A 60,948-nucleotide genomic window follows, 5' to 3' on the forward strand; every position below is an offset into this window, starting at 1 on the left:
CAAGCAAGCCCTCTTCCGAATTTGCTTCATCCTTGAGTACTCTGCCTGGGCCAAGAAAATGGCCAGTCTCTATACCTGCTATTCCTGTGGTTTTTAGAGTTTTCTTTACCACTTAGTGGTTAATCCTGTTACTAGTTAATAACTCTTTGTGTCAAGTTTTTCTGATGTGGCTTCTAACTCCTTCCTGGACCCTGACTGACACAACTGACAAATTCTATCTAAGATTTAAGAAACTCACAAAGTCTTTCAGAAAATAAAGGAGGACAGGAGGGATCACTTCCCAAGTGATGTTACAAGGTATCACCCTGTTATCAAAACCAGACAAAGACATTACAAGAAAAAATACTAAATCAGTATTCTGCATAAACATAGACACAAGAACTCTTAACCAAATATTGGCAAACTGAATCCACTAATATATAAAAGGATAATAAACTCCATGTGGTCATGACATATCTCAGGAATGCAAAAATTGTTTTAATATTTGAAAATCAAACAATGTGGTATACTGCCTTAACAAAACGGAGAAAAATCATATAAATATCTCATTAAGTGTAGAAAAAGCATTTAACAAATCCAATCACTATTCATAATAAAAATTCTCAGCAAACTGGAAATAGAGGTAATGTTCTCTTGATAAAGCAAATCTACAAAAAATTCTATAGCTGGGGCCAGCCCCATGGCTGCGTGGTTAAGTTCTTGTGCTCCACTTGGGCGGCCCAGGGTTTTGCCAGTTCAGATCCTGGGCGTGGACATGGCACCGCTCATCAGGCCATGCTGAAGTGGCGTCCCACATAGCACAGCCAGAAGGACCTACATCTAGAATATACAACTATGTACTAGGGAGCTTAGGGGAGAAGAAGAACAAGAAAAGAAAAAAGATTGGCAGCAGATGTTAGCTCAGGTGCCAATCTTTTAAAAAAAAATTCTATAGCTAATGTCACACTTAATGGTGAAACACACTTTCCCCTTAAGATCAGGAACAAGCTAAGGACACCTGTTCTGACTACTTTCCTACATTGTACCTGAAGTCCCAACCAGTGCAACAACATCAGAAATAAAGGAGACATATTGGAAAGGAAGAAGTAAAACCACCTGTATTCACAGATGATATTATTGTGTATATAAAAAATCCTAAAGAATTTACCCAAAAAAAGCCAGTAGAACTAACGAGTGAATTTAGCAATGCAGTAGGATTGCAGGTCAACATAAGAAAAGCAACTGTATTCCAATGTATGTGCAACAAATAATTGAAAAATGAAATTAGAAAAAAACACCATTTACAATAGCATCAAAAGGCAAAATATTTAAGGATAGATTTAATAAAATATGTGCAAAAGCTGTACACTGAAATCTATGTAAATCACTGAAAGAAATTCTGGAAAGCCTAAAAACATGGAGATGTAACATGCTCCTGGACTGAAGGGTCAACATTATTAAGATAGCCATTCTCCCCAAATTGATCTGTAATTTCAATGTAACCCCAATCAAAATTCCAGAAAGGTCTTTGCAGAAATATAGAGGGTGAGTTTAAAATTTATATGGAAATGTAAATGACTTAGACTAGCCAGAACAATTTTGAAGAACAAAGTTGGAGGATTTATACTGAGTTCAAAATTTACTATAAAGCTTCAGTAATGAAAACGTGTGGTATTTGCCTAAGGATAGACATATAGATCAATAGAACAGAATAGAGAGTTTATTTCTGGATGTACACACTTAAAGTCAATTGATTTTTGACAAAGAATGGTCTTTTCAACAAATTATGCTGGAAAAACTGAATATCCATATAGGAAAAAAGATTGAACCTCAACCGTCACCTCTCGTTGTCATATACAAAAAGGAATGCAACATAGATCACAGATTTAAATGTTAAAGCTAAAAATATAACCCCTCTAGAAGAAAACAAAGGAGAAAATCTCTGTGAACTTGAGGTAGACAATGATTTCTTAGGACACAAAAAAACACCTACCATAAAAGGAAAAAATGATAAACTCGACTTCTAAAGTAAATTTTGGTACTCTTCAAAAGATACAGACTTGAAAAAATAATTTGCAAAACATATCTGATTTTTTAAAAAACTTGTATCTGGAATAAAGAGCTCTGACAACTCAATAATAAGAGAGACAACCCAATTTTTTAAAAAGCAAAAAATTTGAACAGATATTTCACAAAAGAAAATACATAAATAAATAAGCTCATGAAAAGATTGTCAACATCTAATGCCCCTACTATATACTCACAAGAAAGGGTTAAAATTAGAAATAATAACAATATGAAGCATTGACAAGAATGTGGAGCAACTGAAACTCTCAAACATTCCTGATGAGTGTGAAAAATCATACAATCATTTTGGAAAATAGTTTGGCAGTTTCTCATAAAACTAAAGAAGACACACTTCCCAAAAGATCCAGTAATTTCACTTCTTAGTATTTACCCAGAAGAAATGAAAACGTATGTCCACACAAAGACTTGTACACAAATTTTCATAACAGCTTTATTTGTAATACTAAAAACTGGGGGAGACAAATTGTGGTACATCCATACGATGGAATACTCTTTGAAATAAGGAGCAAACCACTGATACACAGAGCAACATGGACAAATCTCAAAAGCCTTATGCTGAACGAAAGAAACTATTCACAAAAGAGTACACAGTGTATGATCCCACTTTTATAATGTTTTGGATCAAAGAAAACTAATCAATAGTGATAGAAATCAAGTCAATGGTTGGCTGAGACAGGGGGTAGGGTGAGAGGAAATGACTGCACAGGCATACAAGAGAACTTCCTCGGGTGATGGAAATGCTCGATAACTTGGTTGGGGTGTTGACTACACGGATATAGCCATTCATCAAGACTCATTGAACTGTACACTTAAAATGGGAACATTTTATGGTATGTAAATTATGCCTCAATAAAGTTAATTTTAAAAGATATGTAGAGACCTGAACTGGAAATCACTTAGACTTGGTTTTAATTTAAAAATTTTCTCTGTAATCTGATTTATTCTAATATTTAGCTTCTTGTCTTTAATAGTAATAGAAAACTTCATGTCCATTTACTCTATGTTAGACCATTATAAATGCTAAAATTGTAGAATTAGTTCAATGAAGTTTTAAACTTTCATTATAAAGAATTCCAGAATTTACTTTATCCAGATGAATAATTGAGTTGTTTCTAGGAGGTACACTAATAATTAGATATAAATTATACTGCGTGAGAAATATGTTCACCCATACTTAAATATAAACATATTTGTATTTAATGAAATAAACACATCTAACCACACAAATATTAGAGGATGACCCAATTCTACGAACTAGCAAAAGGCTAAGTGTTTCCCTTCTTCCATGCACAAGGAGAGAAAAGAATTCACTAGCTATTTTAGTCTGCTACCAGTACCACATGAGAAGACAGACCATGAAAGGCACAACGAAATGAGACACAAGAAAATTGCTACAATTTTATCTTTAGACCCATTTACAGCATTGGCTCTGTGGGATTTTCTTCCTCTTTCCAGCACCTGGGAAAACATTCTCAGAGAGTTATAAGGGTTTCAAGACTAAAACTGGGATCTGAAAGAATTTAAACATGCAGACAGCCCAATTAAACCTGCTAATATTTATTATTGCAGAAATCGTTTTAGAGGTAGTTTATTAATAAGGCATTTTTCAAATCATGCTATCTATATTCAAAAGCATCATCTTAAAAAAGAAAAGAAAAAATATGTTTTAGAGTTTAAGGATAACATGTTGAAGTGGTTTTCAAAAAGCAGCACTTCCAGTGTCTTCAGCTTCCTATTACGCAAGCATTATCCTGAGACGAGGACATCAACTCACTCGAACACACATCAGCATTGATCAGTACATCTCAGTGATGATCAAGTTATTGCCATCCACATGATCACTTGGAAATACGATGAAAAGAGCTACCTGAGCATTAACACCAAGGCTTGAGGTCTGGCCACCAAAACCACTTCTAAGGATAGGACCAATGTACCGTTTGAATTTCAGGGGACATCTCAGGTAAGATTCATCTGTTTCCCCTTAGAATTAGTTCTAAAAAAAGTCTTCCAGAGTATCAAACAAAAATATATCTTTCTCCTCATTTACTCTTCATTATTTTTAGCCTCCAAAAGGCTCATACATTTATCCCTCAAAACAAATATTGGCTCTGAACCAAAACCAAAAAGAAAGAAAGAATCTCCAAAGAGTGTGCTATGGTGCTCTGTGAATACTAGCCCATGGCTTCCACATAAAAGTTGTCAAATTGTGCAAATTCAAAGAAGTGAGTTCCAATCGCAGCCCAGCCATTCTTCGGGAAATTCACAGGGACATTTGTCCAGAGAGGCTTGCCATTCAACATGCCAGAGGAGAAATGGCCCTGGAGGACAGAGAAATGCACACCTTGAAGACATATGAAAATGATTCTTCCAAGTCTGTTTCTTAATAATGTATGGCCCACCTACTTAGTGGAGCCAATATTCTTCTCCCTTAAGACTTACCACAGCAAAACAGTTTGAGCAAAAGTTTGAAACACAGGAAAAATTTTCTCAGAGGAAATTCTTATCTACTTACGTAAAAAGTTTCCAAGGCACATACCTCCATATTTCCTTGTAGCCACCAAAATGTTGTAAAACCAACAGAAATATAAAACTTTTTATAACATTCTTATAAAATTCTAGACAAAGGCACACTAAAATAAAAAACATTTGTTATTTATAAGTAGTTGCATATACATGTGTTGTGGCTAACGGCCACCAGCTCCTCAGACATGACGGCTGAAGCCAAAGGGCCCACGTCTGCCTCATTAATTAAGGTCTTTGTTAAGGAACCCTAGCTCAGCCATTGCTTTGTCCCCGTGTATAGAATATCACTTCGAAGTCATGTGACGAGCCCACCCTTAAGTTAGAGAAACAGCAACCATCAGTTAAACTAATAATTTGGTCGGGTAGAGAGTGGAAGAAAGGGAGAATCCATAGAAACGACTTACTGGTCACCGACAAAGATAAAACTAATGTCTTCCACAAAGGGCCGCCACTCCTACTTAGCTGGGTGCCTGGCACATGGTGAACCATAAGTGTTCGCTCTGATCATCATTATGACAGCACACTTACAAGTGTATATTCACAGTACACCAATGGCAGCTAAACACTTAAAACTGGCTAATTTCAAAGGGTGAAGAGCTAGCGACCCAGATCACTAGGCCAAGAATCAAAACAAAATCTTTTCTTAAGTCATAGAATTATAATGCCATGGGCTTTAATTTTGTTCTTGTATTTTCTGGATGGAGATACTGAGACTTCACAAGATTGAAACTCAAAGTCCCATACTGACCAGAGACCTAGGACTCGAACCCAAGCTGTCCAACTCCACATGCAGCGCCACACACATTCCTCTTACTACACCCTGCACAGCTATCTTCAGCTCTACAAGCGCTTACTGAACATCTTCTCCCACTTAGAGCACGGTGAATATTAACACTGTCTGTGAGCCAAGGGACTCACAGACACAAGTCACCCTAAGCACAAAACCTGTTAACAGTAGTTTATCTCCTCCTCCCCCTGCTCCTCCCTCCTAGGAGTCAGTCAACCCAGCCTCCTGGATGCTCCTCACACGAGACCAGTCACCACAGGTGCCCTCTGCTCAGACTGCTCTTCCCATCATTCAGGTCTCAGCTCAAACAACAGCAACTCCTAGAGGTCTTCCCTGATGTCTCTGTCTAGAAAGTCCAGGCAGGGGAGTTACTTTACCTCATTATCCCCCCTTTTTTTTTTTCATAATTGTATTTCTTTCTTTATTTACAAGTTTACTGTCTTAGAACAGGAATCAGCCAACTATGGCCCACGGGCCAGCCATCTATTTCTATACATAAAGTTTTACTGGAACACAGCCACATCCATCCATTTGCCTATTTCCATGGCTGCTTTGTCACTACAAGAGGAGAGCTGAGTAGTTGCAGCACAGACATGTGGCTCACAAAGCTGAAAATACTTACTAACTGGCTTTTGACAGAAAAAGTTTGCCAATCCCTGTACTAGAAGAATATGGGCTTTCAGAGAGCAGAAACCTTGTCTGCCTTGTTCCCTGCTGTATTGCTAGCACTTAGAAAAGGGCACATAATAGATGCTTAATAAAAATGTGTCAAATGAAAGAATGAAAAACATGTAACCCTAAAACAACCTTACAAAAGTAACCCCCTTATACAGATAAGAAAACAGAAGCTCCAAGAGGTGAATAACTTGCTGGAAGTCTCAGTATGTGTCAGCAAGGAAATATGAGCACTGGTCTCTCTGGTTCCAAACGTGCCTGCTCCTAAGAATATCAACGTGATTCGTTAAGTGCTTACCGCATACTGGATACTGTACCAAACTTTCATATCTACGATCTCATTCAATCTTTCTAAAAAGAGTGTGTCTGCATGATATTACAGATGAGAAAATAGAAGCTCAGCAACATAAAATACTTGCAAATTGAACATAGTAGACTTCAAAGTCTACCCTTCTAACCACCATGCAACCATGTACTGTGGGTACAGCGCCTGACGTGTGCTGAGAATTCAAAAACGGCCAACATTAAGATGAGAAAAATCCTCACATTCGCCGTAATTTGGAAAATGGACATCACAGAAGAAGTTGTTTTGTTTCATTTATGCAGCAAATATTCATATGTCAAATGCTGCTTAATGCACTTGGAATTTAGGCTGAACAAGAAAGACAAGGTCCCTGGTCTTATGGAGCTCACATTCTAGCAGAAGGACACACACACACACACACAACAAATAAGAGCTAAGCAATAAGTGGCATTTGAAGAATTAGAACAGGGTGATGTGGTGATGGGTGCCTGAGAGATACTTTAGACTGGAGAGTTGGAGAAAGACTCTCAGAGGACGTGCATAGACTTGAGATGCGATGGAGCAGCAGAATGCCCAGAGCTGATGGAACAAGAAACATGGCGCTGGGAGCAGAGTGAGAGCAAGTCAGCAAAAGCCCCACCCGTCCCAGAAGCAAGACCAGAGCTAATTTCTGAAAGTAGCAAATCGCACTGTGCTAAACAGACAGCAGAAGAAACAGCTAAACCAGTATAGGTGGCTGATCAGAGGGACAGAACAAGAATGGGGTCAGGAGGAAGGAACAAGGGGGGGAGGCAGGAGGTGGCTGTTGTCAATAAGCCCTTTTGATTTTTCTAACCATGTACGCAAAGTACCTGAAAAAATGTATCCTTTAAATCCCATTCACAGTTTCAAAAAATTCATAAAATTACTAAAAATAAGCCTAAGATGAAATGTGCGAGAACTACAAAAATAAAAGTGAAGGACATAGTGGGAGATCTTGATAAATGGTGAGAGGCAATACGTGCTGGTTCCCATGTTCTTTCATGGAGAAACACAGTATTCTAAAAAAAATGCTATTTTTGCCTAAACTGATGTACAAACTTAGTGTAATACTGGCAGCATTTTTCATGGAGTTGAAAAGATGTTTTAAAAATTCAAATAGAAGAGTAAATATACTAGAATAGCAACAATAATTTTGAAGAAGAAATAATGAGGAACTTGCCCACTGACATCCACTCACTCATTCAACCAGGGGTCACTGGGCCCTTGCCCCAACAGGGGGTGTACCAGGCACTTTCTAGGTGCTGGAGCCAACAGTGAATAACACGGACAGAGGCCTGAGTAAAGGAGCTATGTTCTAGTGAAGGGAGCAGGACGAACACATGAACGATCCACAGAAGATGTATGATGCCAGGAGGAAATAAGAGCTTTGGAGAAAAAAAGGAGAGAGGGACGGAGTGTGATGCGCAGTACTACGTTATGTAAGGTAGTCAGGAAAGAACTCTGAAGGAAGTACAGGCTAACCCTACAGTCAAAGATTTTAGAAAGCTATGAAATTTAAAGCGTGACATTGGATAGTAATACCAAAGCAATATAAAAAACAAAGTTCAAAAACAAGACTATGCACATGTGATGATTTGTTACATCAAAAACACGGCCTTTAAATCAATGAAAAATCTATGTAATAAATGATGGTGGCTATCCATTCATTTAAAAAAAATTACATTGGGCTCTTCTCCCTACAATTAACAAATAAATTCCAGATGGACTAAAGACTTAAACATTAAAAAAAAATCCTAAACATTGTTCACTTTTGGGGGGAAAAACGTTCCTAACCTTGAGAAAGGGGAAGGTCTTTTTAAATAAAACTTAAAACATAAAGCCATGAAAAAAAAGTGAAATATTTGACAGTACCACAAGTTAAAATTTCTATTCATGAAAATACCACAAGCAAAATAAAAATACACACAACAGAACAGAAGAAAATATTTGCAACATATATAACAGACAATGGGTTACTAACCAAAATATATAATAAATTCATAAAAATCCATCAGAATAAGACAATACAATAGGAAAATAAGGAAAGAATGGGAATGGGAAACTTCAGAGAAGAGAAAATGGAAATAGCCAATAAACATAATAAGATGTGAAACTTTCCTAACTATCAAGGAAATACAAATCATGTCTATTAGTTTGAAAAAAAAAATCTTTAAAAATCAATAATGTCAAATTATATTATGTTTTATACATATATTATTTATAAGTGCTGTAAAATTGAAGTACAGTTTGGCTAGCAATAGGGCAGAATCTGTTAAAATTCAAAATACGATTTCACTTCTAAATATCTACCTATACAAGTAACAGCACACATGTACCCCAACAGGCACGTAAAAGATCCTTCCCCTCCACCTGCAAGTAAAGCCAGCCCTCACTGGCTCAGTTCACTGTAAAAGGGAAGAACTGGGAACAAAGTAGTTATTATGCCCATCAAGTGTGGTCTAGTTAAATAAACTATGCTACACCCAAACCAGATATTCAATATACATTGTTACTGCCTGAAAATTAGTACTGTCATTTTTGGTGGTTGGGTAAGAGAAGAGAACAAGTTCAAAAAGCTATTTAAATTCCATTTTTAATCTCTATTGTAATCCAAACAAAATTATGACAGGACCATCTTGGCAGAGGGCAGCATATTATACAGAAGAATTTCTCTACACAATCTCCCTTGGAAGCATGTCGATCAATAACTCACAATCAACCAGTGAGTCTGACAAATATTTTTAGATGTCCACATTACTATGATTAATCTGGTATCCTCTCTGACAAAATATTCATGGAAACTAACTTCTAAAAGATTGTGCTCAGAGTTGAAAACCGAAGTATTCTCAACCATCAAAAATAAATTTATGTAATTTTGCTTGTACCTATAAGCTCCAATTATAACTTAGTTCAAAAAACTTGAAAAAATAGTTCAATCATTGACTTTACCAATTACTCCTTAATTTAAAAAACAAAACAAAATTTTAAAAAATAGTAGGGTGATAAAGTCAACTGCTGATGGTTCTCATGTGGGTTTACCCAGACACACGCTATCATCCTAGAGACTGGTGGTTTGCTGGTATCATGGAGACTCTCTGTCTATTTCCATTATTTATCACACTTATCTCCTCTCATTTGATAACAGAAAATGCTAGAAAGGCACAAGAAAAGAAGATTTAAGCATACTTACCTTAATAGTTAAAGTGAGTGTATACCATTTTTTTGCTCTAATGTCAGCTTGTCCTAAAGCATATATCATCCACCCAGCTGTTAACACAAAAAGATTACCAGAATTGATATTTTTTTAAAATCTAAATCACAGAATCACATAACTCAGTGGGGGTTCTCAGGTGGTTTTGTATGTAGTAAAGTCAGCCTTATTAAAGATCTACATTTCCAGATCTACAACTGATTTGAAACAAAACATCCTTCATTCAGGCATGCATTCAACAAGCATGTATTGAGATCCTGCTCTGAGCCATATGCTATGTGTAAGCTCATAGGAGAACCAGTGAAATAAACTTAAAAGCCAATCATAAGACATAATGCGTTAGCATCTATCATTCAAGTATATATTTATACCTGATTGGAATGAATATAGAGGATAAGAAGGAGTAATCAAAGGCTACCACGAGATTTCCAGCTAGTGCAATTATTACATGGTAATAGCATTCACTGAGAATTAGAGAAAACAATGCGTTCAGCTTTGAATGTATTATATTTGAATGCCTGAGAGAAACTCAGGATGAGATGTTGAGTGGGCAATTTAAGACACAGAGCAGTGGGGACTGAAGATACAGATTTAAAATTCCTAGTTCCAGTTCTGCCACTAACTCATTTTGAGACCGTGGGCAAATCCACTAACCTCTGACTCTCTGTTTTGAATTGGAAAGTCAGTGAGGTACCTTCTAGATCGGTCATGCTGTGATTATGCAATTGTTACTCTAATGTCCTTACGACCCACTCTCTCTTTCACTTTCATTTTATTTATGGAGCCCTCTTCACCTTAGGTAGAGGCAAAGAGAGGCAACTGTAGGAGAGGAGATTTTTATTAATGTAGGAGGAGAGTCAAGAGACCGAGACATCAAGAAAAGTCACCACCAATAAGGTCTAGTTTCAACAGAGCGATGTGTGCCAAAACCAAAGTGAACTGGATGGAATTCAACTTGAACATCTTCTGAGCACCTATTCCGGGTACAATACTATTCTACGTAAGACAAGGGCTGTTAAGATGAATGAGAAGAGTCAAGCTGTTTTCAAGTTAACTAAATTAAGAAATAGAATTTCTCCATTTTACGCAAATCAATCCCTCTCTTTATATTTCCATAATCACACTAGCAACAGTCTTATAGTCTTGTTTTTATTATGGGGTTTCCTGAGCATTCTTTCCCTACTACACCCACCTCACCCCAGTTCCTGCAAATCCTACCCTGACAGCCTAGCTCAACTCTACAGTACCCAAAAAGGCTTGGCACAGTTTTCTGTTTTACTGAGCTGCCTCTCTCTGTACTAATTAATTAACTCTACAATTTTGAATCGGTTGGCATTTACTTACATATGTTGAATCTCTTCCCAATTAGATGTCCAAGCGCCTTGAGGTAAAGCTCTTTCATTGACCCCATAAGTAACAAGCAGATGCTCACAGTAACACATTACATAGTAAGTCATGTGCTATAGAAGAAGTCACTTACCTAGATCACCTGTAACTCTGTAGGTTCCATTTGCAAAAATCCAGAAGAAAACCCCTCTGGCACTCCTAATCAAGATACCACCTTTATTTACTCTTCCTGCAATGAACACACCTCCCGTCTGAGGGGTCTCTATGTAAACATCACACTTTATAGTCACATTGGACCTGCAGAGTGAAACTGCTGGTTAGTGTTTTTAATTATGCCATTCCAAATGTAGTGCAAATGTGTCATTTCACAGCCACATGCTTCCCAACTTCTAATTGAGGTGAGTATGTGATTGGCCAAGTCTGTGCTTGCAGCAGGGATAGGCTTCAAGAATCATTGACGACAGTTTTAAATTTTACGTGACTAAAGTCAAGTCATTTCATTGCCTCTTTTAATGAGTTACTGGAAAATAACATTTACTGTTTTTAAAAGTCTTAAGAACATATTTCTTGTCTCTCTATAATAAAACAACTTCTCATCCTAAGAATATAATATTAAAAGAAGCCATTCTTTTCTAGGAATACATAAAACGTAAGTTTCCATACAATTCTAATCAAAAAGGTTTATTAAATTTCCATCAGCAAAGAAAATCAGTGAAGGGTATTAGGAGCCTCTGGGAGAACATAAGCTACTTTGGGGCTAATTTTTACATTCAACTCTAACAAGACTTAAAAACTCCAGAAGAAAGATCTGAAATTATTTCTCTGCAAAAACACAGTCATCTCTATGTTAACTCCAGAGCATGGGTTTTCAATGTGATTAGCCCTGAAATTGCCTGGAGGGTGTGATAGATTCAGTCTGCTGCACCCCCAGTGTCTGATTCAGTAGGTCTAGGATGGGTCCTTGAATTTGCAAGTCTAACAAATTCCCAGGTGATGCTGATGCTGCTGGTCCAGGAATTCCACTTTGAGAACCATTTTGCCCCATAGAGCATCTCTGTCTACACAGAGGCAGTAAAATCCTGGTTCTGGGATCACTGATTGACAGGAGTATATCAAAGAAGAGGAAAGACTCAGCCAACTAGGAACCACAGAGCTTTAACAATGAGCCCTCCTCCAGGCTTCCTTTTACAAATGCTACTTGATACCTCCTGCAATGATGCAACCACCCCAAACCAACACGATCTCTGAAAAAAAAATCACCTCCTACTCAAAATCTAACGCAAATGGAAAGAAAGCAAGCCTGCACACAGCCAAGTAATAAAGCAAGCAATTTATCTAAAACAAAACTCAGAATGCCAAGAAACAAATTTTGGAAATAGGGAAACACTGCATCCAGAATTATGTGGCTTTTACATTTCTCAGAGTTTCTTATCAGTGAATTTTGCACAGTGAAATTTTACTACGTAAAGGAAAATATAAAAAAGAAGCAGCAGAAACAGGTACACAACAATCAGGAAAGTCCACATTCAATCATCTAACCAAAGTTGGGCTACTTTACAGGAAAATCCACTGCTAAGTAGCTGAAGCCCAGTCCCTCTCTTATGTCCTCCCATAGCAGAGGGAGCTTTTCTCTCTGCTGCTTATCACCAGCGTGAAACCACTAAGGACCAACGTCAGTCCTTACATCCCCATCCTCTTTTCTGGTCCATGAGAAGTTTGGAAGTGCCGCAGATACTGTCAGCACCATAAACTTATTCTTTTTAGAGTTAGAGTGAGAGAAGATCAAACTACTTTCTTTTCTCACATCACATTCCAGGATAAATGATTCTTGCATCAGAACTTACAGGCAATTTTACAGATAATGAATGAAACAGAACAAAATTGTCGTTTAGTCTTCCACAGCCATAAACTCTTGGGAGTGCTGAGAGAAAAAAGCCCAGCCAATATATTAGGCAAATTTGATCAAAGGGATGCAGAGTTCAGATGTGTGCGGTGAAAGGTAATTTTGTGATTGACTCTAGATCCCAACCAAAGCTTACTAACAAGATGGAAAGTCTTAAGTAACTTCAGTAAAGTCTACCAAATACAAAGGTATTCAAATCACTGTGCTGGTACTTTAAATCTAAGTTCCAGAGAGGAAGTTCTACTGCAAACACAATCCTAAGAACTGATGGCACTGTCCACGCATCCAGAGTTGATTTACTAACATAGCACTAGATAAACTGTACTATTTTCCCTTCCCTACTCTTAGGAAGAAGACAATAATTAAAATGAGGCTTTGGAGGTGTAGTCCAAATGGCATGGGCTACAGCACCAGACAGACCTGGCCTCTCGCCTTGGTTCTGGAAATTGCAAGTATGAGATCTCGGGCAAATCTTACTCTGAAGCCTCAGTTTCCCAATCTATAAGGTAGGGAGGATGATACCTCTGGCATAAGGTGGTTGTGGATGCTCATACCAGTGTTAGTATGACCCAGTTTTCATTCCCTCCTCTCCCCACAATAAGTAGGCATCACAGCCAGAGAACAGAAATGAACATGGGACGTGTGTGGATCTCTGAACAGATCTGGCTCCCTTGAATACAGGATGAAATACTGGGAAGTAACACATAATAAATAGGATGAGACCAAATTTTAAAGGGTCTTGGAAGTCAGGCATAGGGAAGTGTAGATCTGATTTGGTAGCAGGAGAGAGTGACTGCACATTAATAACACGATAAGAGTAGGGCTGAAGAAAGATGAAAACAGCCCTTTCTTGACATGCGTAACTGCCATTCCCTGATCCTTTTCATTTCAGAATATGTCTCTCTTTCTCTCTCCCCCCACATACCCTGCCCTTCTCTTCTCTACCTCCTTACCCACTGCAATAGCAAAGATTGAGTATTGCTATTTAAATACTGCAAAATCTTCAAAGTTATGAAGAGTTTTGGTTAATCTTTGGATGATGCTCTATCTCATCTCCCTACTACAATCAAAGAGTCTCTTGATTTTTCTAGAGTCCTAGCAAGAAATAAGAGAGTTTAGGGTCGGAGAGAGCCCTCTGTAGTATCCATGGGCATAGATGATAAGGGCTGTCACAGAAAGTTAAAGGTTTCCTATGGTGACCAGCTTCCAAACTGGTGATCAAATAAATGGGGCCCATCTCTTAGACACTTAAACCCAGACACCTGTTTTACAGTAAGACCATTAGAAATAAATGAGGAAATCACAAACCTCACTGACATGATCAGAAAATCCAAGTAAAGTGTCTACTACAGAGATGATGGGATAAATGGCATTTAAAAAGGCAAGCCACCAAAGTTGTCCTAAATTAGACAAGAATTCTCACTCCACCCCAGTAACTCTCCATGTGCTATATAAGGGTCCCAGAAACTCTGGATAACTGAAACTTTCTCAAGACTTCTCTCAGAGCTTGGGACCAGAATTGGGGTTTATAACAGAGGGTACGGCAGTACAGAAGGTATGGAGACTTTCTGCAGCGGTCCACAGCTAAACAGTTCAAGGCGCTTTTCTTCCCTGTCCAAGCTACAGATGGGGCTGTTCAGTGGCTTGGCATTAACAGTTACCATCACTCAACCTGGAATGCTTGTGTTTTATGTTTCACAGTGGAATCATACTAGTTAAAAGGAAAAGTATAAAAGAAACGCCTGAAACAGATAAAAATAAGTCAGTATATTGGAATTCTCTCATTGACTTAAAGGGGAAGGTGAAGTTTTGGTTTGGTCTTTATATTTTAAGTGAAGAATAAATACAACTTTTCTCTTTACCAGATGCCTAAAGAAAAGAGTTGAATTCACTAGCCAACGAAAAGCTGATTTCCTTTTTACTATTGCCATCTACCGTCACTTAGCGAATAGATTTTCTACAGAATAAAACAGTGTCATTCTAGTATGGATCCAGCAGGTGGCAACACCAGATCAACAAATCAACTTTCCAGAAAAATTAAAACAAAAACACAAATCACAGTCTGTTTATAAATAAATAATATAATTGGATCCAAAAGTCCTCAATTTTTATACTAAAATCAATCTGCTCCTGCAATAATCACTATTCAGTCGTGCCAATCTGAGGGAAGGACACTAAGGCAGCGAAACAGCCCGCTGGCTGTGGCCACCACGATACTCGACAATATCACACACCTACTAGGTTCTCGGACAAGGAGGACCATTGAAGAGTCTTCACTTCAGAAGGTACCCGACAACATTACAAGGTTATTTCAGCCAGATCCCCATTAACGACATCGATTTTACATACCATTTGTAATCTCCTATAACGCTGATCGTGTTGTATGCGTCAGCAGCCCAAGTAATGGGTCGTTGATTGAGAACTTGGCGTAGTGTGAAGCGATGCTCTCCAGGGTCTTCCATATTTGTAAAGTATTCAAATACACCAGTCTGATCAGCAAAATTTGGAGCTTCAGTAAAAAAGGGGTAATCTGCTCAGAGCACAATAAATTCTCTGTTTAGTAGCAAATACTGACAGAATCTCTCCTCTCTCTTCTTTTATGGTACATTTTGAAACTTTAGAAAATTTTAAAGAAGTAAGTGATATCTTATAACCAGTCAAAGTTTAGGGTTTACTTTAATAAAGATTTATTGATTTTTATATCATCATTATTAAATATCAAGGTGATCAGTTCGACATACAGACTTTACATATTTAATCCATGCAATTGCTTAAGAGGAAAGACCATGAGTTTTGGAGTAGGGCAGACCTGGGTTCCAATTCTAGCTCAGGCTGTCCCCCTGAGCACATTGCTAAACTGCCCTGTGTCGAGTTTCCTCATTTCCAAGTGAGCAAGGAGACAAGATAACTAAATGAAGGAACGTATATAAAATGTGTACATAAGTCAGCTCCTAGCAAGGACTCAATAAGGGACAGTTTTGTTATTTCTAATATCTGTCAAACAGGGTTCTAAATCTCTGGGCACAGTCACCAGCTGAGAGAACATTAGAAAGGCTTACTACAGCAAGTACAGAATTTACAAATTACAAATTTTCTTCTATTTCTAAAATGGAGCAAAAACCAGTTTGGGGCCTAAACTATCTGTCAATCTCTTCCTAGTTTTATTAAATTGAATTATAGTCTTACAATGATGAAGGCTATAGAAGAGCAATTTTAGTCATAATATCTTACAGCTATTTCACACTTCATGCTCTTCATTCATGTGAATGAAGTAATTTCATTCATCACATCATTTGAGATATTAGAACCCTATAAAGTAGTTCTAAAGCCTGGCTGGCAGTTTTTAACTTTAATGTTTAGTTTATTCTGTAGCCAATAAAGCGTTACATTTTAGATTTGATGGCTCAGAATTGCCTTTCAGCCTTCAGGTCACAGGAGAGAGAGCTTTGGTGTTGGCAGAAGTTCTTCAGTCTCCTTAACTAGGCCATCTCCCAGACTCCTCACCTACTGAAGGCAAGAAGAGTTACCTTTGCCAACAGAGAACTGAGCCACAGATTGCTACGATACTCGTGGGCGACAAAATTAATAGATTCACCTAAGAGGCCATTACAGAGAGTTGTAAGAAAACAAAGCACCAAGCTCCCTTGAGGGTCACTGTTGTCTGTGTTATCCAAATAATTGAGACGACTCCAGCGCACAGTCTCAAGGGCCTTGCACTCCAATCAACCAGGAGATCACTTCCTGGGAAAGGGAGCCGAGACCCCATGGCAGTGACCTGGAGGGGGTGGTGGAGTCTCCATCTATGGTGGAACAAGCAGCCCTCCAGCAACAAGAGGTTCAAGTCACTCTCTAGCAAGGCCAGTCTCCCTCCCTACTTCTCTCCTACAGCTACAGATTTGAAGAGCAGAGAATAAGCCACCTGATCCTGTCTGTGAGGTCCATATTGCTACACATGTATTGTCAACAAGTTTTGTCGCTTACTGAGTGATCTAGGAAGATAACCACAATGACCATGTCTTCTAACTTTTCAGTTTCCCTAAATTACCTATAATCAAAAGTTTTTCTAACAGCTTTAGGACAGATTTTCCTAGAACACCAGGAGAGCTCAAATATAAAACTCCCAGGCATAGCTGACGGCGAATGGGTTGGATTACCCAAGGAGAACATAACTGCCCTTAGCACACAGTGTGCCAGCACTGTGGAAAGATATTAATGTGCCTTAACTTCCAACAAAAGAAAGACATCGGTAATGGCTTTCATGAGACATGGCTAAGCGGGCAGTGGCAGTGTTACAAATCTTAAGTTTCACAAAAAACAAGTGAGAATTATAACTCTCATTCTGGGAGTCTTCTCTGGCACTGAAAAATACAAGATTCCCAAGTTGAGATTTACCTTGAAGTCATGCAAAAACTAGGTCTTGTTTACCGCGTAGAGATTTAGAGTTCAGTGAATGTACTTTTCACAGCCACTCCATCATGCACTGGTTTGACAGGCAAAAATCTACCCACTACTGCTAAAAATGGAAACCAAGTTAAGTTTTAATGAAAAAAACTTACCAACATTGAAATCATCCTTATAGATGCGTGGGAAGGGCTGGGATCTTGGAGGCACTGGATAGCTGCCCTTGGTACCGGCGGTGAGAGTGGTGAGCGTGAACAGCTCATCTGCTTGCAGCTCCAGTGTGAAACTGTCACTGCCATCGGGGAGCTGGAAGAGAAGACACCACTGTACTCAAGGCCAGGGGCTTTGGCTCATCTTATAGCATGTTAAAAAAAATAAGCTAAAAGAAAAGCCAAACTCATTCCTGTTAGAACTTCCTAACTGCTTGTGAAGGACACACCAAATATCAAGGCCCTTGGGATCTTTTTTCATAAGTCATTTAGAAGCCTTAATAAAATTATACTTTATAGAAAGGATTTTAAAAGAATTTCACTACATAGAGGGAAGGAGGACTAGACGGTCCCAGAATCTATTTCTATTGGTCTATTCCTTGCCATTGGACAGCAAGCTCCTTAAAGCTTGTGTACATTCAACACATGTAACTAAAAGATCTGCTTATTATTTTTTAGGACTTTACTAAGGTATAAAAATCCATAAAATCTCACTGTTGACTCAGCTGTTAATTATGGAAAACCTTTTACTATTAAGAAAAAAAGTACTACTCATGATATGTTCAATACATACTTCAATTAGTAAGTTGGGTTTAAGTCACATTTATAATCTCAGCAACTCACTTTCTTTAAGCCACAATCTCCTCACCTACAAAATGAGGGAAAAAATACATACCTCCTAGGGCTGTACTGAGGATTAAATGAGATAATGTTTATAAAGTGCTCAGCTCACTGGGTGACCTACGAGAAACACACCCCATATCATAGCTGTTCTATGTTAAACGTAGACCTTGGAAGACACTGGAATCTTTTGCATAACTAATGTAGGCATTAAATGTATGCCCATTTTATGAAAGGTGAGCAGCTCTTTTTTTCCTACTATGAATTAAAGGGGTTTATAGCCTATCTTTGCTATAATAATAAATTGGTCAGATCTATGAAATATCTAACATCATATTTTGGCTCAGGAATAGCCCCAAATGATATCATTTTTCCTGTAAGGAAAATCAATTTTATTATGCTATTGCTAGCAATTTATTGTGCAAAAAGTAGAGACTGTTCTTTTTTTAGAATTTAATATATAATGGGTATTCAATCATTGATAGTGACTAGCTGATTTGCAAAACATTAATAATTATCAAAAAAAGTAGCAGATTTGTGTCAATAAGTAATGCACTTGCTTGGGCCAATTCATTCTTTGAAACATTTCTGAGAAACCACCATGTGCTAAGCATTAGAGCAGCACCTGAGATAAAAAGCTAACTAAGGCAGGGCCCCACTCACGGGGCCAGTGTAGTGGGAAAGTGTTTAACTGAGTACGCACAGATTGCTAGGTGGCCATGAGCTAAGACTGCTGGGGAAAGCTTCAGAGGAAGTGACCCATGAGCTGAGTCTTGAAGGATGACAAAGATATGAGGAGAAGGCATTCGACGAGGAAGAAAAAGCATGTGCAAAGTCACAGAAGCACGTAAACTGGCATGCCATGCTCTGAAAAACGCGGGAAGTTTAGTCTGTGAGCAGAGGCCAGCTGAGTAGGACATGCACCTAGAAAGGACAGCAGTCTTTACCTCATGAATAACGAGGGTCAGGTGCTACGTTAAGGGACGTGAACTTAGAGGAAAAATCACAGAGGTACTTTGAGCAAGGGATTGACGAAAATCAGACCTGCATTTTAGACACACCATTCTGGCAGAGGGTGATGGGCTGGATGGAGAGAGTCAGATTGGAGGGAGGAAAAACAGGAGGTAGTTTCTGAAATCCAGGAGAGAATGAGGAACTGGAACAAGCAGTAGCAGAGGGAATGGAGAATAAGGAAGGAGTAAGACAGAGACGCAGATGACAGAATCGTCTACACTTGGTCACTGGTGATACATAAAGCGTAAGTGGAAAAGACAGAGTCCCAAATGAGACTCGAATTTATGACTTGGGCAGCCAACTGATGGTGGTACCATTCATGAAGACAAACTAAATACTAAGAGCAAGCACACCTACAAACACACAAGCTTCTACAAGGCTTGAAGAGGATTTCTACTAAAAAGAAAAAAAGCTGGGGACCACTTGAGCCCTATTATGCTTCCACCACAAACGCAATTATAAAATTAAAAATTCTTAGTTCATTAACCAAATTTCTGTTCCCTTTTACTGTTGCAGTGTTCAAAATAGAGGAATTTATTTTAAAACTACCCATAGAGAATCCAGTTGTTTAAAAAGAAACCTCTCAGATGGTTTTCCGAGTTTGGTATACCACACCTGTAGCCCTGGTATTTCACTCTGAGGAAAAAACACAGAAAAAGCACAGTTGAATGTTTCATCATACGCTCTTTGAGGATTTCCAAAGCCAGTACCAGCAAGAACAAACCAATGACAATGTGCACTCTATTTACCACGAGACCCACCTCCAATTTTAAGTAGTAACATTTTGAAAGTAGGAAGACAGTATTCAAGCAAATACTTTATGCCAAAAAATACTACAGACTTTTGGCAAATGTTTAAAAAGATTTTAGTGCCTTTACTTCAAAAATATTCATTATCGTACTTGTGTAAAAAAACCTTCTAAGAATTTTCTAGTATTAACAAACAATTCCTGGACCGGCCTTGTGGCCTAATGGTTAAGTTCAGTGTGCTCTGCTTCGGTGGCTTGGGTTCAGTTCTCAGGTGCAGACCAACACCATTTGTAGGCAGCCATGATGTGGAGGCATCCCACACACAAAATAGAGGAAGACTGGCACAGATGTTGGCTCAGGGATAATCTTCCTCAAGCAAAAAGAGGAAAATTGGCAACAGATGTTAGCTCAGTGCCAATCTTCCTCAGGAAAAAAAAAGAAACAACAACAATTCTTAAGGGATTAGCAGTCAGAAAGGGCATTGTATTTTCTGTATTCAAATCTAACAATAGGTAGAAATAGCAAGAATCTGGTGTCTTTTTCTTTTTGTACAGAGTACTGTAAAGATCAACACCTAAAATCTCCCTCGACTACCTAACTGATGCTCCTACCAACAAGAACAACTTTCTTGCAAGTGACTTTTGTTAAGCGTTCTTCAAAGCCACAGAGAGGTTTACCTCCTAGTGGCTTCTGTACCGTTTGACTAAAACCAGTCAGCAGACAGAAGACACCAGGGCATTTGTCCATCCATATAACTCTTAATAGCTCATAATATAAGACTTTACCAAGAACTGCTAGCCTGTGATAAAATATATAAACTCTCAAATCAAAACCAAAATTAAAGTCCCATGCATTTACTTACAAAAGAACCCTTAAGAATGAAGGTAGCATATTGTCGTGACACATTGAAATAAGGAAGAAATGGTCGTATACACTTAGACTGTTTATGGCTCTGAGGAGAAAAAAAAAATTACGTAAGTTACCCAAATGATGTACAAGCCTTAGTGGAAAAACAAATTAAACAGTTTATGCCCTGAGATTAACAGAAATGGCACACATTAGGTGATAAATATGAGTTTATTTCAAAGTTTTAAAGACTTTTTTCTAATACAACCTTTATTGAATATCTATTGTGTACGCCTAGTCAAAGTAAAGCTCAATGGCATTTTGACTGAATCAAACTTTAAATTCATAGCTAAATTCCAGAGTCATTTTATGGCACACACAGATTAATTTTTATGTTATAACTGTTTTTCAAGTAAAATACATCAAATAAAAAGCAAACACTTAAGATGTTTTCACTGAAAATGCATCTCATCTAAACATAACCTTCAAATACACAAGTAAGTTCAGTAAATACATAGAACAAATAGTTCTCACATTGCCAACATCATCTTTTACTAAATAGTCACTGCTATGGGCTGGGATCAAAAGAAGTATGAGGCATAATCCCAACTTTAGAGGATTCAACAATCACAGAGCACTTACAATATAAGGTTCTGGGCTAGGCTTGGTGAACAATAAAAAAAATTACAACTATAGGGGACAGCCCCGTGGCCTAGTGGTTAAGTTTGGCGAGCTCTGCTTTAGCAGCCTGGGTTCGGTTCCTGGGCACAGGCCCACACCACTCATTGGCAGCCAAGATGTGGCAGTGACCCACATACAAAATAAAGGAAATAGAGGAAGATTGGCAGAGATGTTAACTCAGGGTTAATCTTTGTCAAGCAAAAAGAGGGAGACTGGCAACAGATGGTAGCTCAGGGCCAATCTTCCTCAGGAAAAAAAAAGATTTATATTAAGTTGCTTCTTTGAAAAGATGAACAAAACTGACACACCTTTAGGTTTACTAACCAAGGAGGAAAAAAAGGAAAGACTCAAATTACTAAAATCAGGAATGAAAGGGGAACATTTCTACCAACCTGACAGAAATAAAAAGGGAATGTAAGGGAATACTATGAACAATTGCATGCAAACAAATTAAATAACATAGATAAAATAGACAAATTCCCAGAAAAACACAAACTACCAAAGCTGATCCATAAAGTAACACAAAATCTGAATTGACCTATAACAAGAGGCTGAATCAGTAAACCAAAACTTTCTTGAAGGAAAATACCAGAACCAGATGGCTTCACTGATGAGTTCTACCAAATATTTAAAGAATAAATACCAATATTTCACAAATTCTTCTAAGAAACAGAAGAGGAAGGAACATTTCCCCACTCATTCTGTGGAGTCAGTATTACCTTAATATCAAACCAGTACTACCTTGATATCAAAGCCAAAACTACTGGTCCATAATTTTCTTCTTTTTACAAGAAAAGAAAACTCAGGACCAATATCTCTTATGATTTTGGACACAAAAATCCTCAACAAAATACTAGCAAATCAAATCCAGCAACAAATAAAAAGGACTATACATGATGACAAAGCGGGACTTACCCCAGAAATGCAAAGTTCAGCGTACAAAAATCAATGTAGTACATCACATTAATAAAGAAGGACAAAACCACATGATTATCTCAATAGATACAGACAGCATTTGGCGAAATCCAGTCCAATATCCTTTCATGACAAAAACACTCAACAAAGTAGGAATAAAAGAGAAGTTCCTCAACCTTACAAAAAAAATTTACAAAAAACCACAGCTAACATTACACTTAATGGGAAAGACTGAAAGTGTTTCCCCTAAGACCAGGAACAGAACAAGGATGTACAGACTCATTATTTCTATTCAACATTGTACGAGTGGACAATTTGTCAGGGAAAAGAAATAAAAAGTATCTAGATTGGAAAGGAAGAAGTAAAACTATCTCTATTTGCAGATGCCATAATCTCGTACATAGAAAACCCTCCGAGAATCCACTAAAAAACCAATGAGTACACAATGCTTGTGTGATACAAGATCAATCTATAAAAATCAGTTGTATTTCTATACACTAGGAATGAGAAATATGAAAATGATATTAAGAAAACAATTCATTAACAGTTGTACCAAAATAATAAAATACTTAAGAATAATAATTTTAACAAAAAGAAGTGTAAGACTTGTACACTGAGAACTACAAACATCACTGAAAGAAATTAAATAAGACATAAATGAGTGAAAAGACATCCCATGGTCATGGATTGAAAGATTTGATATTGTTATAATGGCAAAATGATCTACAGATTAAATATAATCCCTATCAAAATCCAAGCTGGCCTCATTGCAGAAATTGACAAACTGATCCTAAAATTTATATGGAAATGCAAGGGACCCAGAACAGCCAAACAATGTTGAAAAGTAACAGGGTTCGAGGACTCGTGCCTCTTGATTTCAAAGCATACCATGCAGCTGCAGTAATTAAGACAGTGTGACGCTTACATAAGGATAGATATAGACCAACGGAATAAAATTGAGAGTCCAGAAGAAAACTCTCGCATTTATTGCCAATTGATTTTCAACAAAGAAGCCAAACAATTCAATGGGAATGGATAGTCAACAAATTGGTGCAGGGACAATTAAATATCCACATGCAAAAAGAATGAAGTTGGAAACATATCTAACCTTATATTTAAAACAATGAAATGTGCCAAAGACCTAAATGTAAGAGCTAAAACTATAAAACTCTTAAAAGAAAGCATAGGTGTAAATCTTCAAGACCTTGCATTAGGCAATAATTTCCTAGATATGACACCAAAAGCACAAGAAATAGGTATACTGGACTTCATCAAAATTCAAAACTTTTGTACTTCAAAGGGCACCATTGAGAAAATGAAAGACAACCTACAGAATGGGAGAAAATGTCTGAAAATCATATATCTGACAAGGGACTTTTATCTAGAATACATAGAGAACACTTACAATTCAATAATAAAAGACAAGTATCCCAATTTAAGAATGGCAAAGGGTTTAAATGGACATTTCTCCAACGAAGATATACAGATGGTCAAAACACACATGAATAGATGTGCAGCATCATTAGTTACTAGGAAAATACAAATCAAAACTGAAATAAGACACCACTTCACAACCACTAGCATGGCTATAACCAAAGAGACAGACAATAACACTGCTGGTGAGGATGTGGAGAAACTGGAAGCCTCAAACGCTGCTGACAGCAATGTTAAATGGTGCAGCAACTTTGAAAATCAATTTGGCAGTTCCTAAAAATGTTAAAGATGTTAGCATTTGACCCAGTTATTCCACTCCTAGAAACACATCCAAGAGAAAAGAAAACACATGTCCACAGAAAAACTTATACACAAACGTTAACCTCACCATTATTCCTAACAACCACAAATTGGAAACAAACCAAATATACATCAACTGAATGAACAAAATGTGGTATATCCATATAATGGAATATTATACAAGCATAAAAATAATGAAGTACTGAGATAGAACCATGAAAACATTAACCTAAGTGAAGGAAGTCAGGCACAAAAGGCCATATATTGTGTCATTCCATTTATATGAAATGTCAAGAATAGACAAATCCACAGAGATGAAAAGTAGAGTCGTGGTTGCCAGGGGATGGAGGAGAAGGGAATGGGGAGTACCTGCTAATGAGTATGGGGTTACTTTTTGGGGTGATGAAAATGTTCTGGAATTAGATAGTAGTAATGGTTGCACATCTCTATGAGTATACTAAAAAGTATTGAATTGTATACTTTAAAGCGTAAATTTTATAGTATGTGAATTAAATTTCAATTAAAAAATCAATTAATATAATTCATTATTTTACTAAACAAAAAAAATAGAAACCGTGCAATGCTTTCAATAAATACAGGAAAACATTTGACAAAATCCAACTTCTATTCCTGACTAGAAAGAAAAAAAAGCTACAAATAGAAGGAAACTTCATCCTGAAAAAGGGTATCTATGAAAAACATACTTTATTATAAAAGACTCAATGCTTTCTCTTAAGATCAAAGACAAGACAGGGATATCTCACAACTTCCATTCAACATTGTACTGGAGATTCTAGCCAGTCCAATCAGGCAAGAAAAAGAAAGGAAATATATCCAGATTGGAAGGGAAGATGTAAAATTATTTTTATTTGCAGCTCATCTACAAAGAAAATCCAATATAATTTACAAAAAAGCTACTAGAACTATACGTGAGTTTAGCAAGGTTGCAGAAAACAAGATCATTATACAAAAACCTGTCTTACTATATACTAGTTATTAATAGACTTAAAATACCATTTAAAATAAAATTGAAAATGTGACCTACTTAGCCAAAAATTTGACAAAAGATGTGAAAGATCTGTACACTGAAAACTGTAAAATATTACTGATAGAACTTAAAGAAAATCTAAATAAATCTGAGAATATGCCTTGTTAACAAGTTGGAAGACTTGATGTTCAGATATAAATTCTCCCCAAATTGATCTATAGATTCAAGTCATCCCAAACAAAATCTGAGCAGACATTTTTTTTTGGTAGAAATCAACAAGCTGTGAATTTTAAAAATTCCATGTGAATTTGTCAAATTCACATGGAAATGCAAATGACCTAGAATAGCCAAAACAACTTTGAAAAAGAACAAAGTTGGAGGGCTAACACTACCTGTCTCTAGGAATTATTATATATATGTAATAATAAATATACGTACATATATACACACACATACATAATAATCATAGTATTGGTGTAAAGATATATAAACAGAGAAAAGGAACAGAACAGAGTCCAGAAATAAGCCTACATATATATGGACAACTGATTTTGTACAAAGGTGCAAAGGCAATGCAATGGAGAATAAACAGCCTTTTCAACAAATGGTGCTAGAATAAATGGATATCCATATGGAAAATTTTCTTAGATACCACACCAAGGGCATGTCCTATGAAAGAACAAATGGATAAATCGGGCTTCTTAAAAATTACAAACTCCTGCTCTTCCAAAGACACTGTTTAACACGTGAAAAGAAAAGCTACAGACTAGGAGAAAATTTTTACAAAGTACCTATCTGTAAAGGACTTATATCCAAAATATATAAATAACTCAACAACAAGAAAGTAATCCAATAAAACATAGGCAAAAGACTTGAACAGACACAATCACCAAAGAAAATATATAAATGCCAAACAAGCACATGAAAACTCAACATCATTACTTATTAGCGAAATGCAAACTGAAACCAAAATGAAATACCACATCATACCTGCTAATACCTAAAATTAAAAAAACTGATTACATCAAGCATTGGCAAGGATAAAGTAAAACTGGAACTCTTACTCTGCTGCTGATGGGAATTTAAAATGGTACAATCACTTTGGAGAACAGTTTGGTAGTTCCCTAAAAAGCTAAACATAAACATATTACATAATAAACATAGCATACTATCCAGCCATTCCACTCCTGTGTATTTACTCAAAAGAAAAGAAATATGTCCTTATAAAACTTGTATATAAATGTTTATAGCTTTATGCATAATAGCCAAAAAGTAGAAACAACCCAAATGTCCTTCAGCAGGTGAGTGGATAAACAAACTGCGGTATGTCTTTGCAATGGAATACTACTCAGCAATAACAGGAATCACACAAAATAATTACGGTGAGTGAAAGCAGCAAGACAAAAAGCAGTATATATTGTATGATTCTATTGATATAAAACTCTAGAAAATGCACACTAATCCATGATGACAGAAAGCAATTATAAGGGAAGTCACGGTGCAGGGGAGGAGCAGGACAGAGGGAATATTTAGAAAGAGACAGGAGCACTGCTTTTGGGCCATGATGGATGCATTCATCATCTTGATTGTGATGATGGTTTATTGGGCATACACGTTAAAACTTATGAAATTGTGTACTTTAAGCATCTGTTTAAAGAGAATCAGAATATGCCAACCCAAAATATGCCACTTTAGTATAAAGATTTTTTTTTAAGTTGAAGTTATCTGAGACTGAACAGATAATAGAAAAAAGGCTTCTCTGAGCTTCCCTTATCTGACTAATAGCAGCAACTTCTGGGAAATAAGGCTGAGATAAATTCTTCTTTGGGGTGGATCTATTCCCAAAAAGGAAGAATCGGAATAAAACCTACCCAAGTCTCCAGGGGAGTTTTATGGCACTGAAAGAGAGGAAAGATGACTCATACCAGTATAGACAATTATCACAAACTTTCTCATTTCCAGTTTGTTCTCCTGAAGACCCATTTAGCTTTCCGAAAAATCATTTCTTTTCCCCTAAGTGCCCTTTCTCCCCCTCCTCATTACCCACTAAACTAGGTATATAAACCCAAATTCTAACCACCCCTTTGAGTTACTCATCGCTGAGTTTCTCTCATATGTATGTGCATTGCATGCACAAATAAACTTTATTTTTATTTCTCCTGTTAATCTGTCTTTTGTCAGTTTAATTTGTGGGGCCCCATCGCTGAACCTACGGGAGTATAGGAAAAAGTTTCTTCCCCCTCCCCACGTGTTGTTTATTATATGTCAATTATATTTCAGTCAAGTTGGTTTTAAAAAAAAAGTGTTCAGTTGAGTTTCATGCTGTTTTTCCAAAACTAACAAAGTGAGTTAATCCAACAAAAACAACAAAGACTTACCATAGTTTCAATGATGATGGTGAGGTTACCTAAGCCATCAGTTAGAGCTACGTAGCTTCCTCCTTTCTCTAAATGGCCAACTGTCTTCAGGTAATACCAACCTGGTTGAGTAAACTGAGTGGTATGAGCTACAGAAAAGCAGAGAAAGATGCAAATAAGATTAAAATGGTGATAATAGGGTTTCTTAGAAAAAGAAAAACATCTACTGATTTGAGTCTAACAAGCTATTTTCTATTTTGGAGGAAAAACTTTGTCAACCTCATGTTTCAACTTTGAATAATTAGTACAGTTAAATGGCACAATTGTGGGAACATTCATAGAATGACTGGTAAAAATAAATCAATGTCACTCTGTCAGCTCAAGAATATTGACTAAAGTCCTTTTGTTTCCAAGAGTAAAATAAAATTATGCCCTCCCAACCTTTGTTCATCTCTATTTAACCCATCCGAATACAACTACAAAAAACATAAGGTAGGGGCTGGCCCCATGGCCGAGTGGTTAAGTTCGCGTGCTCCGCTGTAGGCGGCCCAGTGTTTCGTTGGTTTGGGTCCTGGGCGCGGACATGGCACTGTTCGTCAGGCCATGCTGGGGCAGGGTCCCACATGCCACAGCTGGAAAGACCCACAATGAAGAATATACAACTATGTACCGGGGGGCTTTGGGGAGAAAAAGGAAAAAATAAAATCTTTAAAAAAAAAAATAAGGTAAAAAAGTTAATACATTTCAAAAACTAAGCTTTATAGTTTAACAAGCTTCTTTCCACAATATATATTTATTGGGCACCTCCAAAGTTGGCCCTGAAAAATGTACTCAGCAATATTTTATGTCCCCACTCCATCTCCCAAAAAACAGTGACAGAATTAGAAAGTACATTAGTTCATATAGATAATGAGCAACCAGCGATTTCAACAGTTAAGGGGTTAACCAACCAGGACACACAAATCCAAGTCAATGTTTCCATTTTATTGGAAGAATAATTTAAGGAGTTTAGAATAATGTTGTGATTACATGATTAATGTCATGACTTCAGATCTCTCTGAGGGAAACACATCAACTAAAAAAGAAAATCACCAAAGTGAAGGTTTAAAATTAAAACAAATTTACTTCGCATTCATAATTTTCCTACAAAAGCATCCTACCTTTGAAGAAATTGATTATTTTTTAAAAAAGATTGTAGTTATGATGTTAAAATGAAATGGTCATAAATGTTTAACTTTTTTGCAAAAAAACTGCAGAAAGAACTTAAATATTATTCAACAACTTAAATATTATTCAACAACAAAACTTTGTTTAAATTACACTCATTATTAGCATGGTTACATCCCTTCATGAAAAAGTGATACCACGTGATCCACTGTCTGCGTGATCTCAACTTCCCTTGTGACTAGTGATAGTGTAGAAAGAGGCTTGTGGTTCAGTGGAAAAGGATGCATCACCTATCGCCCTGTTCATTGTCTTTAAACTATTTTGAAACTCTTTGTAATCTGTAGATAACTGATAGATATGGACATTGCGTGCTGGCTGGCGAGGATTTGATTGATTTCCTCTCCTCTCTGTGAAGGGGACCCAGTCTGTCTCCATTCGCAGTTCATCTCAAGTTCCTTTGCTGCAAATAAATTTGTACTGTGTTGACTTTTCCTTGGCATTGGTTGGTTCATCTGCTTGACTCCTTCATAGCACATGAGTAATATAAAATCTTTAACGTGCTCATTTTTATATGTGCATCAGAGTCGTGATTCTATCTTTTCCTGAAAATTTTTTTTATTGCAGTAACATTGGTTACCATTATATAAATTTCAGGTGTACGTCATAATATATTTCGAATTCTGTGTAGAACCCAAAGACTAATTACAATCCATCACCACACACATGTGCCTAATCACCCCTTTCGTTCTCTTCCCTTTCCCCTTCCCCTCTACTACCAATCCAATCTCTGTCGCTATGCATTTATCTCTAATTTTTCTAAATTGTCTTTAACCCACTCATCAGCAGACTTAGAGCACAATCTAAAGCCAAAATATGTCACTTAACTTTTTCATTTCTTTATTCATTTAAGAATTCAATAAATATAACACTTGTTCATCATCCACCTTTGATTTTGCTAGCACACTATTCTAATCAACCAAACTATTTTAATGTAAATAAGAAGAAAGTATCCCCAAGACCAATTTTAAGACTTTTAGATACTTTGAGTTGTAACGAATCTTTAAAAATACACCATTTTATTAGCAATTATCATAATTTGTGCGTATATATTCAGATGATTATTTAGTTTATTTCTGTCTCCATCTCTAGATAGCAGTTCCTTTCCCTCCCCGTCTCCCCCTTTCCTTTACTTTTCTGAGAGCCTGGTCTTGGAATAATCAAGAATGGAAAACAGATAGTAGTCTAGTTACCCAAAAGATTCTTAGAAAACACTACGGCAAATCTTACTCAAAACAGAGACACACATTTAAAACTCACACTCACACACACACACACGGTTTGAATAAGCCCCTCTAAGTGTTTTCTCCTTTGTCTCTTAGAGAGAAATTTAGGGAATGAGAGATGGAATCTGATTCATACCTGATATCCAGATAGGAGATTCGACTACATAGTGCCCACTCCAGGGCTCCTGAGCTGTCATCAGTCCACATCGCCCATACGGCAACTGTTCATAGTAACTAGCCACCAAATTCCAAGCAATTGTGCTAAAAGATTTGTTTGATAAAAGAGAAACACCAAAACAGCTTGTGATAAAAATGTAAATGTCTAGAAGTCTATAGTAAATAAAAGGACCTTACCACAGTTTATAGAAATATATGTAAATGACCACCCAAAACAAGAAAATATAAATTGCCTAAGTTCATTCACATTTTGAAACATCCAGGGTTGGAAGCATCTAAATATTTTAATGGTGAATCACACAATAAAAAAATACAAATGTACATGAGGCACACAATTTTTACTAAACAATGGTGTAGCCAGAGATGACTCATGCCCTATCAGTACCAGAGGTGTCATAAATTTGAGTCCAATACAAACAAAGATCTTATCCATACCTGCTTTCCTTTTGACAGTCAGCCTTCTTAATGCCCCAGTTTCATGACATAATTTTATGAACTTGACTCTGAGCTGTTGCAAAGTTAACAATTGAGAACCTTGGAGTCACACTGCCTGGGTTGAAATCATGGTTCCACCACTTAACCTCTCTGGATCTCAGTTTCCTCATCCGTGAAATGAGGATAATAACTGTACCCAGCTCATGTGACTGTTGTGAGGATTAAATGTACTGATGCATATGAAGAGTACAGAACAAGGGCTGGACTGTAGTACTCCTATGATTCTGCTTCATCTACAAGTACTAATTGGATCAGCTTGCTGTGCTGTATTTTGGTCCATTCTTTCAGATGTCCACAGCTGGTGTTGAACCCTAAGATTGTGACTCTGTGGTTCTCAGGAAAATCCAAGGGCAAAAGGGAAGCTCTGGACCCTGGTACTGCTGGGTTCCTCACAGCTAAAAAAAAAAACAACCCAGAGCTTACCCACAGAATTTACTTTTTCGTATTGAGTCCTCACCCATCATAAAATGACAGACTGATGTTAGAAAATCAAAGCCTTCTAAATTCTGTCAACACAAAGTAGAAATAATAAACCAAATTTTCAAAAATCCTTACTACCAGTGAAAATGCTGAGTTCTCATGATTTTCCCCATAGATCGCAAGATGTATGGTATCTCCTCTGGCTAGTGATAGAAGTACAAATTAAACTACCTGGAGAACATTTTGTAATATCTGCGAAAGCCTTTAAAATCTATAAACCACTGACTCAGACTTTCATTCCACTTCTAAGAATATACCCTAAGGAAAGAATCATAGATGTGCACAGAGATATTTCAGTGTGTACAGAGCTGTTAATTAAAAAAGAAACAACTTCCATTTCCAGGAAGAGGAACATGGACAATGAGGTATAATATATTTTCTACATCAGTGTTTCCCAAACTTGTGCAGCATCAGACTCATCTGGGGCACTGGCTAGACCGACAGGGTCCCAGGAGCCTGCCCTAGAGATTCTGATCCAGCGCATCCGAGCAGCTGCCAAGGAATCACTATCACAAGGGTCTCAGGTGCTTCCTAAGACAAGGCAAATTTTGGAAATTCTACTTTATGTAACAGAATATATATAAGTATTAAAAATGATGAAGTAGACATATACTTTAAAAAGTGAGAAAAAGAGGGGCTGGCTCAGCGGCATAGTGGTTAAGTTCTCGCGCTTTGCTTCAGGGGCCTGGGGTTCACGGGTTCAGAGCCCAGGCGAGGACCTACACACTACTCATCAAGCCATGCTGTGGTGGCATCCCGCATGTGAAATAGAGGAAGATTGGCATGGATGTTAGCTCAGGGCCAATCATCCTCAAACAAAAGGAAGATTGGCAACAGATGTGAGCTCAGGGCCAATCTTCCTCACCAAAAAAAAGAGAAAGAGACAGAAAAAGAAAAAGTTAAGTGTTAAGTGAAAAGCAGTCTATTTGGTAAGTATTACATAGTATGGTCTTAATTTTATATTGAAATTTTATACTTATAAGTGGGAGAACATACATCAAAAATTTGAGGGTGATTACTTCTGGACAGCAAGATTAGGGGTGATATTGTTTCTTTCTTTGTATTTATATGCAGTTACTAAATTCTCTGCCATTAGCATGTATTACTCTTAATATCAAATTCAGTTATGATGACCTAACTCTCCAGGATAAGCATCTTTTCTCTCAGAAAGAGAAGAAAAAGAACAAAGGTTGTAAGAAGAATATTTCAGTTCCCATTAACATCACAAAAGTATGTATTGGCTTGCTTTTGGTCTATTTATCATTGTTTTAGGAAGCTAATTTGAATCTAACTACAATTAAAGCTTCTCAAAGCATTTAAGAAATGCTTCCCTGAGAAATTAAAGAGTCTGTGTTCTCCCTTAAGAACCTCTGTTTTGTAACAAACAGTTAAACAAATTAAGTGATGATTTGAGTAACTGATCAGGCAGATTAAGAAGTAGACAGTCCACAAGACAACTTGCCTGGCCTTTTTAAAAGGTCACTGTCGGGGCCAGCCTTGTGGCCAAGTGGTTAAGTTCGCACACTCCGCTTCAGCGGCCCAGGGTTTCACCAGTTTGGATCCTGGGCACGGACATGGCACCGCTCATCAGGCCATGCTGAGGTGGCATCCCACATAGCACAACTAGAAGGACCTACAACTGGAATACACAGCTATGTACCAGGGGACTTTGGGGAGAAAAAGGAAAAATAAAATTAAAAAAAAAAAAGGTCACTGTCATAAAAATGAGGAGGGAAGGAAACTGTTCTAGATTAAAAGAGATTTGTAGGGCATGACATCTAAATGCAATGCATGGTGCTTGATTGGCTTTTAGCTTTAAAAAGAAAAGCTATGAATGACATTTTGGGGACAATTAAGAAAATTTGAATATAGACTAACTATTAGAAATATTTTTTAAAACGTTCCTTTGCTCTTATGTATCAAAATGACATTGTGATCCTGTAGGAGAATATCCTTATGTTTCGGAGCCACATGCTAAAATATTTAGGGGTGAAACGTCATGACATCTGTAACCTACTTTATCATTGTTCATTAAGATATATAGAGAGCTTGGCAAAAACCATAGAACTGCGTGAATTTTACTATGTATAAATTATATCTCAATTAGCCTGACTTCACTCAATTCAGAATATATTCAAATATAGAAAAATAGATCGATATAGCTTAGGTGTAGGTGAAGCTAATAAGGAAAAGTGTTTACAATCACTGAATGTAGGTTATGGAGAATATAGAAGTCCACCCTACTTTTTTCTACTTGTGTTTTTGAAATATTTCAAAATAAAAACTTTCAACAGTTTTTAACAACTTACGAAGTCATGTAGCCATTGATATAATTCTGATTCAATACTCGAGCCCAGCAGCCTGCACCCACATCATTATTTAAGGTGCTGAAATCTTCAGAAGACCAAAGCTTCTTCTCAGTCAACCTCGCATCCTTTACTGTATGGGTCCCAGGATAATGAGCTCTAGAAAAGAAAGGGTGGGAAGAAAGGGGAAAAGGTCAGAACGTGGCACTTTAGCTGTTTGTTGAGTGAATAGAAATACATGTTTTCTTCAATGTTTTCTTCTTTAAAACAATGGGCAGCTTCCAGGTAGATGTCAGACTGACCATAAGCATCTGCTTCCGTTCTAGTGTCTGAGGATGCTCTTAAAATGAGATAAACCCATAACAATACACAGAATGGGAAGGAAGATCATCCATGGATGAGAAATTTCTATCTGTTTCTGAAAACACAGAAGCATGTTGACAGATGGAGGTAACAGAGGAGACCACAGCCTAAAACACTCCAAGAGATGAATGAGGTGGAGACAGGACTCAGACTTCCCAGGGAAAGTAGAGAGCTTGGGACAGTAGGAAGGAAGGAGTAAGAAGGAAGCCAAAACTAAAACTACTGATTCTCTTATATAAAGTAGTACTTCCTCCCTTAATCCCATCCCTCGCAGACAGAGGAAAGAGAGCTTCGTATTTATTCTAATGCAAAAACAACAACAACCCAGAGAGAGTCCTGTCTTGAATAAAAAGAATAAACTACCTTGGGAAAACTCTAAGTTATTATCCCAGAGCAGGGGTGGTTCTCCCTCTGGGTGAGCTTGCCCGGCGGAGAAGGCAGGGCAGGATTTGCTACTGGCATTTAGTGAGCAGAGGCCAGAGATGCTGCTAAACATCCCACAAAGCACAGAGCAGATCCCCACAAGAAAGAATTATCCAGTGAAAATATCAAAAGTGCAGAAGTTGAGAACCTCTGGCCCAGAACAATGAACCCCTCCCTTATTCTAGCATTTGAGAGGAGTCAGTCAGTTAAAGTATAAATGCATATTTATTATTCCAGGAGGAAAATACTGCCATAATGACGACCATGGAAGCTAGTGATTATTGAATAAAACTACTAAGAAATTTCAAATGTAAAATAGGAAACAGACTGACAGTTAATAAAATAATAGGAGAGCATATTAGCTAATTAACTTTCAGGACATCAGTGTATACTTTTTAGGCCAACAATTATTTGCAAAAAATTTAATAATAATACAAGCAGAATAATGGAGAATGGATTATATCATAATTCTAATCTTTGTAGTTCAGCGTAGTAGCATTCATTACATTGAAAGAGTGATTGTGAAGATCTGTCTTGGTTTCTAGTTATTTAATTCCATTTAAGTCATGAATCTTTTAAGAAAAAGTCCTACTTGGGAATTCATTAAACCTAGTAAAGATAAATTAGGGCACAACATCAATTTGGGATTCCAGGATTTCACGAGGAAGAAAAGAACATATAATAGAGAAAATTTAAAAAAAGTATTTCAGGAAAATGCGGTTCCTACCAAACTTTTGTCGAGTCACTGAACTCTGCTGAAACAGCCATCTGTTCAATATTGTGAATATACGCCACAGAGACCCCAGGAGCAAGTTAGCACCTAACAGGGTTAAGAAATTGTTGTTCGGCCACCAGAATGCCCAACTCGAAAAATCTGACTACTGATCTTTGTGACAATATAATTTTAATAAATTTTTACATTTTATATTTATTCTTATATCCCAGAACTTCATCCTATGATCATGATATTCAGCTTTGACACCTCAACCAAATACTCATTTTAAGACTCATCTAGTTGTCACTCAGTCAAATGTATGTTTGTGTATCTCTGGTTAATATATACTTGTGTAAACAATGAAAGCCTGGGAAGTAATATGCTATTATGTTACTAATGATCTGTAGATGTAAGGATTATGAGTAAGCTCTAATTCTATTTTTACACTTTTCTTCATTTTCCATATTTTCTATAATGAGCGTGCATTATTTTTATAATCTGAAAAAGTCTCTGTTTTAAAGTTATAGAAATAGGTGTCACTCCCTCATTCAGAAAACAATGGAACTGTTATACTACATTTAAAACCTGAGTGATTTATTAAATGATCTGAGCAAAGAAGGGCAGAACTGATACTAAAATCCAGGTCTCTCCCAATGTCCAGATCCATTGCTAGTTCAACAAAATGGAAAGGTTATATTCTTAAAGGAGAATATAATTTTTAAATGTATGTAATTAGGCAAAACATCTCTATCATTTCACAGCATGATTTTTCAAACTTCAATGGCAAAGTTATGATCATTGAAAGTAACCAAAGTTTATCCTAACAGAGGAACATGTTTGCATTAAAAGAAAATTAGAGGGGCTGGCCCCATGGCCGAGTGGTTAAGTTCGCGCGCTCTGCTGCAGGCGGCCCAGTGTTTCGTAGTTCGAATCCTGGGCGCGGACATGGCACTGCTCATGAGACCACGCTGAGGCAGCGTCCCACATGCCACAACTAGAAGAGCCCACAACGAAGAATACACAACTATGTACCGGGTGGCTTTGGGGAGAAAAAGGAAAAATAAAATCTTTAAAAAAAAAAAAAAAAAAAGAAAATTAGAACTTATGATATACGAATGGCCAATAGGCACCTGAAAAGATGTTCAATCTCACTAGTCATCAGGGAAATGCAAATCAAAACTACACTTAGATATCACCTTACATCCCTTAGAATGGCTATAATCACCAAGACAAAAAATAACAAATGTTAGAGAGGTTGTGGAGAAAAGGGAAACCTCACACACTGCTGGTGGGAATGCAAACTGGTACAGCCACTATGGAAAACAGAATGGAGACTTCTCAAAAAATTAAAAATAGAAATACCATATGACCCAGCCATCCCACTACTGGGTATTTATCCAAAGACCCTGAAATCAACAATACAAAAAGACTTATGCACCTATGTTCACTGCAGCATTACTCACAATAGCCAAGAATGTGGAAGCCACCCAAGTGCCTATCGACTGATGACTGGATAAAGGAGAAGAAGATGTGCCATATATACACACACACACTCACACACACACACACACACACACACAATGGAGCACTACTCAGCCATAAAAAAGACAAAATTGTCCCATTAGCAACAACATGGATAGACCTTGAGGATATTATGTTAAGCGAAATAAGCCAGACAGAGAAAGACAAACACCATATGATTTCACTCATATGTGGAAGATAAACAAACACACAGATAAAGAGAACAGTTTGGTGGTTACCGGGGGAAGGGGGTAGGGGGATGGGCACAAGGGGACATTTATACAGTGACCAACAAATAATAATGTACAATTGAAATTTTACAATGTTATAAACTATTATGACCTCAATAAAAAATAATAGCACACTTGTATTGGCTCAAAATATTCAGATATTAGAAATGGATGTATTCATGAATTTGCATAAGGAATTTTCTTTCAGGGTTACAATACTGTAAACATAATGAGTACCTGTGGATTACGATAATGTGGTAGAGTCCAAATTGTGTTGTGTCAATGTATATTTTTATCCAAAAATGTATATTAAAATTGAATGTGTGAAAAAAAGAAATTAGAACTTATGGACAAGGTGGATCATGGTAAGACTCCAGTTTCTGAAACTCCCCAGTACTCCTCCTGAAACCAAACAGATCAACCAGACAAAGGAAAGGACAAACCCATTGACAATATACTCATCAAAACGAGGTGACAGGGAATCTCCGGAAGTCCTACAACATGAGGACTGGCCCAGGATCAGCAGCCGGAATGTGGAAACTGTGAAAATGAAAGGGGACTAACAGGTACTCACCCCCATGGGAGTGGACCCTACCCTAAGCGGAGGCATGAAGAACTACAGGTGAAACTGGGAACGTCTTCACAGGCTCGAAGCTGGGGGTGAACACCAAAACAGTGAATTTGCTAAGAGATCAAACCCAATACTGCAACAGTTTACACCAGATTTGTCCAATAGAAATATAATGTGAGCCATACGTGTAAATTAAAATTTTCTAGTAGCTACATTTTAAAAAGTAAGAGGGAATTTTAAAGATATACTTTGTTTAACCCAACATATCCAAAATATTATCATTCAACATGTAATCAATATAAAAATTAATATTTTACATTCTTTTTTATATTAAATCTTTAAAATCTAGTGTGTATTTTACACTTACAACACACTTAAATTTGCACTAGCCACATGTCAAGTGCTCTGTAGCCACATGTGACTACTGGCTTCTGCATTGGACAAGGGAGGCTTAAAGCCTTAAGAATTTTAGAATAGGTAGCAAACAATCCTATCTGGAACAGTAGATCCTCACCGTAAGAATAAGCTGCTTGAATTAGAATCCAAATGGAATAAGGTAGGAAAACTTAGGGTGAGAGACAGACAATATTTAGACAGTAGGGAGAATAGGACACAGAGAGAGCAGACCCCAGAAAGCACTGTAACTGCAAAACAGAAATCAGCAAACACAGCACCGGCCAAGCACGACATTAACGGGGCAGGGAGGGACACTCTTCCTAGGGAGGTGGGAGCCTCAGACTAAATGTCTCATGAACAAAATTCCATTAAGCCACAATAGCCCAAAACTGGAAACAATCCAAATGACCACTAACAAAGAACAGAAGGATAAACTGTGGTATATTCCTACAAAAGAATGTGGAACAGCAACTAAAATGAACTACATCTACACCTGGCAGCAGAGTTAATCTTATCAATATAATGCTGACCAAAATAATAGATACTCTAAAATGCCGTTTAAATAAAGTTTTTAACAGGTGAACTTAGTCTATGGGGTTAGAGGTCAGATTAGCAGTTGCCTTTGGGGCAAAAGAAGAGGCTAATGATTAGAAAGATTTCCAAGGGGGGAAATGTATGTATGTTATACTTCAATTTAAAAAATTTTAAGGAAACAAAACTATTAGACAACAGAGGTATATGAAACTAAATTAAGAGACTTATAGACTAATTATAAAAAAAGAAAAAACATTTTAGAAAAGAAGACTAAAGTAAAAGGAACATAAGATAGAAGAGACACTGTGGAAAACACAATAAGGGAACTAGAGGATAGTAAGAATAAAATTTAGAAAAGCAGACAGGAATAAAGAGAGAAAAAAGTTTTGAAAGAAATATAGAATAAAAGCAATATGTAAAGGAGATCCAAAATGTGTAACTGGGGCTTCTAAAAAGATAACCAAAGTAATGGAGCAGGATAATTATTTAAATTAAAATTTAAGTAAACTTTACTGAAATAAGAAAACACTTAAATATAGATATTGAAAGGGCATATACTATATACCTGGAAATTATAATTAGTGTAAAACTACTAGACTTTAAAGTTAAGAAAAACATTCTCTGGACATATAGGAATTGTGTCAGAGTCATTTAATAAGGAAAAGAAAATAAGTCTGAACGAGGGCAATACACTCAAGAATGGCAGAATCACAAGACTGAAGAAGCATCCTGTAGAACAGAGCTGCTCTATCCTCCTGTATATTGTTTTGGACTTTTACTCAAGAAATAAGCATCCGTCTTGCTTAAACCACATACTGTTTTGGTCTGTTAAAACAATTTAAATGATATACTAACACTTGGAAGCTAGAGATGGAAATGTCTAACATAGTTCAGCGATCCAGGGGCCAGGCTATAGTTTCAATTTTCCCACCATGGAAATAGAGGTAATCCTTCATACTGGAGTATAAGATAAACATATCTACAAAAAGATATCTGCTATTCTTGGAGAAGTTTCATTGACTAATATGAGGCTTTTTGGTTATTTCCATTCTGCAAAGATATGGAATTCTCAGGAATGAAACAGAATATCTATGTGAAAAATTAAGAAATATTATTTAGAGCCCCCAGACTACAAAGAACTTAGTGACTTAAAGAAAAAGAGTTTATTCCACTTCCATATAATCATCCCAAGGTAGAGAGTCAAGGTTGGTGGAGGCAGCTCAGTCCCAAGAAATCACTGAGGCAATTAGGTTCTGTCCATTGTCATCTTCTCCATGGTCAACATGGTTGCTTCAGATTCCAGCGAATAGGAAGCAAAAGGGGAAAAACAGAAAGTACCCAAAGACTTAAAGTGAAACCCAAAGGTGTTACTTACCACTTTTGCTCTAATTTCATTTCTAAGAACTTAATCATATCACTACATGTTAACTGCAAAGAATGCTGAGAGTCTTGCCTTGTACCCAGGAAGAATAGGCTAGGTTTTGGTAGACCACTAGCAGCTTCTTCCAAATTAGGATAAATGAGAGGTGCAAGAGAGGGGGAGAGAAAAAGAAAGGAAAAGAAGTCTGGCATCAGAATTCTCAACAGCAACACTTTACGTAAGTAACCAATGGAGTAAATTTTATGATACTCAAGGATGAAGAAAATGTGAGTCAAAGATTTTATATCCAGCCAAACTATTATTCAAGTATAAAGGCCACAGATAGACAGTAGTAAACATGTAAAAGATGAAAAAATATCGTTCCCATTAGCACTTCCTGAGAAATATAGTAAATATTAAGTTTCTGACATTCAATAAACTAAGGGAGAAATCAACAAAAAACTTGAAGGTGAGCATTACATATGCTTAATGGTAGAGTCAGACTAAAAGAAAGAGAAATTAAATGGTATATAAATATTACATGCTCTGATAATGTATAAATAACATAGCTGACAAAAAATAGAAGGAGGAAGTAAAGTGAAATGTAAACTGAGTTTGCCAATTGGCTTGGAGTAAAAGGTTACAACTTGCAGCTGATGAATCAAGATAGTAGAAGCTTAAGCTCATGTAGCAGCACAAAGATTAAGAAATTCTGGTAATTAAAATTCCAATGAAGAAGAGAGAAAAAGAAAGGAAGAAGAGGTCATGAAATAATTTTAGCATTGCTTATAGTAAACCAATAGACAATATCTACATAGAGAGGGAACTAAGAGTGTCGTATAGAGCAGTTTCTCAACTTCAGCACTATTGACATTTTGGCTGGATAATTCTTTGTTGTAGGGGAGTTATTCTGTGCATTAGAGGATCTTTAGAAACATCCCTGCCTCCACCCATCAGACGCCAGTAGCATTTACACCAGTGACAATCAAAAATATTTCCAGATATAGCATGGGAGGCAAAATTATCCCCAGCTGAGAATCACTGGCATAAAGTACTAGTATAAATGTAATCAATAGAACCAAAAATCAAACCTTGCTGAATAACAAAAAAAAAATAACTCCTTAAAAAAGAGCAAAGAAAGTAAATCACATAGCAAAAGATTTTGTATTTGTGTGTGCGTATGTATATATATATATATATATATATATATATACATGATTAAATAACAAAAGATAATATAGTAGAATAGAAAACAAAGCCTTCAGTTATATCAATAAGTATAAATGAGTTTAATTCACTCATTAAAATATGAAGATTTTTAGAGCAACTAAAAAAGCAAAATCTAAATCTACACGTTATGCAAGCAACACACCTAAAACAAAATGACCTTGAAAGGTAAAGAATAAAAGTATGAGCAAAGACATATCAGGCAAATGCAAATGAAAAGAAAGCAGAGTCTCTATTTTAGTCACATGCAAAGCAAGTTGAAGAGTTAGGAACTAATTTCACAACATTGCGTTTATGACTTGTAAAGTTTAACCACTACTCTGCCCCTTAATCTAAACAAAGTCATGTTTTATCACTCCAAATAGTAACACAATTTTTTAAAAAGTTACTAATACTTTTCATTGTCATAGAAAGATATCAAAGCATGGACATTTCAAAGAAAAAGGAATGAAATATCAGTTACACAAATATCAGCTTTAGTTGAGTAAATACAAGGAAGCTGCCTTCTGAGAATGTGATCAAATGGGAGGAGAAGGCAAAAAAAACACAGTCAATATCCAGGGCAAGCAACCAAAAACTTAGTTTTCACAGCAAAGCAGTGCTTACCCTATAACATCAATCACCTTCAAGAGCTCAGGGTCAAGCAGCATAGACGCAGCAATGGGCTCCCAGAGATTATCACTCGCGATGATTTTCACTTGCTGGAGACCTTGATAGTTGAGCATTCTTCTTAACACCTTTGAGAGAGAGAAACGGATCATAGGGAAGGTTACAAATGAGCTTTCAGCTGTTGAATTATGACCAAGATAGCCAAAGAATCTTCAAAAATCAGCATCCTAGATGATAATGTCAATATTATTTCTCAATAGAAAAGTGCCTCCTGTGGAAAATAAAAGCGTTATCATTAAGATAACCTATTTCATGAGAATGCAAAAAGAAAAGAAAAACAAACCCAAGAGGGAAAAAGGTTTTAGAGGGATTTTCCCTATGACTTTAAAATTATGTTTAACCACAGAAAATTTGGGTAAGAGCGTGGAAATTAAAAAAAAAAAAAAATCACAATACTACTACCCAGAAATAACTACTATATTTTGGTATGCATTCTCTTAGGAATTTTCTTATGCAGACACAATGATAAAATTAGGATCAAATTAAACCTACCATTTGGTAAAATGCTTTAACCTAGCATTTTATTTTGAGTATTTTCCAATGTCTTTAAAGATTCAAATTTGCACTTATCACTATGGACATATCTAGTTTTTTTCTAGTGCTATTCTTAGATCATCACTTCTAAGATTACTTACTTTTATATACAGCATATATTTGAAGAACGCTCCAAAATATACAAGTCTATATGCTGTGTTTTATAAATAAGTTTCCAACCCAAAGTCAGTATGAATAGCAGCATTTTTCGAGCAAATTTTTATCTAGTATATTTTCAAATGTTGCTTTTGTCATGGAACCCTTCCCTTCCCCCAAAAAAGCTTAGATGGAAACCCTATTTATAAGATAAATGAAAGGGAAGCTGTTCTGGTTGAACTGAGTGAGGGTCCAGAGACACACACATCCATTTCCATCAACCACCCTCAGATCTTAGATGAGACTTTCCTGACACAATTTACTGAAAACTGACACATCACTGAAAACTAGAGCAAATCATAGATTCAACATAAATAGCAAAAATAAACTTAAAAGAAACAATAGCCCTGCCATCTTTACATAAACCGCTTGTTTGTATTGTATTTATTCTACTCTTAAAAACAAATCTTTATTATTTCCACGGGCTATCTTACCATATTACACGGAATATATATTCATTAAGCTTATCAGACCTGCACACCTACATTCATTTGCCATTATTGAACTCTCCCCAATAGGCATTTTAACAAACAGAAAACGAATTCCAATAAAATCTTGCTACAAAAATAGTAAATACAAACTAAAAGTTTTTACATCCTTTTACGTATTTTACTGTGGATAAACTAAAGGTTGAGAGAAAAGGGAATGACGTCTGAGCTGTTTAAAACACTGATGATGAGTCTTAGAACAGCAAGCCATCTTTCAAACCACGTAAGCTGAATTAGAATGCAATGGAATCAGCAACAGTCACTTAATAATAAAAAATACGTAAAATAAAACAACCACCTCAGTTGCAGACCATTAGTTTAAAAGAAAGAGGAACCAGATTCTAATGCTTCCTTCAAATGAAATGAACACCACTAGAGAGATACATGTATAAACACAAGAGAAAAAAATAATAATAAGCTGTGAAATGTCAAATTGGGGTAAATAAAAAGTTTACCACTTTTCACTATTAAGACCCTGCCGGAACACCATCCCCCCAGCAGAGGGTTGGACAGTACACATGCACTGACAGGCCTTTCTCTGCGCCCTCGCTGCTCTCAGCAGACCTGGACTCACAGCACTCATGACTTTGCACCAACAGCCCTGGTCCTTCAATCTTACCCCAGCTCCACTGCCCCACCTCCCACTCCCACCCCACCCCCACTCTCACACTCTCACCCCTTCACTGGGAATGCCTGCAGCCTGCAGTTGACCTTGAGGTTCCTGGCTCTGGATGCAATCCATGCTATCAAATCCCACCACTACAGATGAGTTAAAATGTGCCATTACTCCAATGAACATATTGGCCCACCAGCGGCTCAGTGCTCCCACTTTTCCTCCCTTGTCTAGTCCATCTTTCCCCTAAATCCCTTGACCTCTCAGTCGTGACTTCTTTGCAATGTCATTCCCCTGTCTTAGCAACTTGGGAAGTTCCTGTCCATCCCGATTCCAGCTACACGTCACCTCCTCTAACAGACTTCCCTAAGCCACCAGGGCAGAGGTGTCATCTCTTCTCTGTACCTTCTGACAACAGACGTGTATAGGCATTATTCTGCTGGAGAAATTATGACTGATGTTTCAGCTGTCCATATGGCACTCTACAGCCCCCAAATGTGAACTCCTCTTGGGCAGGAACATTATTTTATTCCTTGTATTCCAAGCATGTGCACAATACCTGACAAACTAGGTGTTGAGTAAATGCTTGCTCATTGACTGAATAAAGAAAGAAAGAAATTTAGTGGATATTACCTACTTAAAAACATAAGACACTCAATTTAAAGAAACTGTTTTAAAAACTAAAAAAATATAACTGCAAATCATATTTCTTAGGGAAAAGACATGTAAAATAAGGCAAAAGGAACTGAAAAGTAAATCAGAGAATAGCTCCACCTGAAAAGTTAAACTGCCACTTGTTATTCAATGACAAAAGGGGTTATTATTCTCAGTTTTTCCTTTCCTGAAAAATAGCAATAGTAGTATTTACCTTATAAGGGAGGTAATGAGAATTAAATGGAGATAAATATTTAGGAAAAGTAGCTCAGAAATAACATACCTTTGCAAAAATTATTTGCTATCATTTTGCTAATCACAAATAGAAACATATAACACACTGCAATATAATAGGCATTCCAAAGAAAGCAAGAATGAGACGATATACTAGACATTTTGATATAAGACAATGAAAGAAAAAGCTACATTTCTTGAAGTTCCAAAAGTCTAAAATGATAAAATTGTTTTTATACTAATTATCACAATTCCACAAATAATGAATTTTAAAATAGGAAATTCAACACAATTCTTCAGACAAAGGTAATTCAGGGCTTACAGGGAATTACATATGCTTCAACAGCAGGAATATAAACATTATTAAGATTTTACCTGAATTTTATGTCACAACTAGCAAAATAAATAAATTTGCTGTAAAAAATACAATGTTCCTATTACTAATTTCCACAGGGCCATAAAGGATATATTCATTAATAACTTAGAGATAAAAAGATTTTAAAGTTGTACATACCTTGATATAATCGCTATCAAATGTCCTCTCATTCCAAATCTGCAAAACAAGAAGTCGAAAAGCCTGAAATTGAAAGTTTTTAAGTTTCAGAAAGTAGACCTTATCATTAAGATGCCACTTCTCTCATCATCTTTCACATCATCTGAAAAGCCATTTTTCTTACTTTGTGGAATGTTCTGTGACAGAATTTATAGATATTTATAAGATAACATAACTTTTTAAAATTAAAATATTAGTTTTGAAAAATCTGAAAACATTTGGTGAGTATTTTTCAAAAAATCATTTATTCCAGAGATTTCTAAAAATGGAATATTCATTCAATCATTCAACAAATATTGAAAATGCAATGTGTGCCAGGAACCATACTAGGCCCTGGAGTCCTAACAGACATGGGGGTTGTTGTAATAATTCTTACAGGATCCCTACAGGCACATCTGAAAGCCAAGGATTAAGTACGCTGTACAGCAGTGATTTTCTTAGCACATACAGAGAAGCACTATGATGTGCTACATTGCAAAAGCAAACTCTTAATGAGGATAAAAGGAACATACACAACTCTCATAGGTTTAGAATGTAGGGGCGTTAGCTGGTGTGCCCCTTTAAAAACCATGTGTTCTTGAGGCTCCTGTCTGGACTACAGGATAGCACTCACGATGGTGACAGTACTGGGCTTGGCTGACCCAGCTGCTTCCTCGTGGGAGAGTTAGCACCAAGAGCCTCATGGTTTGAGGGAACACAGAGGCCCCCCAGGGACCTCTGGTCTTTGGAATGCAGGTCATACAGGGATGATCCCCCTTGGCAAGCACGCAGGCTGTGTTCCTCTGCCTACTTAAGCAAGCATCTCTCAGGGGGCGGTAGTGCCTGCACGTTGCTGTCCAGCCACCGCCACTGGACCTTCCCCATAAGTAACTCCCAATAAACCCATGTGTCTCGTTCACTGTCTCTGGGTCTTTTCTTTGGTCTCTCGGCAACCTGTCCTACACTGCTCACCCAGATGGGCGTGTGGCAGAACAAGAATCATGAAGCATGAGGTCTGGGAGCTCAAAGAGAACTTCCATGACTTTGATTGTGCAGCTGAGAAAACCGTTAATAAGAGAGATGGACCTAAAGTCCAGTGACACAGGAAAGAGTTTCTTATCAAAGAAGCTCTTCACCACGGGACGTGATTATCAAGAGTCTAAAAAAGATGTGAATCACCATTATTTCCCAGAAACATTTTCTAAGTGTGACTTTACCATAATAGAAAGCTATTAGACCCAAATCTACATTTAGTCTCACTGTGAGTTAAAAATACCCTAACATTTAAGAAAGTTCTCAAATACAAAACCATTTTCGGTTATAATTTGGAGAAGGATAACAAAATCAAGTATATTCTTTCTTCTGGTTTCCTACAGCCCTTGGCTCATCCTCATGTCCTATATCATCCTGCGGTACTGCATTTATCTGTTCCAGCGTCTACCTCTCTCGCTGAACTCCTCAAGAGCTTATTAATCCTGGTATCTCTAGAACAGAATAGCCACAGTGCTTGCAACACAGCAGGAGCCCGATAATGGCTCGGTGACTGCATGAAAACTTTTAAAATCAGTTTTGACAGATGGCATATTAATGGACAAAAGTGTATGGAGACCCACTACGTGCGTGTATAAGGCTCTGCAGGGTGCAATGCAGCCTGAGGCACACCTCCTGCCTGCCAGCAGACCAGCTGGAAAGACAGGCTATCATGTTTTACATTTTTTAAATCATTAAAATGTGTTAAATAACAATTTAGGATAAGGGCAGGCAGATTTCAGCCGGCCTGCCAAATTTGGCCCATCTTTTGTATTTTCATAGCTTGAGAGCTAAAAATGGTTTTTACAGTTTAAAATGGTTATATAATTACCTACATAATATCCTTAATAATATCTTTTGACCCACAAAACAAAACATTTACTCTCTGTTCCTTTAAGGAAAAGTTTGCCGTCCCCTGCTTAGGACAACAGAAGACACATAGAGCGAAATGAGAGCGATCATTAAACTGTGTAGGCAAGAGTGTACTGCTGTATGAACTACAGAAACTAAGGAAAGCTTTGAAGAAGAACTGAAGCTGGGTGGTACCAAAAACAAAACAACAACAATAAATTAAAAAACCAGTTCAGAGAAGGTATATACTTAAGTACAGTTTTCAAAAGTGGGAAGAATTTCGGGGCTGGCCCCGTGGCCGAGTGGTTAAGTTTGCGCACTCTGCTGCAGGCGGCCCAGTGTTTCGTTAGTTCGAATCCTGGGCGCGGACATGGCACTGCTCATCAAACCACGCTGAGGCAGCCCCCCACATGCCACAACTAGAAGAACCCACAACGAAGAATACACAACTATGTGTGGGGGGGGGGGGCTTTGGGGAGAAAAAGGAAAAAATAAAATCTTTAAAAAAAAAAAAGTGGGAAGAATTTAGACGGGCAAAGAGGAGGAATAAAAGAATACATGTAGTTAATTTGTTATGATCTGACACTAATAGAACAAATTAGTCTCGTGACAAGACATGGTTAGTCAACAAAGTGCCACAGAATCAAATTACTTGAAAAAATTACAAATAAATGTCCAAAAGTTAATCATGTTTTAAATATATTACTAACCCCAATATAATCAATGTCCAAATCATGATAATACTTGGCACCCACAATCCAGCTCACGACATAGTAGGCAGTCAGCTGAAGATTTACATAGGGCCAGTTGAAACCTTTTCCCAGCCATCCAGGGAAGGACCACGGCAACCCTGCAGAAGGAAGAGGCAGAGGGGGCGTGGGTATAACAGGGCTGGCACTATGAAAAACAGAGCAAAATAAACCAAAAAGAACACAGGCTAAGCAAAAAGCCAGTACAGATCCGACTAAAGGAAAGGTTATATACTGTACACAAATTCTCAAAATCCCTTCTCCTCTATGGACACTACTCCTTAATTGTGCTCTAGATTCAGGTTCTATAATTTCAAATGCTCTTTCTAGAAAAAGAAATAAAAACAAACAACAATAAAAACACCTGTCTCAACTTGGCACTTACCAATAGAAAGAAATGCAACCTACAATTTCATTTAACATCCCTACCATCTGCTATAAGGATGTTCGATATTCAATTTCTGTTCTCTAAGGTCAAATCAAAGAGTTTTGAGGTTTATGCTTAACTACTTCTAAGAGCTAAGTATAATACAACTTCCTCATTCACTAGTACATCTTCTTACAACTTGAGGCTACTTAAAATATTAATCAGTCAGGTAATCAAACGTAGCAAAACTAGTTTGTCCTTATATCAATATAAATGCCAATGACTCAATAGGGAAACATATCTTTGTTAAATGACAAAGATCAAATAATCCACATTCTTCCATACCTTATTATTTTTAAGTGAAAAAAATGAGTAGAGAAGCACTAATTAAATTCTAAATCCTAATTGTTACAAATATATTAAAATAAGCTCAACGGTTAAGTTTCTTAACTGTTAATATATATTACTAATCTAGTTCACCACTGCAAAAACCAAAATCAAAATGACGAAATGCTTGTTTTTCTAAACACAGGAAGAGAGTGCATCTACACAGAAATGTGACATTAAAATAATGGTACATTTTAAAACAATGAAACGCAAATACATTCTGAAGGCCACCATGAGTAAGTCTTTGTTAGGACACGGATCAGTATGCCAGATTTTCTACATCTAAATGAGAACTGACCTTGAAAGCAGCCCGATGGGCCTGGGCTGAGTATGTGCTAAAGTCAATGATGCTTTTTACTGCTCAAAACATTTCTGGAATGTCTTACAAAAGTCCGTTTAGAAAGAACACATGGACTCATTTTTTTAATTTGGAAAAACTTATGCTTGTCCCTTAATTTGATTGTTGAAAGTGATTTTAAAAATATCTTGAAATCAAGTCTACAAAATGGACCTCATTAGTCTCACTTAATTTAGTCTGAATACATTAGGCTTTTTCAAAAAATCAAACTCATTTCCACAGATGATGGTATGCCACCCCTGTGGATGTTTGAAATATTCCACAGGTCTGTACGTTGCTACAGGAGAACTGGGAAATGAATATAGTTCCATCTGAGAAATCATGCAACAATCCTGCCCTAGAACCTAAGCTCCCCAAGGACAGGAATCGAGGGCTGGATTGTTTGGTATCCCCCGTGCCTGGAACAGTGACTACCACATCTACCACACTGCTGAGGTTCAAAACAATCAAACAAAAAAGGTTTGTATGTACTTCTTCTAGAAATAGGGTCTGCTACTGCATGTAATATACAATTTTGCAAATAGGGTATACTACTGCAGGTAATATACATTTTTATAAACAGTATTGCCCTTTTACAAATTTTGATGAGAAATTTTGTTGAGGAAAGTAGTTTAGCATCACAAAAAAAACTGAGAATGGAATTAGGTTCTAAATCTGATTTTGCTGTTTACTAATTATCTGACCTTAAGTCAGTAGCATAAACTCTCTAAGCCTCCACTGCTTCTTCCATAAAATGAGAAGAGCAGTATCTTACTCCAGAGGTATTATAAAGATCAGACATAATATACAAGGACAGAGAAAGGGTCATGCCTAGCACATGCTTTGCTTCTGGGTAGCATATGGGTAGTATTAACACCATTATTAGTACTTCAATATTAATGCAGACTCCACATAGATGATTCAGAATTTAAAAGTTAAAGGAAAACAAACTGCAAAAGTATGGCAAACTTCACTTCTTACCCATGAGCGTAATGTTAGGGTTCCGCTTCTTAGCTTCCTTCATTAACCACCACTCATATCCTCGGAAGTAATTCTCATCTAGTGCATAGTGCATGTGGGAGGGCTCAGTGCCGTCTGCATGGGAGAGAGCACGAGAGAAAGGAAACTCTCCATCAATGGTGTCGCGCAGGGCCACTCTCCCCTACACACATACACTCATTTCACAGAAGTAGTGTCCAGTTTCAATCCTAAAGCACGGCAAATAAGAATAATCTTACCTAACTTGAGGATGGTTGATCAAAGCACATTATTTCATCTTTTTTCATTTTCCTAAGAATCATAAAGGTCTTAAATAAGAAAACCACAACTTTCTATTATCAGCAGTGTTAAGAGAAGTGTTATCACCTCACATAATTGAATATCCCCAGGACTGCATTCTGCTGGGCTTTTGTTCTCTCCAGGGTTTTTAAATTCCCACGTCCAACTTTAAGTTCACATCACCTCAGCTTCCAGCTTCTCATTCTTGGATGTGAATTCCCGGGCTCCTAAGCCCCAATTCTCATACCGTATGCCTTGAGCCTATAACATGCCTTGTTAGACCAAGACAACAGAGTTTTGAGAAAAAAGGAATGAGTACACATTCCCATTATAAGAAAATTCTATACTGACCACTATTATGTGTTAAGGTAGGTAACTGACATCAGTCCTCATGTGTTACTACACATCACAAAGATCTGCCCTTGTTAAGAAGGACCTCACAAGGAGAAGGGCCCTTGCTCTTTATTCTTTAAGGTAAACATCAAAATTCGTAAGAACTACTTGCTTCTGCATCTCTCCCTCTAATTTAGCATCAGCAAACGAAGCTGACCAGTCGTTTTCAATTCTGCATAGACGGGTTTGACCATAAAATATATGCTCTCTTACAATAGCTTGGGGTACCAACACACAGATATATCTGTTTAATAAAAATTACTTCCAAATCACTAACAGGAATACAAGTATATGGACAATACTGTACAGTTCACTATAATGTAATCTGGCCTATAATTTTATTGTGAGTTTTGAACAAGTTACGCATTTTCCCCAAAGGAGTCACTGCTCATTGCTTCTTATAAACACGTGTGTGTGCGTGTGTGTGTGCGTGTGTCTGTTCGCACGTTCCACTTCGGCGGCCCGGGGTTTGCTGGTTCAGATCTCGGGTGCAGACCTATGCATGGCTTCTCAAGCCATGCTGTGGCAGGCGTCCCACATATAAAATAGAGAAAGATGGGCATGGATGTTAGCTCAGGGCCAGTCTTCCGCAACAAAAAGAGGAGGATTTGTGGGAGATGTTAGTTCAGGGATAGTCTTCCTCAAAAAAAAAAAAAAAAGGTGACAATGAAGATTGAAGATTTAGTTGTTAAAAATAATTTTGTTTTTAAAAGAAAAAAAGCTATATATTTTAAAATATTGATCACTTACATTTTTACCACATATTTTATTTAAAGCTGATAACATTTTACATGTTTTATACAACATTAAAAGCTTTCTTTTTCTAACTTTTCAATAAAATTCCAAACTGTCCCTATGCTCTGTCTAGTGAAGATAGTTTTTAGAAAACTGCGGATTTGTTTACTACTGATTACTTCAACTAAACATGCAATCTAAAGTCCAAATGCTGTTTTTGATGGAAAAAATGCATATTTTGATATAATTTTTAAAAAATAACTAGAGTAAAAAAGGAATAAGAAACTACTAAGCAATAATTGATATCAAAAATGTTGGCATCATTTCTATTCTGAGATCACAGCCCATAAATTTAGGTATAGATTCAAATGTTGGGGGAAAACAATCCCATTTCCCAAACATTCCTACCTGTTGTCTGCCCATCACCACCTATTTCGACTTTTAGAATATGCAAAGAGGCACCGAAGTTTGGCTGGGAAAAGAAGCAACAGTATTAACACTCTGCTTCACTGCATGAAGGACAAATCACTTCAAGACAATTACTAATTACTACCTTTGGTGTTACAGATGAGAAAACCAAATAAACAGCACCTTATTCCAAAAGTAATCTGCCATTTTTAAAAAAACTAGAATTGTGAAGGGGACAAATTCTATCGGTGAAATTAACCATACAGTTTCTACAATATCACAGGTACCAACAAATAATTATTTTGCCATTACCTTAAAGAGATAATCCAATATTTGAGAACGATAGGGCTCTGGGTAATTTACTAGAAGCCGGGAAGTTGCCTAAGAAAAGAAATTTCAGAAGATGAATAAAACAAATCCAATCACAAATACTTGTTCATAGTGCTTATGCACTCCACCTAGCATGCCCATAGGTAGCCAGCTCTTGGACAGGGCTGAGCTGTGGAAAGTCACTTCCCAGCTTATTTGCTTGCCTGGCTTTGTTTTGCCCATCATGGGGCAAACGGGACTGTTGTCCTCATGATTACATGATTACATAAAAATCTTTCCTGCCCTACATTACGCTGTTAGAACTGTGTATTTTGCAGTTTCTAGGTTATTTCTCCCTCTGTGTACTCATATCCTTAATACAGAATGTGCCACTTAAAGCAAACACACCACATCATTATGCAAGCCTATAGCCCCATTCAATGCAAAAGATTCGTCAAAGGCAACAGTCAGTTAAGAGCAGTATAACCAAATATTGAAACGCACCATCAGGCAATAACAAATAACCATGTTACTAATCACATTCCCCAAATAAGGCCTGGATTGCAACCAGCTGTTTACAACCAGACCAGGAAGAAGCATGAGGACAAGTTTTTCATTCAAAGGCCTTGGGATAACTTCCTCCTCCCTAATCTCTGAAACAGGATGATATTAACCAAAATCAGTCACGTGCCAGACACCATCCTAGGTACTTTATATCTTTCCTCACAAGGCTCCTACCAGGCAGGTATCACTGTATCCCCATAAAAGAAACTGATGCACAAAGAGGTTAAATAACCTGCCTAAGGCTGTAGAGTGAGTGACGGCCCAGAACAGACCCTGGGCAATCTGCTCTTAAGTCCACAGGGGTTTTTTTGGTTTTTGGGGGGTTTTTGGTGAGGAAGATTGGCCCTGAGCTAACATCTGTGCCAATCTTCCTCTATTTTGTATGTGGGACACTGCCGCAGCATGGCTTGATGAGCAGTGTGCAGGTCTGCCCCTGGGATCCAAACCCTCAAACCCCGGGCCGCTGAAGCAGAACACGTGAACTCAACCACTACACCACCAGGCTGGCCCCTTAAGTCCACATTCTTAACCACTACACCATGCTGCCTTCCCCATATGATATGAATGAAGTTTTAACGAGAACTTTCCAAATACTTACTGCCACAAACTGTGCAAGATACCAGGGACTCCACAGAGAAGTTTAAGGCAGTGTGCAAATATAGTGTTGCAACCATTTTCATTCAATCAGTATTTATTTACTTATTTATTTATTTGGTGAGGAAGCTTAGCCCTGAGCCAACATCTGTGCCAATCTTTCTCTATTTTGTATATGAGATACCACCACAGGACAGCTTGACAAGCGACGTCTAGGTCTGCACCCAGGATCCGAACCCACGAACCCCAGGCCACTGAAGCAGAGTGCATAAATTTAACCACTATGCCACTGGGCCAGCCCCTCACTCACTATTTATTGAGCTTCTAAGATGAGTAATGCACTATATACAGGGACACTGTTGGATGTCCTATCATTACATAAGTCTCCTACACCAAGTTATGAAACAATTCTCACTTTAATAATTTTAAACTGAGCTAAATAAACAAAATAACCAAAGACTCCATTTTTCAGCAAGTCTAAATACTAGATTTAATATTACAAGTAAAGATAACAAGCTGGATGAATCTTCATTCCATGAACTATTGGCTACTCCAGGTTTAAACCACAAAAATAAAAAGCAGAATGGTGGTAACAAAGGACAAATACGTTAGCCAATTAGTCCACAGGTTACCTTGAAATATGCACCAGCACTCATGAGGTTGCAACATTAGGTAATAAAAGTGTAAAGATCAAGAAGAGTCAGTTGGGTTGGTTAGAGAGATTTGTTCCCCCAGCAGAAGGTCAGGTCTGTGACCAGGCTACAGACCAAGTCATCCGCTGTAGTGTGGGCCCTGAGAGTTGGCTTTTTCTTTTTGTAATACAAGTGCCTGACTTAAGCTTTGATTGCTGAAGCATCCACATTTCAATAATAATTATGTTTTATGGTATATGTACTTAAAAATATTTCCACAAATCTTTTTGGTAACTTAGCGTTTTGCTAAGTTAAGTGATGGAAATTCATTAAAAATATAGATCACTGTGAAATAAGACAAAATATTGAAATATTAATTACTGAACATGGCTTTACCTACTTTTGGTTTCTTACTACGGAGAAACTAAAGATATTTGGATCTGTTAGTAAACATACCCTGTGCAACACTGAAAATCATACTATTAAGAAAAAGAGGTATATGCTTCTAGAAATAATGAAATGTAGACAGAAATTTGACAGTCTAGAGAATGCTGGTATAACAGACAGTTCACAATTGCTTATTTCCTAGTTTTCACTAGAAATTAAGGTTTTTAAGAGTTAAGAATTCTAATTACTATACATAATGAAAACTACTAGAAATAATAAAGGAAAAATCTCTATGCAAGGAAAGTAGGATGTATTTTGGCCAAGAAAAGGTATGAGGGATGGAGATCCATTTTTATTAGGGGAAATGAAAGTAATTTTGTCCTAAAGTAGACAAACTAAATGGATATAGAAAGTGGGGAAAAGAGAGAAAGAAGGAAAGAATTTTATTTTGTGTAGTCAAGCCAGCTAAAACTGAAATAAATTTATGATAAGGAATATTTTAAAATAAACTTTAATAGTGTACTTATGTAAAACTAAAACTTAATTTTCTTTCATTTGACAAAAGGACAAAATTTTCTTAGACTATTGTTCTCCTCTTGCTGAGATTGTGAAAGGTTTTTCTTTACTTTTTAAGTAATCTGCCTAGGAAACAAAGATTCTGTGTTGTATTAAAATAATTTCCTGTGCCTCACATTGTCTTTAGCACTTCTTGGGTTACTTAAGAAAACTGAGTCTTCTCTACTAAAAGAGCTAGTTGTTTTTAATAACTATGTAACTTTCTGTATTGCCTACTAAGTCTTTGTCACTTTGGTTAAATGGATAACTAAGTATCGTTTCACAGTGATCTATGATCCTATTTAATCATTCTAAAACCTTTCAATAATTTTGACAAACTTCTCAAATCAAATTCTAAATGAAGTCTTTTTGACCTTGAACTAACTTTGAGATTTTCCAGAGGGACCTCAGAATATTTCAAAGGGTTTTTTTTCTCTCTCCTTATAAAAAGAGAGACATTAGAGGGGCCAGCCTGATGGCGCAGCAGTTAAATGCACACGTTCTACTACAGCGGCCCAGGGTTCCCTGGTTCGGATCCCAGGTGCGGACATGGCATCGCTTGGTAAGCCATGCTGTGGTAGGCGTCCCACATATAAAGTAGAGGAAGATGGGCAAGGATGTTAGCTCAGGGCCAGTCTTCCTCAGCAAAAAGAGGAGGATTGGCAGCAGTTAGCTCAGGGCTAATCTTCCTCAAAAAAAAAATTTAAAAAAAAAGAGAGACATTAGATTAATTCCGCATATTTGATATGCTAAACTACAAAGGAAGTATTGTCAAATAAGAAGTAACACTAAACCTACTTCAGGTTATATTTGTATGGACATATGTCATTAATATGTGTTCCAGAAATTATATGAAATTCCTAGACATCTGCTATGTCTTGGTATAACATTATCACTTGTAATTCTGTTTTATCTTAAAATGTATCTTAAAATTTTATCTCAAAACGTAGGTCACAGAAATAACCAGATTTCCTTGTAAATTGCATTATAATGAACATTCATCAGATTTTTAACATGGTCATTTTTAAGTCTTTTTTTCATTTACAGACAGTTACTGTTGTACTCTGAACCTTTGGAAAAGTGTTTCTGAAAGGTGCTTAAAAGGACTCTAACAAGTATAGAGTTCTGATAACTTTCAGATCATACCACTGAACTGAGTAAGAATTTATACAACTCTAAGGAGAAACAGGATTTATAAGACTGCTAACAAACAAGCCAGACCAACAAGAATTGATTACATGAGACTGAAGGAACTGATGAGGATGCTTATAAGTTGTACGACTTTTTATTTGAAACAGTTGGTTCTTTAATGTTTTGGTTTTTCCAGATTTAAGGTAACGGTTTTTCTTAAGCTATCTACAACTTACAACAATTTGGTAAAGTATAGCCTTGTGAACAAAGATGAAACAATTATATTTTCTCCCTACTTGATCTCTCCAAAATTCAGCAACTCTTCATGAGCATTCTTATTTTCATTACAATATAGTTATTTGCATAAGTTCAACAACAACCTGCTCTCCTTGTAATAGGACACAATTGGAAACATTAGTTATATTACCAAGGCTTTGATTGGAATGTCACATTTGAGAGAGATGTACATAGACTCAGATATGACCATACACCCTTAAGGAACTATGGTTGACTTTATGGGGCCAATAAAACCCCTTGGAAAAATCAGCCTGGTACCCCACTTACAGGATTCTCAGCAGCCTTTACCAGGTGAGTAAGGAAGGTCACTTCCTGGCAGGCCCAGGAAATGCAGGATATTTTGGGGACCTCAAGAAAAGAATTCATCCAACTCTAAAGGTATTGCAGATGAAGTCTGATTGTGAGTCCTTGGCTTGTCTTCCTAGACTCAAGAGGCTTTTGAGTCCAATCTGAGATTCCTTATGAAAAGGGTCATCAAAGTAGACCTAAAAGAGCCTATCTGATCAATCACCATTCTTGCTGCATTAATGTAAATAATCAGGCTGAGTTTAAAGAGACTAGACTTATTTTGCAAGCAAATTAGTCTTACTTTAGTTATCTCTGATATAAGAGGGGCTGCCCATAGAGAAAAAAATTATGTTTCAACGGAAAACTATAGTACACCCTTCTGGATATCAGATTCTAGTCCTGTTAACTGTCTTGGAGATTTGTTTTCTACCGGTAAACTAAACTAGATACTGAATTCTTCTCATTTCTTCCCATATCTGGCTATAACAGTCCAAACCAATGTTTCCAATCTTTCTTCCACCCTTCTGACTTGGAATCATGGAGCACTAAAACTGCCATGCAAGCTAAAGTAGAACTTGACATAAACTTCAAAGAAGTCATTGTTCATGTACGGACAATCTTCATGCCTATTGCTGTGTGGGCCCCTCCAAAATATCACCAAAGACATTCAAACTGCAAGCCAGGAAAATCTATCAGATTGTCACTGTCTGCCCCTACTCCATCTTGAAGATGCTTCAAGCCCTACAGCTAGAAATCTTCACTGGCCTTGCTCAGGACTTGGACTGAGTTTACAGTCTGCTCTAACCATTAACCATTGTTTTTCTATTGCCTCTTATTAAATAACCTGATGCAAATATTTGTACCATGTAGGCCTAACTTTGGGAGCCCACTTGGATCCCTACCTACTGAAATGAGACATAACCCTTTAACTAAACTGAGCTGTTCTCAGGACTGAGACTGGCTCCATGAGATACAAAGCCATCTACCAGCTCAGGACAGGTTCAAACCTACTTACACCGGGTGGCCTAAGATGTTAAAATATTTCACAATATTACTGACATCTTTGAACAAATTCCTAGGACCTCAAGTTCACTGACCTGGTTTCATGGTAGGAGCCTTCAAGTTTGAGACAATGGCTACAGACTGCATTTCAGATTATTGCCTATAAAATTATTACAGGATTTGCTTGTATAACCCTATTTAGATGTGTGCTTCCTGGGTTCCAAAGTACCCTACCCCTGACTTTTAGCACATAGCTACCCAGGCAGTTAAGGTCCTCACCATTGACTCTGATGCCTGGACATCACAGGGTGATTTGTAGTGTAAGCCCTGACAGTTTGGCTTTTTTTCTTTTCTTGTAATGCAAGTGTCTGACTTAAGCTTTGATTGCCAAGGCATCCACTTCAAAGAGGGCTATCTTGAATAAACACATGGGGGCGGGGGAGCAGGGGGACTAGGCATTTTGATTTAGAGATCTTGGTTGATTCAATAACTGTTTGTTTTCTCTCTTTCTGTGATTTAAATTCCCACTCATGTTTTAAATTCACTAATAAAGTGAACCCATGAAACTGTAGGCCCACACCCTCAACCCCACTAAAAGCAGAACCCTAGGCCACACTATCTTTCTCTCTTTCACTCCCGGTGACCTCACTGTGAGGTCCCAGGTGTGCCAGTGCTTTCCAGGACCTGTGAGTAATAAACCTTTTTTTTTTTTCCCAACGTTTCCTGATGGTTATTGCTGAGGGCATCTTACAATCATAAAAAGAACCACAAGGTCCAGTCCAGCCACACCACTGGTTATTGAGAGACTGAGACCGGCACAAAACATCCACCCAGCAAGCAAGCATTCAAGCTAGATCTGAACTGCATCTGAGGATACAAGCTCCACCTGACTCAACCCAACAAACGACCCATTCAAGAGTTCAGCCTTAACGTTTCCAAACAAAATTAGCTCTAGCTGTGATGTGGGGTACAAAAAAGAAAATCCCAAAGGTCTGCCACCATAAACTCCGTGGACCCAAAGGTCACAAACAGAAGGGGAAAACAACCGACAGGACAAAGCTTATAAGAGCATGGGACAGGAGCAAGCAAATTTTGTTAGTGGAACAGCTAGATCTTAAGTTAACATGAGGGAAGCCATCTTAGGGAAAGGAAGCAACGTTGTAACCATGACCCTGACTCACTAGTCTCTGTGAATACATTCTAGCCTGCACTGTAGCCTAGATGATTAAGCACCTATCGCTTTTACAAAATACATGATGTGCTAGTTCTACGACTCTTGCTTACGTATATCTCCCAGCTATGCTAAGACAATAACTTCGTTCTTGGAGTTCCCTTAGAACATGACGACCTCCAGCAAGGAAAACTCTGTGCTGGTACCCATCATGAATGACAGAAGAAAGAGATAATGAGGCACCTTGAACTCGGTCACACAGATGGGTGACCTTCCTAAACGCCCCCTCCCTTGCCCATTTCCCCCAGATAACTACCTCAAGGTTCTGTATAATTTTAAGATGGTTCTTGAGGACATTAGTCTGCCATCTTCTCATTATGCTAGCTAATCTTACACATTTTCCTTTCTCAACCACCAGCTTGTTTGCAATTGATCGGCTCCAGATTGTGGGGAGCAGAACGAGCCCCTTTTTGCTCTGTCACATTAGGAGCCAAGAACAATCATGCTACTGGAGAAGCGCTCACACCTGGAGGCCACCTGTCAGCATGACCAGGGAGCTAAGAAAATGACCAGCAGCCTACACAATTTTGCCCAAAGCTGGAATGGCCCTCATGTCTCCCTTCACATAAATCTTATGGAATACCCAGATAATAAGAACACATCTTAACTGTCACACACAAGAGAGGCCTAAGGAGGCATGCCAGTTAGAGGTAACTGGTATCCTGGATGGGATCCTGGAACAGAAAACGTACATTAGGTAAAAACTAAGAAAATATGAAGCGAACTAAGGACTTTCACTAAGGTTATCAATATTAGTTGTGACAAATGTACCATACCAATGTGGGATACCGATTATAGGAGAAACTAGCTCCAGGGTATATGAGAACTCTGTACCATCTTGGCAACTTTTCTGTAAATCTAAAACTATTCTAAAATTAAAATTTTTTATTTTTAAAAAACCAACTCATCCCTTGATCCAGAGATCCTTGAATCAAGAAAAAGGTCTCAATACCGAGTATGAGAATCAACTGGTATATTTGTTAAAATGCAGATTCTCAGGCCCCACTGGCGAACTACAAAGTCAGAATCGGGGGCGGGGGAAGGCCAGATTCTGCATCTTAACAAGCACAGCAGGTGATTCTTATTCACCCTAAAGGTCGTGAGCCACTATCGTGGCTGTTGACTCAATGTTTCCCCCTCCTCACACACAAAAATAGTCACCACTGACGCACAGCAGCACTGATCTTTCCAGGGGACAACTCACTCCCTTGGGCCTTGACCAACTGAGGAACACAGTCCCTTAACAGTAAACAACCCTAGACTCACTATCAGTTGATACCTGTATTAAAAAAAAAAAAAAAAGTCCCAGATAGTTTGAGGCCTTTTACCTTCCTAAAGAGGCCTTGAGGCAACTATCGTGCCTCCAAAGAAAAACCTATTCGGCACTCTCTGCACTAGTAGTCCGGGGCTTCCGACCCCCGACCCACCTCCCTAAAGAGGAAGAGGCACAGCCAAAGAATCCCACCGGGGCATCCTCTTGGACACGGAGATGTTCCCCGGCTCCCTGGCCATTTCTGAAGCGACCCTCCCAGAATGCCCTCTGCGCGGCCAGGAGAGCCCAGGCCCGGTTGCCCAGGGTGAGGGTTCGAGCCCCAGCCTCGTCATTATCTAGACCTGTCACTCACTCGGCGGACCTCCAGATCGTCATCCGTTAAACCTAACTGCCTCTAGGTTCATCTCAAACGAGGAAGCGCCGGACCCAGGCCCGCAGCGGGCACGCCCAGGTCGAGAGGCGCCGGCCGGCAGCTGGGCCGGGACCGGAGCGCGGCGAAATGCGGGGCTGCGCCGCGGGGGCTTGTGGGCGGGGCGGGGCGGGACGGGGCGGGTCCCCGGTGCACCCACCGCCCGCAGCTCACCCCGCCGCCGCTGACCGCGCCGATGCCGTCGAACTCCCGGCCCAGCCCGTCGGAGTCGTCGAGCACGTACGCGCCGCCGGGCGCCAACAGCGCACACAGCAGCAGGGACACGGCGGCGCGGCCCGCCGAACCCGCGGCTGCCGTCATGGCTTTCGCTCGGCGTTGCCGGGAAGCCTGGAGTAGGCTCTCAGCCATTGTGTGGGTCACATGACTACGGCACCCAGGGAGGCGGGACCGGCCGCCGCCATGATGGAGACGGGCAGGAGGCCGCTGACCTCGCCGCCGCCATCTTGAGTGCGGGCCACACGGCGCCGACGCAGCCACCGTAGGGATGTCGGAGGGCAGAGTGAGCCTTTTCTAGTCAACCCCCTGCCAGGGTCAGGAGCAGGCCTTCACGTGGTCGCCCTTCTGTGCCTCTCTGCCCGCCTCACCCGCTGGAGAGCTTTACTGAAGGGCAGGTGGATGTCCAAAGCCTGCCAAGGTGCCCGGGCAAGTGAGTGGCCCACCGTGGACCTCCCCCAGCATTTCATGGCAATCTACCACGTGCCTGTTGGTGGCAGTGCAAGAAAGAGGAATCGCCTTACATAGCCCCAGTTCAGCTGCCACGTTGGTGGAGCCACTTAGCTTTGTGAGCCTGGTTTCCTCCTATGTAAGATGAAACAAGAAGAGCAGCTGCATGGGGGACATCAGTTTAAATGAAATACAAGTACAGTGATAGGCACCGAGTAAATTTTAGCTGAATGCATTACACAGTGACAAACGTTAGTTGGGAAGGTTCTCCATTCTGGTCACCCTCTGTATGGTTAGCTTTTAGCTTGGTAAACTACCTTCCACTGCCAGTTGAAGTGGTTCCAGGCAGATAACCCTAAATTGGTAGGGAAGTTGTGAATTGTCCTGGGATTTCTGCCACATCCTGCGTTGGCCTGAGATTTCTGATTTCCTTGGTATTGGAGCAAGTTGAAGAGACTGTGAGAGGCTGCAGAGAAAGCATTTCTGATCCCAAAATCTCCCTTGACAGAGCCGTAGAATTGGTTATCAGTGTCTGCACAAGCCGTAGAGACACCAAAATGACAAGGAGAAGACCCA

The 60,948-nt window shown here is 37.9% G+C and overlaps 1 protein-coding gene across 31 annotated transcripts; it reads right to left on the bottom strand.

Moving 5' to 3' along the window:
* Positions 1–2,472: 2,472 nt before the first annotated feature.
* GALC (galactosylceramidase) lies at positions 2,473–60,403 on the bottom strand. 31 transcript variants are annotated; one of them, XM_070593664.1, is made up of 17 exons: positions 59,863–60,403; positions 51,329–51,397; positions 51,017–51,080; positions 49,184–49,297; positions 47,073–47,212; positions 44,464–44,502; positions 41,208–41,338; positions 33,265–33,420; positions 29,940–30,064; positions 27,375–27,502; positions 20,695–20,784; positions 19,633–19,719; positions 17,395–17,545; positions 15,188–15,368; positions 11,069–11,232; positions 9,568–9,644; positions 2,473–4,385 (listed from the first exon to the last, which is right to left on the bottom strand). In XM_070593664.1, the coding sequence occupies exons 1-17, from the start codon at positions 60,055–60,057 to the stop codon at positions 4,239–4,241; spliced, it is 2,058 nt and encodes a 685-aa protein (XP_070449765.1). In that variant the 5' UTR covers positions 60,058–60,403; the 3' UTR covers positions 2,473–4,238. The 31 variants fall into 31 exon arrangements, with proteins under 31 accessions (XP_070449765.1, XP_070449776.1, XP_070449766.1 ...); XM_070593675.1 differs by having other exon boundaries at positions 59,849–60,162; XM_070593665.1 differs by having other exon boundaries at positions 15,188–15,347; positions 59,863–60,148.
* Between the last annotated feature and the right edge of the window lie 545 nt (positions 60,404–60,948).

The sequence above is a fragment of the Equus przewalskii genome, chromosome 25 (genome assembly GCF_037783145.1).
Source record: "Equus przewalskii isolate Varuska chromosome 25, EquPr2, whole genome shotgun sequence".
NCBI lineage: Eukaryota > Metazoa > Chordata > Mammalia > Perissodactyla > Equidae > Equus > Equus przewalskii.

Excerpts from the sequence above, each read along its gene's own strand:
- GALC (XM_070593661.1), bottom strand. The coding sequence starts at position 60,057 with ATGGCTGAGAGCCTACTCCAGGCTTCCCGGCAACGCCGAGCGAAAGCC. Across the intron at positions 30,065-33,264 it reads ATCAATGGCTACATGACTTC|CACAATTGCTTGGAATTTGG; the intron begins GTAAGTTGTTAA and ends CAAATCTTTTAG. Across the intron at positions 17,546-19,632 it reads AACAACTGGATTCTCTATGG|CTCCCCGATGGCAGTGACAG; the intron begins GTAGTTTTAAAA and ends CTTCTCTTCCAG.